The following is a 72,089-nucleotide window of genomic DNA, read 5'->3' on the forward strand; positions in this document are numbered from 1 at the left end:
ATTCTTGGTAATTTCTTGGGTGATAGAAGTATCTTTTGTTCTAATGAGGTGACTTTTGGTGGGCTCCCGGATAGCTTCAGGATGGGGTCTGGTCACCCGAAAGACCGAGCCATGATTAGAAGCTTAGAACTTTCATCCCTGCCTCCATTCTCAAGGCAGGGAGAGGGGATGAAGACTGAGTTAATGATCAATCATGCCTACGTGATGAAGCCTCCATAAAAATTCCAATACTATGGGGTTCAGAGAGCTTCTGGTTGGTGAACTCATCCACATATCAAAAGGTGGTACCCCAACTCCCTGGGGACAGAAACTCCCAGACCCTGTTCTGTGTGTCTCTTCATCTGGCTGTTCATCTGTATCTTTTATCATCTTTATTATATAATAAACCAGTAAATGTTTTTCCTTGAGTTTGTTGAGCCATTTTAGCAAATTATTGAACCCAAGGAAGGGATCATGGAACCTCAAATTTATAGCTCGTTGGCCAGAAGCACAGGTGACAGCCTAGGGCTTGTGACTAGTATCTGAAGTAGGGCAGTCTTGGGGGCTGAGTTTGTTTGTTTGTTATTTTGTTTGTTTTTTAATTTTTTAAATGTTTGTTTATTTTTGAGAGAGAGAGAGAGAGACTCAGCATGAGTGGGGGAGGGGCAGAGTGAGAGAGAGACACAGAATCCGAAGCAGGCTCCAGGCTCCGAGCTATCAGCACACAGCCTGATGCAGGGTTCGAGCCCACAAACCGTGAGATCATGACCTGAGCCGAAGTCAGACACTCAACTGACTGACCCAGTCGCCCCTTGGGGGCTGACGCTAACCCTCTGCAGAGAGCGTCAGAACTGAATTGAATTGTAGGTCACCCAGTTGGCACTGGAGAATTAGTTGGTCTGGAGAAAACCTGCACACATTTGGTGACCAGAAGAGAAATGGAGTGTTGACAAGAGAAACAGAGCCTTCCCTTGTCACCCACCTAGAGAAGAATAGAATATTAAAACATTATTTTGTCCTGGTAAGTAATCTGCCCCAATTTGGAGTTCTGAAAATATAGTGTCTGACACACAGAAGTATTCAATGAATTCCTGCTGACAGACAGTGCTGGCCACTGTGTTTATAATCTCTACAAAATCTTTGCAATACTTGTCAGGTCTGATTTATCCTGGAGTTAGAGTCTTATTCTAACCCTGCAGGTGACTTGCCACTCTGCTTCCTGTCTCCAAGCTGAAAATGAAAACGTAAGAGGAGTGATATAAAATGTCCTCATTCCCCCACACAATTACACCCTTGCTGTGGTTAGGGGAGAAATAACGTGATTTTGAGATAAATCATTCATCAGCACTCCGGGGAGGAGAGATCTCCTAGCATGAAAGAGTTGTTTCCTTTCTAAGAAATAAAGTCAAAATTATGTGAATACTATGATCATGAATTTCTCATGTAGAGCAAATAGTGGTTTTCTTGAGGAAATTAATTCTTAGGGTGGGGATAAATTATTACATGTGTTTTGTTTTAGTTAAGATTAACTCCAGGGGGAAACAAAAACAAACTATTGGAAGAGAGCATGTCAATGAGCTGAATGAGAAGCAAGAGACAATCAACAAACAGCCAAAGCAGTGAGATTTCCTTTTAAGACTAAGGAAGCAACTGGGAGAGCTGGGACTTTACTCTCTTTGGAGACATGGTAGGTCCTAGAGAAACAGACATTTGGAAGCTGCCAAATTGTGGCAGAACGGGGTTAGGTATGAGAAAGTATCCACATAGGACATCTCTGAATACCTAGAATACCCTTGAGACTTCAGGCCACCCCAAAGTCAAGAGGGTCATAATGCCTAGAATAACACAAGGAAGCAAATTAGTTAGGTCAAAGAATCCATCAGCTGAACCCTCCCCAAAGGAACTGCTTAATGCTCTGGAGAACTCTCTCATTGGGTGTGTGTGTGTGTGTGTGTGTGTGTTGTTGTTGTTGTTGTTGTTGGGAAGTGGTACAGGTAGAAGGTATCTAGGGATAAGGCCTTGCTCAAAGGACCCAGGGATATAACCCAGAGAATGTAAAGAGAAGGGGTTCACTGCACAGGCTACAAAAATCAGCACTGGTTCTCTGCTGTGCTGTAGGGTTCAAGTTCAGGTAGCATGGTGGAGTAGCTAAGGACAGATCTTCTACTGTTAGATTACTTGGGGCCCAATTTTGGTTTCCTGCTTTCCTAGATATAGGACTATGAGTAAATTGTTAAAGTTTTCTTGACTGATTTACTTTTTTGGCTTTTCATCGGAAAATGGGCAGAGAAACTACCTCACGCAGGGGCACCTGGGTGGCTCAGTCGGTTATGCATCCGACTTCGGCTCAGGTCATGATCTCACCGTTTGTGGGTTTGAGCCCCCCATCCAGCTCTGTGCTGGCAGCTGAGAGCCTGGAGCCTGTTTTTGATTCTGTGTCTCCCTTGCTCTCTGATACTCCTCTGCTTGTGCTCTGTCTCTCAAAAATGAGTTTTAAAAAAAAAAGAAAAAGAAAAAAAAAGAAACTATGTCATGCAGCTGTGAGCATTAATGGGGTAATGCATGGGGAAGAACTAGTACCTGGGACATCTTCTAATGAATCTGAGTTATTATTATTATTAGCACCATAAGCAAAAGATGTATAAATGGAAAATGTCTTAATGGGCTACCCTAGGAACAATATTCAGTACTAATTTTGAATTTATATGGCCAAACTCTCTTTACCAGGTTGGATCTGCTTAATAACTAGTGGGTGGCAATTGACAAGTGAGTTTTTTTTCAAATACTAAGGATAAAATTAGATACTGGTTCTTAGCACTTACATAGAAATTTTTGATAAAACACGTGGAATCTCTTTCTTGGGAGAAAACAGAATTAGGGTCTATGAAGAGATGTTTGGAACTTAGAAGTGACTTCCCTAGAGGTTTCACTAATAGAGTCTGTATTAGACTTACTCTAAAAGTTTTTTTGTTTGTGTGTGTGTGTGTTTGTTTAGAGATGGGGGAGGGGCAGAGAGAGAGAGAGAGAGGGAAAGAGAACAAGTAGTCTCCACCCTCAGCACAGAGCCTGATGAGGGGCTCAGTTCCACGACCATGAGATCATGACCTGAGCCAAAATCAAGAGTCAGACACTTAGCTGACTGAGCCACCAGGCGCCCCTAGATTTACTCTAGATAAGAGAAGTCATTAGCGTAAAGGGACCCATAGGAATGACCACACACCATAAGAACTGTGACAGGAGCTCATTATCCCCTGAGTTTTCTGATTTGTGAAACTGTTATTATTGGCTTCATTATAACTTTCTTTTCCAAAATTTGTTATAAGTGATTCATTTTAACATTATTATTCATTAATAGTTTTTCAGGTTTTTGTTTAAATTCCAGTTAGCTAACATACAGTGTAATATTAATTTCAGGTGTAGAATTTAGTGATTGCTCACTTACATACAACATCCAGTGCTCATCACAAGTGCCCTCCTTAGTACCCATCACCCATCTAATACATCCCACCACCCATCACCCCTACAGTAACCCTTTGTTTGTTCTCTATAGTTGAGAGTCTGTTTCCTGGTTTGCCTCTCTTCTTTTATCCCCTACATTCATCTATTTTCTTTCCTAAATTCATTAATATTAATGTTTTTTTCTTGTCACTCTCATGAACACCCTTGAGAAAACTGCAATTACTACAGGATATTAAAATACCAACATTGGAAATGCCAAGGCATAAAAATTGTATTTGAAAAAAAAAAGTCACATTGGACAAATATTTAGACTGGATATCCAGTTAGCTTAGACTATTAATCTGTAGCGTATTCTACATTAACTAGGTTAAAACAAGATGTTGTTGTGAAAGTTGAGGAGAGGATACAAGAGTGGTTAGAGCATAGCACACTATATGTTTGCTCCCTTGGATCTGGTTTAGAGCTCATCGAAAATGAGTAAAGGACATGTATTTTATGGTTTCAACCTAAAAATTCCATTTGAGTCCGTAACAAAAATAATGTGTGAACCGTTGCAAATAGTTCAGTTCCCAAATCTGCTAACAAAGTGAACACAGCCAAGGAATGAAGGAGATCAATAGGTCTGGAATGATCAAAAGGTAATAAAAGCAGACAGCTACTTTGACTTCAATGCTGTTTTTCTTCTTAAGCTTGAACTCTAAACATGTATTTTAAAGCCAATAAATTTAGAATCTAATTTTTCCCCCTAGAACATTGTGTTCGATGTTTATCATTCTAATTCTGTTGACTTATGTAAAAGAAAATGAAATAAAACTTTCAAAGGGCATAAGGTTAACGTTAATGCAACCACGCCACCCAGTGAATATGCCATGCATACAAAAATGTTACTAGAATATAGCATTTTCTTTAAATTCTAGTACATTTTCAGTAGACCTATACCCCCAACTTTTTATATAAAATTATGCACTAAAATAGTAATTCAAAAATATGAGCATCATACATTTTTACCTACTCATTCATAATTACAGTTCAAAATGTTCAAAGAATATTCCAATACTTGTGAATAAAGGGTTTTGCATGTTACATGTCACCTCTAATGTTGGCAAGCAGTAGAGATTAGATGACAGGGAACAGAGGCACATTGTTTCTCTCCTATGAAATGTTAGGCAGGCACAAAACAATGGCCCTCCTCTGAAGTAAGAGGTGTTGTCTACACCTCACAATAAGTCATTTCAAAGGTTTTTATCTGATGCCCTTCATACAAAATGTGTTTATAATTTCACTTCAGCCTGATATTCATGATTAGTCATCATTTTAAAGAAATGAGTGAATATTATTTTTTAAAATATTTTTAATGTTTTATTTATTTTTGAGAGAGAGACAGAGACAGCGTGAGCAGGGGAGGGTCAGAGAGAGGGAGATACAGAATGTGAAACAGGCTCCAGGCTCTGAGCTGGCTGTCAGCACAGAGCCTGATGCAGAGCTCGAACTCATGAACGGTGAGATCATGACCTGAGCCGAAGTCGGACGCTTAACTGACTGAGCCACCCATGTGCCCCAGAAATGAGTGAATATTATGAATAACATGGAAGTGAGTTATGATGGCATCAATGATACAACCAAAGAATTTGTGAGTTAAGCAGTGTGATGTGGCCAAAAATGTTGTCATGATTTCAGATAGCATCACTGTCCTGCCTTCTATCAATCAGGCCATAGATATTGTTTGTGGTTTAAAGTTCACAAAAACTGAATAGGCAGCTTTTTTGGTCGTCCTTTTATTTTTAAGAAATATAAACAAATGGTAGGGGAGGGGGAGTATGAAGAAGCAAAATAAGCACAATAAAAGTCTCCTTTCACTGACCCCCAGTTTCCCTGCTCAGAGGCTACTACTATTACCAATTTCTTCTGTTAGATGAACAATGTTTATTTACTTATTTATTAAATGTTTATTTACTTTGAGAGAGAGAGAGAGAGAGAGAGCAGGAGAGGAGCAGAGAGAGAAGGAGACAAAATCTGAAGCAGGCTCCAGGCTCTGAACTGACAGCACAGAGCTTGATGCGGGGCTTGAACCCATAAACCATGAGATCATGACCTGAGTTGAAGTCAGATGCTTAAGTGACTGACCCACCCAGGTGCCCCAGATGAACCATTTAAAAAGGAGTAGTTCATTTCAACAACAAACATTAACTGGGTGTCCAGTTTGTGTTAGACGTGGAATTAATGCTAGGGAATCAAGTCATTAAGAACCAACCCTGTGAAGGCGTTGAGACAGACACGAAACAGGTCATTTCAATATAACATAAACTTTTATTTTTTTAAGTAAACAAAGAATCCACTGATCTCTTCCAATTGCCATGTATCTGGACATTTTCATGTGGATCTCCCACAGGCATCTTGAGCTTGACAGGTCCAAAACTCAACCACACTCACCACCCAAAACGAATTTCTCTCTATAAATCAGAGAATGACACCCCATTTATCTAGGTGCTTGAGCCAGAAAACTCTCATTAAACAGACATTTATCAAGCATCTACAACTACAGATTTGTGCTAGGTTATGAATATATGATAGCAAATACGGTAGTTGTTGTCTTCACCAAAACCTGTTTATGAGACTCTGCTTTTGCTTTCTGACACTTCTGCTCTCCTTGTTCAACCAGTCATCAAGTTCTGCATCTTCTACTCCTTAAATTCCTCTGAGACCTATTTCCATTACACTGGCAATACCCTAGTACAGGCCGCCATCTTTTTTTTTTCTTTCATAGTTTATTGTCAAGTTGGTTTCCATATAACACCCAGGGCTCATCCCAACAAGTGCCCTCCTCCATGCCCCTTACCCCCTTCCCCTCTCCCCCACCCCCATCAGCCCTCAGTTTGTTGTCAGTATTTGAGTCTCTCATGGTTTGCCTCCCTCCCTCTCCCTAACTATTTTTTCTCCTTCTCCTCCCCCACGGTCCTCTGTAAAGTTTCTCCTGATCCACTTATAAGTGAAAACATATGGTATCTGTCTTTCTCCGCCTGACTTATTTTGCTCAGCATAACACTCGAGTTCCATCCATGTTGCTACAAGTCAGGCCACCATCTTCTTTTCTCTTGATTACTACAATGTCCCAGTTGGTTTCCCTCCCTCTTGAACTGGTTTCCTTGCCAATCTTGAATTCCATTTTTCTCACAGTATTCAGAATCATCATTTAAAATATAAACCTAATCATGTTTATATTAATCTTAAACCTTCAAGCTTTCTATTACCTTCAGGAAGAAGTCCAAACTCTAAGTCCAAACTTAACTAGTCCTAACTCCTTATTACTAGAATACTCTTCATGATCTGGTCCTGTTCACCTCCTCAGCCCAGAATCTAGCACCTGTGATTGCATACTGTGCTTTCCTCTCATGCGTGGGCCTTCACACGAGTTGCTACCTCTGTCTTCAATGCTTGCCTCCCCTCCCCTCCACCCCTTTAACCTGGCCAATTCCTAGATATTCTCAAGCATGAAGCCAATCAGACTGAATTGCATTTAAAAAATTATGTTTATTACTTGTCTCTCTTCCCTATGAGAATATACAATCGGTCAGGCCAATTATTAGATTGGCTTTTACCACATTTGTTTGTTCACTATTTTATTTCTAGTATCTAGTTCAGTGTCTGGCATAAAACTGGGGGCTCAATATTTTTGAATGAATAAATGGTTGCCAGGAGGAAAGTCAACTAATTCAGACTGTGGAATAGGTAAAACCTTCTTGAAAGACATCTGGAAAATAAGTGAGGATAAGTGAGAGTCAGGCAAAGGAATCAGGATAGTCCAGAGAGTCAACAAAAATAGATCTCAAAGTATAAAACAGCCTCATGAACAGGAAGTAGGAGTGACGGGAGGTGAGGGAGGAAATGTAAATAGTGACTAGGTCATGGAGGTCCCTGCAAGCCAGGCTATGGAGTAAAGAATTGATGTGGGAGGGGATAAGAAGGATGGGTGGAAGACATCTAAGCAGACAGGTGAAATGGTCAGATTTACATTTGCAACTGCTCATTCTGCACATGGACCCCAATGTTCATAGCAGCACTCTCCGCAATAGCTAAAACATGGAAAGAGCCTAAGTGTCCATCAACAGACGAATGGATCAAGAAGATGTGGTTTATCTATACCATGGAATACTACATGGCAATGAGAAACAATGAAATCTGGCCATGTGTGGCAACATGGATGGACCTTGAGGGTGTTATGCTGAGCGAAATAAGTCAGGCAGAGAAGGACAAATAACATATGTAAGCACATATAGGAGGAATAGGAGGAACTTAAAGGAGGACCATGGGGGAGAAGAAGGGGGTAAATAGTGGGGGAGAGCGAGGGAGGCAAACCATGAGAGACTCTTGAATGCTGACAAAAACTGAGGACTGATGGATGTGGGGGGAGGGGGGAGGGGCATGGAGGAAGACACTTGTGGGGATGAGCACTGAGTGTTATGTGGAAACTAATTTGACAATAAACTATTTGTAAAAAAAAAAAAAAAAAGAAAGAAACTGCTCATTCTGGCTGCAACTTGTAAGATGAAGTTGGGGGTGTGAGCAGGGGTGGTAAGGCTAGAGCCGGCACTGAGACAGTTGAAATGAAAAGGACAAGTGAAATTTGGAAAGGCTCACGCGCCCTCCCGAGTAGGACTATCCAGAAGGCAAAGAAATTATCAAAGGGGTCACCAGGAGGACATGACCACTGGTTGACCTGTGAGCTGGATCCTGGCAAGCGGAGGCTCCTTCCCCCTCCTCTGTCCTTGGAATGTGCATCCAGCTTGCCTTCCCCGCTCCCAGAGGGTGCTCCAAGGACACAGCCCTGAGTCAGTGATGTGGTGTTGGGAGCCATCTGGGTTGCATATGTGACTCAAGGATTCTATACAAACTTTTTTTTTTTAATTTTTTTAATGTTTTATTTATTTCTAGGAGAGAGAGAGACAGCGTGAGCAGGGGAGGGTCAGAGAGAGAGAGAGTCACAGACTGAAACAGGCTCCAGGCTCCGAGCTGGCAGTCAGCACAGAGCCCGACGCGGGGCTCGAACCCACAAACCGCGAGATCATGACCTAAGCGAAAGTCGGACGCTTAACCGACTAAGCCACCCAGGCGCCCCGGATTCTATACAAACTTTTAAGAGTTGGCAGGCAAGTGTGGCGGTCTACTCCTCTTGTGGCCACCCAAGACAAGCCTTGTGTGCAAGGTCCCTTGCCTATTCAACTTGCTACCTACCAACGTGCAGGGGCCCGCCTCTTCCTTCCATCTCCCCCAGCCCTCCAAGTATAGGCCTGGGTACACCCAGATAACATTCAGCCAAGGAGTTTGTGAATCAATAGAAGTAAAAGCCTGAATCTCAAGGGAGAAGTCAGGAGTAGCAATAGTTTTAGGCTCTGTGAGCAGATTAAAAGAATGAGAGTGGATGATAATCCCAAAGAGAAAATATAGACAAAACAACAACAATGTAAGGTTGGAACTTAACGCTATTTAGGACAGAGAAAGAGCCAGAGAAGAAGTATGAGGTAGGTAGAAGAAACAGGGAGGGAAGCAAAGGGAATCAAGGAGGGTCTGTCTGATCAATGGTAACAAATGTAGCTCAGAGGTCTAGAAAGAGAGGCTCTGATGAGTAGCATAGGCAGAGGTGGTATAGTTCATCTTCTGAAATTCACAAGAAGGAGGGACATGCGTTGGGGTGGGAAAGGGGGAAGCAAGAATATGTGGCCTGAAGGCTTGAGTTCTCTCACTTCACTGGAAACGAGGCAACTGGAAATGTGTGCAGCCAGTAGAGAATCTCTGTTCAAATGAACGGGTGCCTGATGGCGAGTAGGGAGTAGAATTCGTAGTTCACTTATTTCTACCACCAGACCAAGTGAAACGCCTTTTCATCCTTACTTATCTGTCAAAAACAAAGTAGAACAACAAAGCAGTAGCTACCAGAGCACCAACCCCTGCGTTACAGAATGCCATCCTCGCCCTGAGCATCCCCATCATGTGACTCAAAGGTCTGTGTAGTCCCTACGGGTCTGTCGTGCAGCCTCTCTGCAATCTAAGAAGAGAACATGAAACTGAAATGAGAAAAGGAACAGGCAGGGGAATGTGCATGTGTGTGAAGTGCTTGAAAAATTCCTCTTCAGCTACATGGGCCACCCCCTACTAGAGAGAAGTGGAGGTGGGGAATGGGTTGAGGAAAGCGTAATTTGTTAGAGCTGTTAAGGCATGAAACTGATGAATGATAAATTAGAGTGTCAAGAATCAGGAGGTGAGCTGAAGCTGGAGACCAAGAATCTGTCATCTGTCACTGCGCATTATTTCCGCTGGGGTGCCCAGGTAGGGTTTTGTGGGATACATTCAGAGTTAGTTTTGACAGGCAGCTGGGTCAGAGGCACTGGACACAGGGAGTTTGGATGCTGATAAACCCTGCAGTTTAGGCTGGGGAGGGAAGCAATGGCCTGAGGGCTAACAGGAAAAATGAAATAATAGATCTAGAGCATGTGAGGGTATACAGGTTCCGAAAAACAAGATGCCACAGTTGTAAAGAATGCTAGGTGTAATTGTCTGCTATAGTTAGTGTCTTTATGGATGAGGATTAAAACTCTAGAAAGTCTAAGTTGAGATTTCTGCCATTCTACCCTGTACCTCACACTGCTCGGTAACAGACAACTGAATTTCTAAAAAGTCACACTTACCCTTGTAACTGGGCTGATTTTAATAAATACCCATTCGTCTTTTCATGCTTTTCATTCTAATGTAACTATCAAATTGCCACATCTATCATAAAATTATCCCCCAACTAAGCAAGTATGCTGTAGTGTTTTCTTGCTCCTCCTTCACCTCATTTTTTACCCCCCTATTCGGTCCATTCTATTCTTGGCCTACATAGAGGTTACTCTTTTCTTGTTTGGACTCTCAACAGTTTACACATTTTGTTAAGCCTTTATCATGTGCAAGATATTTTGCTAGGGACGAAGTATAAATACTATCAGTCAAAACAACAGCTAACACTTTTGAGTGTCCACAATTCTTTTTATTTTTTTTTATGTTTATTCATTTTTGAGAGAGAGAGCAGAGAGAGAGGAAGACACAGAATCCGAAGCAGGTTCCAAGCTGTCAGCACAGAGCCTGACGGGCGCTGGGGCTCAAACTCACAGACCCGGAGGGAGACCATGATCTGAGCCAAAGTTGGATGCTTAACCTTGGTGCCTCAAGCGCTCACAGTTCTGCCAGGCACTTTACACGAGCTAATTCATTTCATCTTCATGACACCCTGTACATCGAATTGGAATGTTATCTCTATTTTGAACAGGTGGAAACCAGCTTAGGGTAAACAACTAGCCTGAGTCCACATAGGTAGTAGATAGTGTGACCAGGGATCGAAGCTCAGCTACTTCTGATTCTAGAGCTGTACTCTCCACCCTTAGGACATGGGCTCCAGTAGAGGAAGTGTGTGCGCAAGTAATGAACTTGATTTGGCAAGTGCCAATGAAAGGTCTATTTTCTCTCCTTTCCTTACTGACTCTCTGAGATCTTTAAAATTCTATTTCCCTAACCTACTTTTGAGTTTTAACTAGAGTCTGACTTTGAGAGACTTAGGGAAAAATTAACCCTAAACTACTATGAAGTATATTTGTTAGAATCGACCTACACTTCTCTATCACTACACAATCTTCCTACCGTTGGTTTTCACGTTATTCAGTCCAGACTCCCCATCCAAAATACGACTCTCATCGGCTAATTCTCTATCCTGCAGTCGGACGCAGGTTCCCAAACCGCCATAAAACTTAAGGACTTCACCACCGACAACTAGTCCAGCCTGCAACACTCTCGGCTTGTGATCATGTACGAAGTGCCCTCCGCTGGGGGACGGGCACGTTTGCGGAACAGTCGGGGCTGGGAAGCACCTGCAGAGCCGGGCTACTATGAAGAGATGCCCGGAGGGAGGGAGGAGCTAAAATCCGGAGAGCTGGGTTCTGCGTAGGCAGTGCCGCTTACTGCACAGTTGGGTACACATCACTAAGCCCCTGTTCGCCTGTCTGCAAAGGTGAACGGCTTTGACCAGATGAACCGCTGGGTTCCATCCACCTCTCCAAGTCGTGCTCGCCAACGCCGGATTGGGGGTGGGGGTGGGGGAGGTTTGTGTCGGGATACCCAATGTGCTACTCGCAGACTACGGTGAGCGTCCTTGGGTCAGTTGCAGGACGTCTCGGATTCAGATCCCTCATCTGATCAGTTATCTGATATTCGCCCCTTCTGCCGTCCCCGCTCGTAAGGTGGCCTAACACAGACCCCGTGCACTCAAGGTCAATATCAAAACTTCGGTATTATCATCATCACTCTGGGACTCACCCTGCCCCGCGGGGAGCCCTCCGTCCCTCTCCCTTCTCACGCTGAGCACAGCTCAAGTCCCTACAAAACGTTCGAGGGTTTTCGCTCTTAACCTTGGACCCCAGACGCACACAAAGGTCTGGGGCAATCCCGCAGCCAGCCCACCCCCTTAACGTCCAACCCTCCCAGAGAACAGCGGCGCTCCCACGTCTTGCGGGTTCCGGGTCCGACTTGACGCCAACGCCGCGATCAAAGGGTTCCGCTTGGAGTCCGGCGCGCTCCCTCCGCAGCACCAGCCCCGCTCGCCTCGAGTCTTTTGAGCCTTCCCGGCACCCGGCGCGGCCGCCGCGCCGGAAGTGGGCTGGGCCGAGGGGGCGGGCCTTCCAGGAGGAGGCGGCAAGTTTGAAAAGAGGCGACGGTTGATGCCGGCTGGCTTCTTCCTGGACCTGCAGCGGCTCCCGGGGCGCGCGGCTCTCCTGCGGGCGGCTGGCGCGGTGAGTGAACGCGACCGGACGCGGGGGGACGCGAGCCCGGACGCCGGGCCGAGCGGTGTTTTCGTGGCGCGCTGCGCTGGGGAGGAGGCTGGAGGAGCCCGCCCCCGGCAGGTGGGGGCCCATTGAATTTGGTGTTGGTCCCAGAAGCAACCAGAGCCCCGTTCCTACGAAACGAATGATTGTCCGGTGCCGCATAGACTGTGTGAGAAGACGCTTGAGCTGAAGCTGGCCATTTGAAGCTTGTGTTTATGTATATATATATAAATACACGTATGTACATATACGTACATAAACTTATATACATATAAGTTTATACATATACATATATTTATATATACTTAATCCATTTATTTAGAAGGCAGTAGGGTTGAGATGCTCATCAACTTCCGACAGATCTCCGTTGCTCACACGTCGCTTACCCACAACATCAAGAAAGGCAAAAAGATCATCCTTAATCCAGGAGTCGAAGGAAAAGAGCTGGGCATGCGTAGGACGATCCTTTTCTCTGAATGAGTTCAGGAAACTTTTCACAGTACTTTGTTGAGGTTGAGAGTCATTTCTGGAGTTTTGATCTCCATGAACTAGGTTTGGTTTCTTTTGTTTTTTGTTTTTTGTTTTTTGAAAACGAAGCGTGTTCAATTTGAGAGGTGCTCTGTCAATATCTACTGGGCTCAGCGTCTTGGTGTTGCGTTTACCTAAGAAACAGGAGGGAGAATTAGCAGTCAATCTCTGCTTCCTTGCTAAGCGGTCTGAGGGTCACTCCACATATATTATTAGGTCATTTGTATACTTTATCCCACAAGAAGCTCCTACTGTGTAGTTCAAAGGCCTTCTACCGCCCCACCCGGTAAATGAATTGGAACTGGAATTCCATATGGCAGATGATTCCAAAATGAAGCACTGAAAGTTTGGGAAACATCTTGGAGAAGACTAACTTGAAACAGAAAAGGCATTGACTCGTTATATATTGGAAAGTTTCAGAAACCAACACTAAAATTTGAATTTATGTGGTGGGTAGGGTAATTGAACTATGTTTGTAAAGATGTTCCCTAAGGCATTTGATGTTTATAAGGTTTAATCTGATGACAGTGTGCAAGACATATTAGAGAAGGGTGTGCGACAATGATTGTGTAGGTATTTTACACCTGCTCTTTCTTTCTCTATCGTGAGAATCTTTGACCCAGATGTGGCTTGTTTTGGAAAAGTGACTTTTTCTACAATCCTTCTTTGCCAAGTCTATCAATGGTTTTAAAATCCGTGACTTAGGTTGAAATGTGGAATGTGTATTCACACAGAAAAGGACACCTGACATGTGAAGTGTGTCAGGATTTGGAGTCAGAAAGATGCGGGTTATGGAATGAAAGCTTGAAATTATGAAGTTCAGAGATGGGAAGTGCAAATGCTTGCCTAAGGTTCAAATAAGTCTCTAAGAACAACATGGAGAAGTCCCGGCTTCATATAAGTGGGTCACACTGAAGAAGTTCTGGGATTTTTTAGTTGATTGTGACTGTGTGTGTGTGAGAGAGACAGACAGACAGTGCTACAGTCGTAGACTACATCAGCAGTGGTCAGTGTTACTGTATTGATCATCTTGCCCTGGGCAACCCATATCCGGAGTATTGTATGTGGTTTGGGCATTACATTGTAAGAAGACATTGACAAAATAGTTTGCTTTAGAGGAAAGGGAGGAGAACGGCAAAGTTTCCACAATAATGTTATGTAAGGAGCAACTATGCTTATATTATACTTAACCTCAGAGAAGAGCTGGCTGAGCTGAGACTTGATAGCTTTCTTCACATTTTTAAAAGTGGTGTCATGTGAACAGAGATTGATACATTGTAGTTGCATTGACTGGAAATAGGACCCGTGGGTAAAGGTTACAATGAACAGATGTCTGCACCATCAGAAGACTTATCTAATCATTAGAACCAGACTGAAGAGGGAAAAAGTTGCCTTGAGAGTTAGCGAATTTTGGAATTTTGTGACATTTGCACGTGTTCCAGCAGAAGTGGAAAGCTATTTGTCAGCCATCTTTCAGAATGGCTTTCTACATTTATCAGAGTTTAGGCAAATTACCAGTTTCTTTTTAATTTTTTTTAATGTTTTATTTATTTCTAGGAGAGAGAGAGAGACAGCGTGAGCAGGGGAGGGTCAGAGAGAGAGGGAGTCACAGACTGAAACAGGCTCCAGGCTCTGAGCTGGCAGTCAGCACAGAGCCCGACGCGGGGCTCGAACCCACGAACCGAGAGATCATGACCTAAGCGAAAGTCGGACGCTTAACCAACTAAGCCACCCAGGCGCCCCACAAGTTTCTTTTTAACTGTAGTAGTCTAAGCAACGTTAGGAACCTAAAGAATTGGATTTCCAGAATTGTGGGTCATTTCAGTTGGTTTGCAAAACTGAATATATCCACATGGAATCTCTTGAATTACGCTACTCCCTTTCTGAGTGGGGAGATCTGTATGTAATAAATTGGGTATGGTTAACGGAGTGGAGGCGGGGGGTCTGGGGGGGTGCTGTTGTCTGGAGCTCCTCCTGCTGTTACTGCTGCTGCTGCTGCTGTAACCCCAGGCACAGCTAGAAATAAGAAGGAAGTTAAAAAGTGTTAGCTTCTTGGGGCGCAAAGTGTAGTGTCAGTTCTGTAAACATAATCATAATACACCGTGGCAGGCATTAGTTAGATGCAAGGCTCTAGGGCAGAGTTTCTTAACCTCAGGGTAATTGACGATTGGACTGAATAACTCTTTATTGGGGGTGCTGCCTTGTGCATTTCGGTTGTTCAGCAGCACGTTGGCCCTCTGCCCGCTAGGTTCCAGTAGCTCCGCACTCCAGTCCGGACAACCACAGGTGTCTTCAGCCATTGCCAGATGGCCCCCGACCCAGGGGGCGACACTGAGAACTGATCTAGGGGTCACGTGTGGCAGTACCTCTGAGGTACATGAGGGGAAAGTGTTTTTTGCGTTGTTGTAAAGTTTGTTATTGTAAAGTTCTTTTCTCTGGTGATTGGAATTCCTACCCATTACAGCCTTGTATTCTTACTGTATTGTTTCCTCTCTCTCTTCCTACGTGCATCTTAAGTCTTACCACCATCTCAGTATGTGTACATTGACTAGGACGTAAGGTCAGACTTCAGTTTATGATCTGCCTTCCATTGCTACTGTTTATATATAGCTTCTGCTGATAGTGTTGCCTCTATATCTTTCTTTGAGGATTAATTCTCAGGACCAAACTTGTTACACTATATGCCCCCCAAATTTAAAAAAGAAAAATACATGCTTTTTCCACACAAAGTCCTCTTTTCCACATGAGAGAGAACAGCATTAGGAAGCCTAGAGAATGGTGGAGTCATTTCAGAATAAAAGATATATTAGGACCCATATATCCATATTTATAATATAGATGTATAATTTAGGAGATATATATATATATATATATATATATATATACACACATATAATTTGTGTCTCTTTCTGGGATGTTTGATGATAGCTATCACTACTATGAATATTCAACCTCAGCTTGTTAATTTTACTCCTGTGTATCAGCTTCTGGATAAAGAGATGGGCTGCTCTTGCCAGGTTACTGATCTTTGCTTTTTCTTCCTTCAGACTCAGCCTAGCAGGATATTCCCAGGATGGAAACGTTGTCTTTCCCCAGATATAACGTAGCAGAGATTGTGATTCATATTCGCAACAAAATCTTAACAGGAGCTGATGGTAAAAACCTCTCCAAGAATGATCTTTATCCAAATCCAAAGGTAAAATGTGATTTGCGTGTGGTTGATGGCATTTAAATATAAATGAAACTATTTAGGTCCGCAGTTTGGAGGAGGGTGTGTAGGAGCGTATGTGCTACCATTTGATATAAGTCAGTCATTTTAATCCAGAAGCAATCTCTCACCTCGTGTAATTTTAAAATAATGTTAAGTCTATATGTGGGGTGACTTCTACATTCCCATTAGGAATTCGATTCTTTAATATGGTAGTCTTCTTAAAAATAAACCTTCTAAATCATAAACGTATTAAAGTATATTAACTTTTTTATTATTATTGGAGTGGTGGTCTGAGCACATTATTTATTGGTAGGGCTTGAAGGAACCTATTCCGAGTGGTTTCTAACCACAAAAAAAACGTTTAGAAACAATTCTCTTTGGAAGCTTGCAGATTAATTTTCTTGCATTGTGCCCCAAGGGGGGATTGAGTTGTTTTGACAGGCATAGTTCTTATTTCTTTAGTTATTAAATGCAAAAATGAACTATTTATGTGTCACAGAAAATCCCAAAGTCTCCTTCCATTTTCCTGTGTTGGTCTTGAAGTGATAATGTAATAAAACGTGGTTAAAGGATGTAGAACTCAAACTTTGTGATCTCAGGGCCTTTTTAATTCTTTAAGAGGGAATGAATAATCTCTGAATAAACGAACTTGTATATGGATCAGAACAGGTTCTCCAGGCCAGCGTTTGGCAACTACCGTATTAGAAGAGGAGACTTTTCAAATTCCCTGGCTACCATGTTAAGTTTATGTTCCCAAGGTCATGGTGTTCACTTAACTGTAACACCTCAGGATACCTTAACATCTAAAGTGTGAACTAAGTTTGCCCATGGTCTTTATTTAAAAAAAAAAATACCCTCAGTGTGCTGTTATTTTTGCCATGTGGCTGCAGACTGTTTTGAAAGACTAACCCTTCTTCCGTCCCCTAATGTGGATGGATTGCTTCAGTTGGATTGGATATACTTTCTTTCATTCTGTACAGAAGCCTAAACAACTGATCTTACTGACCACTTCCTCCATCTGAGCAAACTGAGAAGCGTGTAGAGGTGTTTTAAAATTTGGAAAAAGTTAAATATTTCAAGGGAAATAGAGTCCTTGTGTTTCTCTGTTCTTCTCTGCATCCACTGGTGACAACATTGGATGGTAATGACGGTGGCGATACGGTCCCAGAGTCCTGCGTCCGAGACTGACCAGTTGTTTTCTCTTGTAGCCCGAAGTCCTGCACATGATCTACATGAGAGCCTTACAAATAGTGTATGGGATCCGACTGGAGCACTTTTACATGGTGGGTTTAAGATGAGGCAAAACTACGTTCTGTTGGGGTATTTCTCTTCGCATTGCAGACGGGTTTCAGGATAAGAAGTTCACGACTTCAGGGCCGCCTGGGTGGCTCAGTCGGTTGCGCGTCCGACTTCGGCTCAGGTCACGATCTCACGGTTCGTGAGTTCGAGCCCCGCATCAGGCTCTGTGCTGACAGCTAGCTCAGAGCCTGGAGCCTACTTCAGATTCTGTGTCTCACTTTCTCTCTGACCCTCCCCTGCTCACGCTGTCTCTCTCATTCTCTCAGAAATAAATTACAAAAAAAAAAAAAGTTCACGACTTCATTGTTAACAAAGTCAAAGGCTTAATGTAGAATGAGTGTCACCTACAGAAGAATCTTAGGCCTTCTCGTGGCTTCTGGGATAGCTTTAGGAAGATGAAAACAGAAGTAAAAGGCGTATGTGGCACAGGTCAGTGAGATCACAGACGTACGGGCTTGTCTGCAGGGACTAGAGTGAACGACAGCGGACTCTTCACGGGCCCTGTTCTCTTCTGGGGAAGGACTCGCAAAATAGGGGAGAAGACACGTGTTAAGATTGGAAATAATCGAAATAGGCAACTGCACTTTTAGCCAGTTAGATATTTCTAGCAGGAAAGGTCGTTTTTCTTAATTTTGTTATTGTTGTTACCTCCTCAGGTCATTATCTGAAGTTTTACTAAAAATGTAATATCCTTAGTCTCACCAGTGTGATTACATATTGTTTGAACTTCAGAGGCATTGCTGCATATTTGCCATGAAGCCTTGCTAAGGCTTAGTTTCTTTGTTGATAAGATAGGGGGTAGCACACGGTCCTAGGGTTCTCATAAAAATGAAAAAAGAATACGTATAAAATGCTTAGCCGAGTTCCTGGTACCTTGTAAGTGCTAACCTTGCCCCTTCACTGTTTTGTTTGTTTAAAACATCACTACTGAGCTCCTGCTGTGAACCTAGCATTATAATATTAGCAACAACTCCACCTTTATGCTGGGATCTGTATTGTTGGCTAAGTGTAAAAATTTAATGATCATAGGATTATTTCAATCTCAATTTATGATTAAAATTATGTGGCGGTTGAAGATCTTTCTCATTTTGTTTAGTCGATGGATAACTCAGATGTGCGTCTGTGTCCCGTTTAGATGCCTGTGAACTCCGAAGTCATGTACCCACATATCATGGAGGGCTTCCTACCCGTCAGCAATTTATTTATCCACCTGTGAGTAAACTGGGTTTGTTTTCTTCGACCACCTAAATTCACATTCACGTTACATTATGCTTTCTTAATGACAGGGTTTCTCAGAGAAAGCATCTCTATCGTCTCCCTCCCAACTCCATCAGGACATGCAGAAATGCAGGCTTCCTCCGGGTACCACTGACTGCCTCCTTCCCTCTGTGGCATTTTCACTTCCGCTCGCGGAATGAATGCTGTGAATCTAACATTGTTTGGAGTGTTTCGAGCTCTTAAAGAGTCCTAGTACCTCGAAGAGGGTGTGTTGTTTATTAGAATTTATACCGTGGCAGTTTGTACCTTGCTGTGGCATGCCCGCTCGTACAGGGCACCGAAAACACAGGGTTCTGTATGCAGGACCCTGCCCAGCAGTAGGCTTCTGACTTGGTCTTTCGATGTTGCGAAACATCTCCAGAAGTCTCTTTGAAAATACAATGTTTATATCCTATGGTTTGTATATAATTTACAGTATTCTGTCTCCACTTCATCTTCAAGGGACTCCTTTCTGCCCATCTGTCGGGTGAATGACTTTGAGATTGCTGATATTCTATATCCAAGTAAGTGGGGATTTAAAACAATTTTTATTATCTGACTCAATCTAATATGTTACCTTTCTATTAATAAATGTAAAAAAAAAACCTACAGGAAATTAGCTTTAGAAAGTGTATCCCATTCTTAAGGATGAATTTTTTTCATATCCTATAACCGGAATTTTTTTCTTTTGTAGATCTGCACAAAAGCTGGGCTTTTTTGGTTTTTGGTTTTTATTTTTAAGGTAGAAGCTGAGGACATTAATGTGACAACTTTCTTCTTTCCTAGCACAGGTGTTTCGTGCTGTAAATTTCCCATTCGTCCTGCTTCAGCTGCCTCCCACACGCTGATGACAGCTTGTTTCTTCTCTGTGTGTGTGTGTGCGCGAGTACTGTGTGTGCGTGCCTTTGGAGTGTAAATTGAAGCGTGTCTTCCATTAGTAGTCCTGTGGTCTTCTGCGTATGGGCTCGAGGCTACATCCCTCCTGATATACTTTCCTGCTTTTCTCAGTTGTTCCAAGGTTATCATTGGCCAGAGCACTTTTTCATTCCTAATTTTGGTAGCTCTCGGGCCACATACATAGTTTAATTCAAACCGGAAATCCCCATGGCGATCGGCTCAAGGTTTAGAATTCTCAGTGTTTGTTTCATTACCAGAGACCAGGCTAAGGGACAGAGCTACCTGTCACTTTCCTCCCCGGCATGGGAGATTTCCTTTCCCCAATCTACCTTTCCACCAGGGAGCTCACCTTCCTAATGTGCTGCGTCTTGCAGGGAATCTTCGCTCTAACTCCGAAGGCATTTGCACCTATTCCTGCATGAAAGTTTGTAATCCAGGCCACTTGCTTCGTTAGTCTGCACTTATTCTTTTGGGTCCTCCTCCGTCTAGTTGCTTATAAGACTTTCTCCTTTTACGTTTTTAGCAATTTGATTATAATGTGCGTTTTGGGGAATTTCTATTTGTCGTGTTCCCCCCGACCCAGCTCACATTTGCTCACTTCCTTGGCTGTGTCTATAGTGTCTGCTGAATCTGGAAAACACTCAGATATCTGATACGAGTTTTTTCTGCCAGTCCTTCTGTGGGGCTCAGATGACACGTTTGTCAGGCTACTTGATGCTGATCTCGCAGTTCATGAGTTTGAGCCCTGCGTTGGGCTACGTGCTGATGGCTCAGAGCCTGGATCCTGTTTCCAATTCTGTGTCTCCCTCTCTCTCTGCCCCTCCCCCAACCCTGCTCATACTGTCTTCTCTCTCTCAAAAATAAATAAGCAGTAAAAAACATTTAAAAAGAAACGCTCCCTTTATAATGCTGATGCGTTTCTCTGTTCCTGAACAAACAATATATTTATAGAACAAAGACTGTCAGGAAGATAGAGTTTAGTTTGGAAAGGCCAAGGCTCTAGAACTCGTAAATTCTAGTTACCTTGGCCTCTCCAAACTCCAAGCTCTATCTCTGACTGAGCAGGACCTGTGAGTTCTGTTGGTGGCCTCCCTCCCTGGGGCGCAGCCCGAAAAGTCCAAGTAGCAGCCTGGTGCACGAACGGGGGTCACTCATTTGTCTCGGGGATTGCTGCCCCATGGTGCCTGTCATCCAGTGTCTAAAATCTGTTGCTTCACCTATTTTGTCTGGTTTCCTAGGTGTTTAAGACGGGAGAGTAAATCTGTTCCCTGTCATTCTCTCTCAGCCAGAAATGATTTGCCTTTTTTTAACTTATTAAGGCAAAGATAATCCTGGCCTTTATATCAGAGCACATTTTTTGCACTTTGGCTAATGATAGCACCTACTCAGTTTTATTCTGTATACTACGAGCCATGTGTGTGGTGGGGAGAGGCCGAGTTTTTATTTTCACATTGTCTCAACAATTTATTTAAGGAGTCTTGCTTTCTCTTTTAGAGGCAAAACGAACAAGTCGGTTTTTAAGTGGCATCATCAACTTTATTCACTTCAGAGAAGCGTGCCGGGAGACATACATGGAATTTCTTTGGCAATATGTAAGATTTAAATATATTTCGGGGTCACATACCAGATCAGCAGCAGCATTGATGAGCTGCTAACCTGTTTTGAAATAGTCCTCACGGGTATCTAATTGTCATATGGCTGGTAGAGCCCAATTTATTTGAATATTTATATAAAGTTCCAGATTTTAATGACTGGGAACCATATATCAGAAGATTTTCTTTGCAATTTGATCACGTTAGGGAAGGGCTGGGCGTTTTGTTTTCATCTTGGAGCTGAGCCTCCTCTTCCCATATTAGGAATTGTAAGGGAAAACAGAAAAAGTAACAGGTCTATTTGTTCTTTTTTTAATTGAGATACTGGAGGTTTATGTTTGCTTTCTAAAGAATGGCCTAAAAGGATGCTTTGTTTGTCAAACTTGCCCAACGTTGCCTTATAAGATTCAAGCCAAGTAAATCAGTTTAACAGATGGAAACTCATTTCGTCAACAATTTAGGGAATTTGGAAAGATTATGGGTCATCTGTGTGATTTGTTTCCATCTGTCCTCAGCTTGGGGTTATCCTATTCTTAGAAACGTGCCAGAGTAACCAGACAAGCCGAACCTAAGCTCCAGCCACACTGTCTATACCAGCGCTTCCTTGCACAAGTCACGTTAAGCTTCTACTTCCTCAGCATCACAAACTCTCCAGAGTTTACATGTGTATGTGCTCACACACACACACGGAAACACAGTTTTGCTCGGCCGGTTTCTCATGTTTTAAGCCACAGCTCCAGCAGCTGTCGGTGTTAGGGAGCCCCCACCGTTACCCAGCTCCGGCCAGGTCCTGGGATCCAGTCCGGTAGCAGGGCTTCTCCGGCCTTCCACGCGTGTGTCCGACTCCTCAAGAAGGAGCTACTGAAGTCCGAGCTGTAACGTCGTCCTGCTGGGTACTGGTCCCGGCACTCAGCGCAGTGCCTAACCATGGCAAGAACTGCACGTCGATGTGTGAACACGTAACGGAGTTCTCAGTTCACTCATCACGGACGCCTATTCTCTCTCAAATTTCTGATTTCCGACAGTGAAAGATGAGGAGTCGGCATTTTGCGGGGTGGATGGTAGACGTTTTAAACACCACTGTTTCTAGGGAACGGCACTGATGCGACATTTGCTTTCATAGAAATCTTCTGTGGACAAAATGCACCAGTTAAATACTGCACACCAGGAGGCGCTAATGAAACTGGAGCGACTTGAGTAAGTAGGCGATTTACAAATAAATACAGTTTCACGACACACAGTGAATCGTGGGTAGGACTTTGCAGTCCCGAGGCCGCTTCCGGCCTCCACCCCCACCCTCCCCCTCCCCCCTCCCTAACTAGAGACGGTCTGAAGTTACCTGTTCTAAGAAAGAAAACTCCTCGTTTTCCTTCTAACTCTTGGTACATAGGACCTCCTTTCACTTTATTCCTGTGGTCAGGGAGTTAGGCTGAGACATGCGGAGTGTCACCTTGCCCCCTAGAGCGGGTCTGGAATCACAGGTGTCGGTGACCAGTAACTAACCGGACTTTCTGTCCCTTAAGGCCCGTTAATTCTGGGGAACGTTTTACTCCCTTCAACAGAGCTCTGCTTTGCCTCCTCGGTGGGACAGGCGAGCCCCTCAGGAGTTGTGATTCCTTGGCCAGATGCGAGATTTTGAGCGGAGGGATTTTTTATCCCTTCTGATGGACGGGTTTGAGATGATCCGCTTCAGGGGAGCTCGGTCCTCACCTGCCCGTGTGTAGATTTAGAGCCAGCAGGCGGCTGTGGAGACGGGGGTACGAGGCCGACACCGCAGCTGAGCAGCTAAACCGGGCGTGACCCAAGCGCAGAGCTACGTGACCCGCCGCGAGCCGGTGTTCGCAGCACCTGCGGCACCACGGCTCTGCCCGCAGCCCGCGGGGTGCCCCTCACGCACACGTCCTGCCAACCGCGGAAAACGGGCAGAGCTCAAAAAAGGGACTTAACGGAGGAACACGGGCGAAGGTTACTCAGCCGCCTAGCAGTCGGGGAAGCGATGACGAAAACCACCGGTCTCGACCAGGCCTCCCGTGGAAGTTGAGGGCCGCGCCCGCCCGCGGCAGAGGGAGGGCCACACGTGGCAGGGAGGGCCGCCCGGGGCAGACGGAGGGCCGCCCGGGGCAGAGGGAGGGCCGGCCGCCCGGGGCAGGGAGGGCCGCCCGGGGCAGACGGAGGGCCGCCCGGGGCAGAGGGAGGGCCTTGCCGCCAGGGCCGTGAGCGAGGCCGGGCGGGGCCGAGGGCGGGCCGTCTGGGGACGGGAGCGGAGCCGCCCGGACGGGAGCAGGAAGGGACGCCTGGCCCCGCGTGTCAGCGGCCCAGGCGGCAGGGCGGGTGTGCAGCCGAGGGGTCCCCGCCTTGGGGCGGGGGAAGGCTGAACGAGCCGGTCCGAGCTTCATTTTCTGTGTGGTCGAGGTCGGGTCATCTGTTTTAAATCCCTGTCCCGTGGAAGGGAGAGAATTGGGGAACATGAAAGCAGATAGTCTTTTTGTTTGTTTTTTCCATTCGAGCGATTCGAGGACAGGCACGGTTTTGGCCTGGCGCGGTTACGGACATGGTTCGTGTTATTTTAATCCCTCTCGCTGTTTAGCTCTGTTCCCGTGGAAGAGCAAGCCGAGTTCCAGCAGCTTTCGGACGATATTCAGGAGCTGCAGCAGTCACTGAACCAAGACTTCCGCCAAAAAACGGTATCAGCTGTGTTTGTTGACCGTAAACCTTACACGGCCGCCTCCTCTTCCCAGCAAACGTGGGTTCGTGTGGGAGGAGCGGAGGAGGGCAGCTTGGCGCAGGCGCGCGGCAGCACGAAGCGAGGGCTGGTCCCACGAGCCGGGGGTGCCGGCGGCTTCTCGGCGGCGGAGTGGCGGGGCCGTGGGGAGGCTGAGCCCCAGCCGCGAGCTTCCTGCCGACGCGCGCCCGTGGCTGATTGCTTCCTGCAAGTGACCCCGAGTGGCGCGGGGTGAGGGCTCCCCCGCCTGGCCTCCCGGCTCCGTGTGCGTGGCCTCGTCTGACTTTAGCTTAACATTAAAAAAACCTTTTTCCTTTTTGGGGTGTGGATGTGGAGGGGGTAAGAGCACGTTACCTTCAGTTACTAACGCTATAGGCTATTTGGCTGTGCCCGCTCGCGCCCCTTAGAATGGACAGATACTTCTGTCCCCCATGCGCCCTGTGTTTGGGTTGTCCGAGTTCTATGCCGTCTTGCTGACTAGAATTTTTTAGGGTTTTCCTGTTTCTAACCCTGCTGCTCCCAAACTGCCACGTGGCACGCTGGACACCGCAGCAGGCCCGCAGGGGTGCTTCAGGACGTTTTAAAATGTCAAGCGAAACCGTGATGTTCAGCATCTGTCCTACCCCGTTTCAAACAGCAGCTCAAAATAGTCCAGAGTTACAATAACAGCACACGTTACCTTACTTTTGTATCTCGTGAAGCTGGGTTTTGACACTGGCCATGCTAAAAAGCCAGTACTACGGGGAAAACCTCAAAGAACAGGAAACAAGAATGTCTAAGTCCAATCTGATTCCAAGATGTGTGCATTTGTGCAGTGCATAACAGGGACACACATCCAGTTTGGAAGTAGTTGTGGTTATTTAAGACTAAATGTTTTTTCTCACAATTTGTATGTATTGCCTTTCCAAAGGGCTACTGAGTTTTTAGGGCATAGATGTTCCTGCGGTTATTTGGATTTCACTACTTAATAAAGGAACGGCTAGATAATTTGTTTTGGAGCAGTGGTAACCGGAATAGAGAAAGTTTGAGAATATATATTCTGGTCTAATCCATTTAACTCCTCTTCTTTCTTACCTTTATTCTATGAGAGAGCTCTGAGTGGCTAAATTTAAATCTGTTTTGAATTGTTAGAGAAAAGAATTGTTTGCTTTTTTTCCTTAGATAGTGCTACAAGACGGAAATTCCCAAAAGAAGTCAGATATTTCGGAGAAAACCAAGCGTTTGGTAAGCGTCTTTTCATACAACTAGCACCGAAGGCTTGAATACCTTGTGTGGAGGCGTGTTTGAACTGTGCGCGTTCTTAGGGTCACGTGGTTCTCCCTTTTTCGATTTAAATACAATAGCTGACTACTGTTTGTTAGCAAATGGAAGCCCAGAAACGCGTGAGGAGAGTGAAAATGGCCTGAAAGCTGAGTGTGTCACAGATGACGCTTGTCTACGTGGACGAGCCCGTGTGGCTGTACCTGAGGGCGCTAGTCGCGCCTCACCTCGCCCCTCCTGTGTTCACTTAACGGGAGCGTATGAGTAGTTACCCGTCACCGTCGAGCCTCATCGTCTTAGCGGTGACAACACGGTTGCACGTTGTGGAGCATCAAGGAGTAGACAGTGTGGTGTTTTGCTAAAATAGCAGATAAATCGTTTCAAACATTCAACACTGCCCTCCGAGTTAGTTGATCAAAATGTAAGATCATTTGTGGTTCTTTTTAGTTAAAAAAATAATTTGTATACAAGTTACACAGGCCCTATAGTGATGGTTGGGAAATACTCAAGGGACACACACGTGTGTATCTGTATATATGTAGCAAGAGACAGGAGACGGTGAGTGAGACACAAAAGGCCCCCCCTTCTTCGGGCCTGCGCACCCTGTAGCATGCACCCTCCCTGCCTTCTCCCGGACGTGGTGTGCACCCTATGTGAATGCGTATGGTCGTCTGTTGCTTTTCATTATTCGGTTTTTGTAGAAATTATTCTGTTTTGTGTTGTATATTGATCTGTAATCGATTCTTGCACTTAATGTTTCTTAGAAACCTTTCTGTGTTGATTCATCGAGTCATAGTGTCTCAAAACAGTGTAAACATAATTTATTGGCTAATACTTTCGGAGGAAGTTCATATGGATATTTTTGTTTTTATATAATTTTAAACCTGCAGAAAATTTTTTAAAAATATTTATTTTGAGAGAGAGAAAGAGCGTGAACAGGGGAGGGACAGAGAAAGAGGGAGAGAAGGAGAATCCCAAGCAGGCTCCGCGCTGTTAACACAGACCCTGATGCAGGGCTTGAACCTCCAAACCGTGAGATCATGACCTGAGCCGAAATCAAGAGTCAGACGTTCAACTGACTGAGCCACCCAGGCGCCCTTAGACTTGCAGAAAAGTTTTAATAGCATTCTCCGATGCGCTTCACCTCAGTTCCCTAAAGTGGTTTGAAATTCAGGAGACTGAGGAAATTTGTTCTAATTCAGCGAGCGCGTATCGAGCACCCCCCCAGGGGCTAGTGCTTGGTCTGCGTTCTGGGAGCACAAAGGTAACTTTGCACGATCCCAAGTCGCTCAGTCAAATCGAGCAGCACATAGTAAGTACGTAATGACGGCGCTGCACGTGCAGTGATGGCGCCGGTTATAGAAGGCCGTGGGAGCGGGGTTTCAGGGGACCAGTGGGACTCGCGGGCGCTCGGGAGCGGGATGACGGTTTTCAGTAGGACTGTGCTGATCAGAGAGACCATGCTTGCACCTCCCAAGCCCAGGCGTGGCATTAGGTTGTGGGTAGAGTGGGGCACAGCACGGCGGAAGAGGACCCTGGCGAGGAGGGGAGGGGGGCACGGTGAAGGGCCTTGAATGTCCTGCCCAGGGGCTTGGTCTTAGGCCCACAGACAAATGGGAGCAAATACCCAGGCGAGTGATGCGGTCAAGGTTGTACAGTCACCCCCAGCACAGGGAGCAGAGGCCCAGTTCCTTGTTCTTCTCCATGACTGTGATGGTAAGGTGCCGATTTTATTACCATGCCTCACACACGTTCGTTTCCTCAACAGAATGAACTAAAACTGTCAGTGGTTTCTTTGAAAGAAGTGCAAGAGAGCTTGAAAACAAAAATTGTGGATTCTCCAGAGAAGCTAAAAAATTATAAAGAAAAAATGAAAGATACGGTCCAGAAACTTAAAAATTCCAGGGTGAGGTTCCTTTTTTTCTTTTTTGGTAATTTTAATACTTTTCTATATATATATATATTTTTCTTTTTAGCAACTCTGTTTGATTGTGTGTTAATTTTTGTGGTGTCCAGTTTCTCTACGCTGCTTTTTTTCTTAAGCGGTTTGCCCTTTTCTCTAGAATGTAGCTTTTCTCTAAAGCAGGTGTAGGGAGAGGAAGTATAATTTCAAGACATTTGTTCAATTATGCAGCATAGTTTTGAGACCTTGTCCTGGTTGATCAAAACGGAAATTCTCTGCCCTTTTAAGACCTACTGACTTTATGCGATGGAGAAAGGTATTAAGTTTATAACCAATTATATAATTACAGGTTATAATATGTGTTATGAAAATGTACAGGGTGTGCATGTGTTGGGGTAAGAAGTACATGGGAAGTCCCTGTACCTTCGGCTCAGTTTTGCTGTGAACCTAAAACCGTTCTAAAAATACTTTTTAAAAAGCACCAAAAAAAGAAACAAACAAACAAAAAATAGTATGGGGTTCTCTGAAACAATGCAATGACAGTGGCGTAATTCAGTATATTAGACTCTGGGGGTGGGGAGGGAAGGAAGTAGAAATTGATGCTGACATCTGAAGGATAAACAGTGTTCATCCTACTAAATTTGTACATGGAAGAGCATCGGAGGCAGAGGGAACAGCATTTGCAAATTCTTTGAGGTAGAAGGGAGCAAGGCGCATTCAAAGAACAAAACCCTATGCGTAAGAAGGGGAGTGGCATGAGGTGACCATAGAAAAACAGGCACCAGGCAGATTATTCAGGGTGCTGGGTTTTACTGTGGGAGCAAGGGCTTGCCGCTGACTAATCTAAAAGGGATGTTGGAACATGATATAATTGATGTGTAAGAAGATGATGGGTTACTGTGGGAGATGGACGGAGGTGGAGAGGCCAGTGGTGGGAGCAGGCGGACAGTGTAGCATCCTTCGTGAGGCAGGGTTTCTAAACTCCCTTAAAGGAACGTTTCTGGTTTATCTCTAAATTCGTTATTCTGGTCATTCTTGATCCTTATGATCCTATCACAGGAATAGATAGAGATTCCCAGAAAGAAATGAAAGCCAACAAATAGACCTGAGTATTTAAGAGAAAAGTGTAGTTTATTTAATAAGCAGTTCTGGCTCCGTTGGCCATTCATTTAGAAGAAAAGGGAGCTGGCTCTACATCTTGGCACCATTTACAGAAATAAATTCTATGTGGATTAAAACTTAACAGTTTTAGAAATTTTAGGAGAATGTTTGTATAATCTTGAACTAGGATAGATCTTTTTTTTTTTTTTTTTTTAAATGAAGATTGGAAATCCAAAAGCTATAGAGAAGACCTACGGAACATGTTTATAGTGCATGAGAGGAAGAGGGATTAGATCCATGACTTGCAGAGATGCAGAAGTATTTACAAATTAGTAAGAAAAAGGCAACAGAAAAGTGAGCAATAATACGATTCACTGAAGACAAAATAAGGTGGGCGGACGGACAGGCTCGTGGGAGAAGGAAGGGAAGTCTGTATCGTTCCACTAGTTGTAGTAAACGTGTTCATTTTCTCATTTCAGAAGACGAATTATTCTTTTAAAAAGAATCTGCTGTAGCAATAGATATTATGAAGATGAACAGGAAGATTATAATTGGTAACGCAGTTGCCCAGGAGTAATTAGGAGTAGTTTGAATATTAGCATACACGAACTCTTTTAAACTCCTTATGAATAACTTTTGGAAGGCACTTCCCTGAGTGATTTAGTAAAATTGTGGCCGTTTTCCGTGATGCAAGGATATTTGGCAATTAAGAAACAGAATTATATGTACTTAGCCACGTCGGTAATACTGCTTTCTTACTGACCCAGAAAGTTAATTGTTCTCTCCTCTTAGGCCTGCCGTATCAAGTGCAGAAATTATTTAACAGCAAACAAATCGACAGGGCTACAGTTTCATATAGGGAACTCTCCAACTTTGTTGTTGTTTTTTTGTTTCTTTCAAAGCAAGAAGTGATGGAAAAATATGAAATCTATAGAGACTCTGTCGAGTGCTTGCCTTCATGTCAACTGGAAGTACAGTTATATCAGAAGAAAATACAGGACCTTGCAGATAATAGGGAAAAATTAACCAGCATCTTAAAAGAGGTTTGTATTCTGTAGAATTTTACTGTTTTTATTATGTAATGGTTTACTGTTGTCGCTTGGATTTGCTTTTACTTTTTGTTGCTATTTCCCTAAAGAAAAGCGGGATCGTTCTAGAGAATAATACATGTGGTGGTGTATCCTGGGCAATGAAACATTTTTCTTCTTTTTTTTTAAATACTTGTTTTATTTTTGAGGAAGAGATAGTATGCATGGGGGAGGGGCAGAGGGAGGGAGACGGAGAATCCCCAGTAGGTTCTGAGCTGTCAGCACAGAGCCTCGATCTCACGAACCGTGAGATCATGACCTGAGCCGAGATTAAGAGTTGGATGCTTCACCGACAGAGCCACCCAGGTGCCCCAAAACAGTTTTCTTCTTAAACACAGCAGTGGTAAGGCCTATGTTAACTTTCGGATGAGATGAATAATGAAGTAAGTAACATGGCATATCACCATGTGAATTTTGGAAAAAAGTAATGGAATTTTAAACCTGTCCTAACAGTTGGAAATGATCTTCCCACCAAGCATAAGGTCCCGACTTACTGACCTAACGCTGTCCCTGGGGTCTATAAGGAGACTTCAGTCTATGACACAGTCCCTGCTCTGAAGACCCAGAGCTAATGCCAGTGTTACTTAAGTTTCTCAGGCTGGAAGCTCGAGAATCTGTTTTTACTTCTTCACTCTGTCGTGGTAATCCAGACTGTCCCTGGGATCAGTAACTTCGCGTTTGATAAAGGATGTCTTCTTGGAGGGAAGTGGGGGTTAGAAGGGGAGGTTGTCTGGGGTTTTCGTTCCCAGGCACATGCTCCCTTATCTGCCATCAGGAGTCAGCCCGAAGAGATTGAGGCACGCTGCTTTTAACGGTTCCCCGTGCTTCCCCTTCTTCCTTATTCCTCCTCCTCTACTTCAGGCCCAGCGCCCTCGGCGTAGCCTCCCGGCTGGTCACTAACACACACCTCCGTTCTCATCCTTGCCGGTGAGCGACACCGTACAAACCCCTTGGGTGTCCTGCCCATTCCCAGTGTCCCCGGCGCCTTCCTGTTCCCTCCGGACAGTCTGCATCGGCTGCTAGGCCCTCGGGGCTCTTCTCATCTTCAAACTGTATCTTCGTAGAGCTCATCTCCAGAAATAGACATTCCTCTTGTTTACGAATCCTGATTGGTTGTATTGACTTCATGTACTTGTGGTAAAACGCAGAGCCTGAACTTGGAGGACCAAATTGAGAGTGATGAGTCAGAGCTGAAGAAATTGAAGACTGAGGAAAATTCTCTCAAAAGACTGATGATTGGGAAGAAGGAAAAACTTGCCACAGCACAATTCAAAATAAATAAGAAGCACGAAGACGTCAAGCAGTACAAACGCACGGTGATTGAGTACGGAGTCATTGTCGCTTTACTGTGTTAGAATCAGTGGGAAAGCTCGCATGTGCTCACCGTCCTGAGATTCCAAAGCTCCTCTACCCTCAGAGAGGTTCCCTGGCTTTGGGTGAGAGAGATGAATTAATTATGAATCTCCGAATGCTCTGTGCAGGTGGAGAGATATTTTAGGTCCTAATTGTTCCCTTTTCTGGATGTCCCACCTCTGCTTCCTTTGCCTGATGCTTCTGGTGCTGCTGCTCATCTCCGTGCACTCACGGAAGCGGTCTAGGGCTGCATTAGACGAACCTCCGGGCCCGTCTTCCAGTCCAGCTGGGCTGCGGCGTGATAGCATCTGTATTTTGAGAAAAGGTCTTTTTTTTTTTTTTTTTAATTTCAGTAAGAATACTTCAGTGAGCATGTTGTCATCATCGTTGTTAGCCAGTGTGCTTGTGGTCAGTTCCCATTTATTTATTTACTTAATGTTTGTTTTTGAAAGTGAGAGAGACAGAGTGGGAGCATGGGAGGGGGTAGAGAGAGGGACACACAGAATCCGAAGCAGGCTCCAGGCTCTGAGCTGTCAGCACAGAGCCTGATGTGGGGCTCGAACCCATGGACTGTGAGATCATGACCTGAGCTGAAGGCAGACGCCTAACCAACTGAGCCACCCAGGTGCCCCAGAGACTGCATTTGTAGAATATACACCCCATGTATGTCCCATGAGGTCCCTGCTTCAGCCTGTAGTCGTAAAGATTTCCTTTGTTCTTCCTCATGCAGGTGAAGAAAAAGGGCAGAACTGGTGGGATTTGTATTTGTTGCCAAACTGCCTTGCAGGAAAGTTGTACCCATTCACGTTCCCACCCGTAGTACAGGAGTGAGCACCCCTGGGGGGGTGGGTGAGGTCTAGACTCTGCTTTAAGTAATAGCCCTTGGGGGCGGCGCCGCATGCAGTTTGCATCCATTTGCGTTCATGCCTCTAGAAGGGGTTTGGGTTTGTCAAACAAATCGATGCTGTCACTTTGGAGTCAGTATTAGAGTTTATGTTTCCCTTTCAGATGCTTGAGCGGAATTAAAATTTCGCTGTCTCTGTTTTCCTTTAGAGATTGCAATAAAGTTCAAGAAAAAAGAGGAGCTGTCTATGAGCGAGTCACCACGATTAATCAAGAAATCCAAAAGATTAAAATGGGAATTCAGCAGCTGAAGGACGCCACTGAAAGGGAGCGACTGAAGTCCCAAGTGAGTGTGTGTTCACAGGCGAGTTTCACACAGCCTCGCCAGTTCACGGTGGCGGTCCCGTCAGCCCCATCTTCCTCGTTTTGTCCGTTCTCTGAAGCAGAATTGACCTCCTCGTTCCTTGGTTCTGTCTCCCTTGACCCTGGGTGGTTCGTTTGTATGTCTGCTTCACGCCTTTTCCTCACTCACCTTTCCCCCGGCTTGGCGGTGCCGCGCTCTGCGGTAAGAGCAGGGGCTCCAGAAAGGCTCTGACCTCTTTTGGTCAATGAGCTTGGATAATGATTTTAAGTCCTGTCCTCTAAACAGTTACTACATTTTTTTTGGTCCTGATAAAAGGATTTCAAAGATGATTTATCATCAGCGTTCAGTGTGTTTGGGTTGTTACATGAAACGAAATAGCTAAGGTTAGTCCCTGTGTGAGGTGACTTACTGGTATCTTTATCCCAATTCCTGAAAATTGCTTACTGCTTTTATTTGTTTGTTTCAGTGTATTTATTTTAGCATCTCATAAAGACTTCTAAGTTTCATGAGGACAGACATCTTGACTTCTGCATTGTCTTCCAAATGTCAGTGTGGTGCCACACAGAAAGTGTTTACCTTCTGTCCCTTTCTTAACTGCTGATGTCCTAAGTATTCCTGATACGTTTATGATAGCTCATTTTCTCTTAACTTTTTCTTTTTAATGTTTTATTTATTTTTGAGAGAGAGAGGGAGTACAACCGGCGGGGGAGGGGGGGGTGGCAGAGAGAGAGGGAGACACAGAATCTGAGGCAGGCTCCAGGACCTGAGCTGTCAGCACAGAGCCCCCCGACGTGGGGCTGGAACTCGTGAATTGAGAATCACGACCTGAGCCAAAGTCAGAAGCTTAACTAACTGAGCCACCCAGGTGCCCTATTTTCTCCTCATGTTTAAAGTTTGACCTATAGGGGCGCCTGGGTGGCTTAGTCGGTTAAGCGTCCGACTTTCGCTTAGGTCATGATCTCGCGGTTCGTGGGTTCGAGCCCCGCGTCGGGCTCTGTGCTGACTGCCAGCTCAGAGCCTGGAGCCTGTTTCAGTCTGTGACTCCCTCTCTCTCTGACCCTCCCCTGCTCACGCTGTCTCTCTCTCTCTCTCCTAGAAATAAATAAAACATTTAAAAAAATAAATAAATAAATAAAGTTTGACCTATATCCTCAAGACTGTCCTAAACTGCTACCAGAAGTCACAAAAACAGCCCTTTATCATGTAAAATCCCATGGCCTCTCTTTTTTTTTTTCCTTCCTCATTCTTCTTCACCCTACCTATATTGCTGTATTGGATCAAGGTTTCCTAAAATCTGATACCTGAAAACTATTTAAATACCGGCTGTTACTACCTTCCACCGTCCACATCCGGTTTGCAAGGAATCAATGCTAAAAGCCACTGCAAACACGCCCCTCCCCTGTTCTCGGGAACAACGTTTATCCCCTTGAGAGGTTGTTGCGCGGGTAGGCACATGTAGGTGCGTGTGTGCACATGAGGGCTGTCTTGAGGCTTCCACGGAGGGAAGGAAAGGAGAAAGGGTGGAAGAATGGAAAAGACAATGGCCGTGTTTCCCCCGCCTGCCCGACACACCGTCCTGACTTTTTCTGCTCTTTCCTTTCCTTTCCACATTTCACCTGCTTCTCTTTTCCCTGCCTCTTAGCTGGATCTTCACCAAGATTCAGACTTTGGCCCTCCGTTTATCTCTAGAAGGTGGCTTACAAAGACCTTCGGAGATATTTGATCCTACTTCTTAACCAAATCAATCAATCAGTTAATATTTCTTTGTTCTCACAGGGTCAAGCTCAGTCAGTGAAGCGATGACTATGTGAGCACTTCCTGCCCGTCGGTTGAGGACCATAAATGGTGCCGGGCTTGCCTTATGTTACTGTGTTCAGTGCATATGTGTCCGGCCAGTAACATTTCAAGTTTCTTGACAATGGCATTTACATAGTTTGTTATCTGGGTATGTCAAACCCTGCCTCAGTTGGCGCCTTCTTTGTAGTGTGCTTTTCATAAATATTTGTAAACTCGGATGGTCCTCTAGCTTGAAACTTCCAGAACTGGCTGTGTATTAGAATTCCAAGGGGAATTGAAAATTAAACACAAACCCCCACCTGAATGTCCTGAATCAGAATCCTCAGCAACGGGATCTGCGAACTGGAATTTTTTACTGTGGCTTTCGAGCACCACTGAGACGTTCCGGTTCATTGCTTTCAGGATCACAGAGCCCACAGCCACCCAGGCTGTTTTACTAGGACAGCTTTGGTGGTTAAAATGTTATTTCTCATTTTTAGTTTAAAATACAATTTCTATACTCTAGTGAACCAAGATCTCTCCGGAACAAATCTGTATCCTCCTCTGTTTAATGTCACTTCAGACATTTGAGGATAATGATCATGGGTTCCTTCAGCCTTCTCATCTGGGTTAATGAGCCCCAGTTTTCCAGCCATTCTTTATATAGCTTAATTTTCAGATTCATTACTACCCTGTTTACTGTCTCCCCACCTCTGTTGCCTGCTTGTCATGATTCTGTTTAAAATGTAGGGCCCGGTACTAAACATAGCCTTCCAGATAATGGTGTGACCAGCCCCAGAGCACAGGGCTCCTATTAATGAAGTGTAACACTGGCTTGGGTTTTTAGAGCAGCATCTTGCCCTTGGCACATATTGAGCTGGTGATCAATTAAATGACCCCTGTCGTTGCCACATGTAGTTCTGCCTAGTTAAAATGTCTCACCGTACTTTAATGCAACCGTTCCGTGGAACTTTTAATTCACAATTTTACTATTCTTTCTTCAAGGCTTCATTTATTTACTTCAATGTGGATTTCAATGTATCAAGGTCATTTGAAGTCTTTGTATCACTCACTTTAACTGTTTTTCATGGCATGGCATCACCTGCACACTTGACCAACGTGCCTTTTTCTCCAAAATAAAAATGTTGACCAGAATTGGGCCCTTTCCGCATGAAGTATTTCTGCAGAGCAGCGTGGAACCGTGGGTCAGAACTTTGGGTTTAGTTGTCGAAGGTGCAAAGTTGTAACCTTTGCCCAGTGTGCGCTGTGCTACCCGTTGGGTCTACACAGCACAGTGGTACCCATTGGAGGCTAAATCCTGTGGCGGATCTTGGTGCATTTTGACAGAGGGCTCCTTTTAGCTTCCTTTGTAAGCCCCTGCGTGGAAAGGAAAAGGTGGGCTGGGTCGCCCAGTGCCTCGCTGTGCTGGTCTCTGGGACCCTAACGATCTTCACATCCCTTGTTTCATTGACTCCTCTCTCCCAGAGGCACTTCCCTCGTCTGCTTTCAGTCACCACCTGGATTTAGATAGGTTTTCACCTGGGCTTCCTGTTCTGTCCAGTCACCTCACCTGCGCTCTGCTGGGTATCTTCTGTGGGCTTGCCCTTCTCCACAAATGTCACATTTACAGAATGACATCCAGGGGACATCCCGCATCTTCCGGCAGCCCTCCCCCACTTCACTTTTTCTTTCCCCTCTGCCTCCCTTTCTCTCGTTCCTTTTACTCCACTTCTTCACAAACGTCTCCATGTTATGGCATCACTTTCTATCACAAAGAGTTGGAATTCTGGACTTTGTTTAGATAATCCTGACATCCAGTCACCAAGTTAACGTTAGGATTTTTAAAAAGTCAATGGCAACTGCTCATAACAACCCTTTTCTGTTCTACTTCTGTCCATAATTTTGTAATGCTCCTGGATTGTACCAAAACCTTGCTAAATTTCTTCCTTGACTTAGGATTCTCTGCATCAGATCTGCCCTGAATACTAAGTAACTGCCAAATTCTTCCTGCTGAACATCACTGTTGCACGTTCCTGTTGAAAACGGGAGCTCCCTGTTTGCCTGTAGTTTATTCATCTGGTCACTCATTCTCCTAGTGGCCCGTGCGCCTGCTGGGTGCCCGGCACTGCACCTTCTCAGAATACATTGTGAATAAGGAAGGCATGATCCCTGCCTTCTAAGACTTTTATTTTAAATGTTTATTTGTTGTTGAAAGAGAGAGAGCGTGTGTGCACACGCGAGCAGGGGCGAAGCAGGGAGACGGAGACAGGGTGCAAAGCAGGCTCTGCGCTGTCAGCACAGAGCCCGATGCGGGGCCCCACCTCACGAATCGCAAGACCATGACCTGAGCCAAAGTTGGATGCTTAACTGAGTGAGCCACCCAGGCGCCCCTAGGACTTTTAAAGTTTTAGATCGAAGGTAATCATGTCCATTATTTATGATTCGTAGAAAGTACAGCTTCTGTGTAACTTTCTCTGGTTCCTGCATGGTATCTCTGGTTTCCCTCCTCTCAAATGCTACAACGCTTTTGCTCTGTTCCAGGTATCTGAATCTGGGCCGTCCAGTGGGGTAGCTACTGGCAGCATATGACTATTTACGTTTACATTTCAGTTGATTACAGTTAAATAATATTTACAGTGTTTAAAATGTACAAAATTAGCCATACTTTCAGCACTTGGTATCCAATCTGGTCTGGATCTTATGTTCCATTAGGGCAGGAAGCATATTTGCATTTCCTATTGTCTGCCCGGTACTACTTGTAGAAGGTACCCAATCATGTATTTGGTTGATGAATTAATACATACTTTTGAGATAATGACTGGCTATAAAACCCCATGGAGATTACATACAATTAACCTTTGAACAACACGGGGATTGGGGATGCTAACCCCATGCAGTCAGAACTCTATGTATAACTTCTTACTTGCCAAAAAAGTTAGCTAGTAGCCTGATAACATAAACCGTCAGGTAACATGTATTTTGTATATGTTTCATGTACTGTATTCTTACAGTATACAGGCTGGAGAAAAGAAAGTGTTATGAAAACCATGAGGAAGAGAAAATGCATTTACAACACCGTACTGTAAAAAGTTCGTGTGTAAGTGGGCCTGCACAGTTCAAACCTGTGTTGTTCAGGGGCCAACTAGAACCTTCAGTTTCTCTGATCTAAAAGTGAGAAAATGGGGGCGCCTGGGTGGCTTAGTCAGTTAAGCGTCCGACTTTCGCTTAGGTCATGATCTCACGGTTCGTGGGTTCGAGCCCCGCGTCGGGCTCTGTGCTGACTGCCAGCTCAGAGCCTGGAGCCTGTTTCAGAGTCTGTGACTCCCTCTCTCTCTGACCCTCCCCTACTCATGCTGTCTCTCTCCTAGAAATAAATAAAACATTTAAAAAAAAAAATTAAAAAAATAAAAGTGAGAAAATGGCCCAGACCAAGGCTGTCCAGTAGAAGTATCTGCAGGAAGGGGAATGTGCTTCTGTTCAGTATGCAGCCGTTAGGTACACGTGGCCATCGAGTGCCACAAGTGTGGCTCATGCAGCTGGGGAGCAGGTAGTGATGGGAGTATCAGGTTTATAGCCACAGGTACCAAGTAGTTACCATACTAGACACCACAGGACTAGATTTTGAGTTTAAAACTCTGTGTCCAGGGGTGCCTGGGAGGCTCAGTCATTAAAGTATCCGACTTTGACTCAGGTCCTGATCTCACAGTTCGTGGGTTTGGTTCGTGGGTTCAGGCCCCGTGTTGGGCCCCATGCTGACAGCTCAGAGCCTGGAGCCTGCTTCCGATTCTGTGTCTCCCTCTCTCTCTGCCCCTTCCCTGCTTGTGCTCTGTCTTACTCCCTCTTAAAAATAAATAAACATTAAAAAATTAAAAAAAAATTAGTGAAGCCATCACAGTAAGATGCACTTATTTTGTGAATTAGGGTGAATTAATAGTATGAAATTCCATTTGGATACAGAATTTTTTAAAAATTGTATTTAACATTTATTCACTTTTTGAGAGAGACAGTATGAACAAGGGAGGGGCAGAGAGGGAGACAGAATCGGAAGCAGGCTCCAGGCTCTGAGCTGGCAGCACAGAGCCCGACGTGGGGCTCGAACTCATGAACAGTGAGATCATGACCTGAGCCGAAATTGGACGCTTAACCGACTTGAGCCACCCAGGCGCCCCTGGATACAAAATTTAATTGGAAACGAAAACAGCATTTGTGAGGGCTGTGATTTATTGTCATTAACCTCCTATGAAGGCCATGAGAGTCTGCTTGCTTCTGTGGATGCGCCCTGGAATGGCTTTGACATTCCTTACTTAATGGAGGCTACATCGGGGGGGTGGGGGTTCCTCTGTGAGAGTCCATTTGTTCTCAGAAGGAAAGGGTTTCTTTGGGAGTGTTGAAAGCGGTTGGTTCAGATACTTAGATAGTGTATTTTTATTCAAACACACTTAGTTTTAATAGTTTCTCACGAGTACTGCCTTATTCAGCTTTGTTTTTAGTAAGAATAAATGTACATTTCTGTGGAACTCGGAAATTAAGTTGGTCTAGAGCTGCTGAATGTGCTGAGGATTTTTTGTTTTTTTGTTTTTTTTTTTTAAATATTTAATGTTTATTTATTTTTGAGAGAGAGAGAACTGCAAGGGAGGTGCAGAGAGAGAGGGAGACACAGAATCCGAAGCAGGCTCCAGGCTTTGAGCTGTCAGCACAAAGCCCAGTGTGGGGCTTGAACTCATGGACCATGAGATCATGACCTGAGCCAAAGTTAGGCACTCAACCGACTGAGCCACCCAGGAGCCCCAAGGTTTTTAAAATGGTGTTAACACAAGCTACCAACTAATTCACCTTGTTTTTTCTTGAAGATTTAAGAAATAAAACTTCGATTTATTTTCTTAATGATTCACATCCCATTATTGTAGCAATTTGATGCCCAGTTAGATCTTAGAGATCTAATAAGAGATCTAAAATAAGGCTCTTCTATTTTTGTATTATGATTTCATAACTACCTGTGTCTGGCTTTGGGGAAAGTGTTTAGCCTTAAGCATCTGTTTATATTCACTGAACCTTGAGCAATAGTTCTCAAACCTGCATAGGTGTCAGAATCCGGAGCTAGTTTTGTTCGTTTTTGAAGCACATGAAGTAACAACATATTAAATTATCTATATAGTTTGTTCAAAATCAGGTAGTATCTATACTAAAATTTAAACTAGGGTAAGTAGTGGGGCACGTTGGCAGCCCTGACATGGTATTGGCTCACGTTGTGATCTCACAGCCCTGGGATCCAGTCCCATATCAGGCTCCTCATTCCGCGGTCCATGCTCAGCACAGATCCTGCTGGTGATTCTCTCTCCCTCTGTCTCTGCTCCTCTGCTGCTCATGTGCGTCTCTCTGTTTCTCCTGAAACAACAACAAAAAACCCCTAAGGTCAGTAGCAGACAAACTGTAGGTTTAAGAAAGACTTAATGGGAGGGACAATTAAAATTAAGAACATTATACCCGTCACACCCACTTACTGCTTTTCCTCCCATTGGAAAAGGACCGTTCTTTAATTTCAGTGATGAAACACTAACTTTCAGAATACCACTTTTTCTTGTACCAAGGTTTGAGAATTGTTTTGTTCCAGAAAAATGAATAACGCAAAGGTCAAAATGACACTTTGAAAAATGTGAGAGAGAAGCGAATGTATGGAGGTTAACTGGCTGCTTTTATTTTGTTCCATCTATGAAAATTATTCTCTCATTGTCTTCTAAGTTCTTAGCACACCCACAGATGTTTCTAGAAAACTCATTATTGCTTGTAGTAGGATTACCTGATGACTTTATTAAAAGTGGCTCTAACGTGTATTTCTCAGTCCTCCCGATTCCTTATTAAATCTGTTTACGTAGCTTTTCAGTGGTGATCGGGGCCAGATGCAGAGGGTGTAGTGGTGTGCAGTCAGTCACCCAGGTACCTGCCTGGTGCAGATGAAAAGCTCCAAAGTAGGAACTTTCCCCTGGTAATTAAAACTCCGCTCCTTACATCCTGGAATCCAAGTCATCATTGCACGTCTCTGCTCTGTTCTAAGCACTTTCTCGATGTGCCTGCACAGCTTGCAGAAGAAAGGCTTGAAACGAGTGGGTGCACATGTGTGTGCATATGTATACCATCACTGGGGCCTTAAAATATTACTAAAACATTTTAATGAGACGGCTACAATTCTTGCCACTCGTTATCAGGTTAGGTTGACGCACGGGGTGATTCTTACTGTTTCACTTTCCACCTAGGAAATCTTCCTGAGTTTGAAAGCTGCTTTGGAGAAGTACCACGAAGGCATTGAAAAGGCGGCAGAGGACTGTGGCGCTAAAATCGAGGAGAAAACAGCCGAACTGAAGAAGAACATGTTCAGAACGTCGGCCTGATGAACGCAGGCACTGGTCTCTGCCAGCAGCGTGCGGGCCTTTTACGTGTGGAGAGAGAACAGTTCGGTGGAAGTTCCTGGAAGTATCGGAAGCAGCACATAATGTTGGCTCAGCCATGTTTCTAGGCTCTCATAGATTATTTTGTAAGATAATACATTTAATGCAGACTTTTATTAACTTAGTGTTAAAATAACTTGCGCAGCTATTCATGTCTCTCCTCCGCCCTTGCTTGTAAATAGTAGGAATAAAACAAAAAATGGTGATTTGAAATACATAATTTTTCTGTTTCATCTGCTGTCTTTGTTTGTGGACCTCAGGAGGCATGGGATTACTGAGCACTGTGGTCGGGATCTTGTGTGGTCTTCACGGGGGCAGCTCTGCGTACACACCTCTGTCCATTACTGCTCCGTGAGTCCTGAGGGCCCAAACAGCTGAGCCACAATGTGAACTGGGCCCTGTGAGGCCCTGGAGCGGGCGGTGTGTATACTGTATCACACTCTCCAGCATAATTATTTGAAAGAGAAAGTTGGAGTGTGGCGGGCTAGTTCTTCGCCGATGCTGTTCAGCTTAGAACTGTCAGTCATTCTTCCGGCACCAGTGGGATTATTGAGTCCGAGCAGAGAACTGCAATTGAGGACATGCAGGCTGTGGCAGGACCGCACGGTTTATGGGGAAGAGAGAGGACGTCCCAAACCCCTTGGAGAATTACCCCTGTTCTGGTAATTGGTGTTGGGGGGTAGGCCCCCCTTCCAGCCTCCGGGCTCCACCGTGGTGGGTGTTCCCTTTATTTGTGTTCACAGTGCCGTGGCGTCTTTATAAGGAAAATGAGGTAAAATGTGCCAAATGCGTAGACACCTTGGTGCCATGGTGCACATCAGCGTGTGCTCAGTAGTAGTACTTAGAGTCATGGGAAGTCCGGGTCCCTTTGTCTCTGTCAGAGATGACAGAGTAGGAGTGTAGGTAGAGACCAGCCTTTCAGTGAGAGGAAGAAGCCCAGGAATGGAGGCCTGGAAAAAGCTAGGTGTCTAGGGAGGAATAGTTGGGGTTCAGGATTGAGCTATTGCCCTGTCCCTTTCTTGCTTCTTTTTAAATAGAATTTTAAGCCTTTAAAAGGGTCTCTTTATGAGGCTAGGTGACAGGTGTAAGCATGACCGTGTCTCTCTCTTTTTACATTTAAAAATTTAACCCCTAGACCTATCTCCACCTTTAACCTATTGGTTTTTTATTTTTGTTTTTTTTTTCTTTTCCCCACAACTGAGATACCGCCTTATACTTGTCAGAATGACTAAAATAGAAAAGACAAGAAAGACGTGTTGGTGAGGGTGTTGAGAAAAAGGAACCTTCTGCACTGTTGGTGGGAATGTAAATTGGTGCAGCCACTGTGGAAAACAGTATGGAGCCCGCCCCCCAAATTAAAAATAAAATAGAATGTGTCCCAATAATTCCACTGCTGGGTATTGGAAGCACTAATTCAGGGAGATACATGGACCCCTGTGTTTATTTCCGCATTATTTAGAATGGCCAAGATAGGGAAGCAACCCAAGTGTCCATCGATAGATGAATGGACAGAAGGTGTGTGTGTGTGTATGAGAATATTACTCAACCATAAAAAAATGAGATCTTGCCATTTGCAACAACATGGATGGACCTGGAGAATATAATGCGAAATGAAATTAGAAAGACATGACTTTACTCGTGTGGAATTTGAGAAACAAAAAAATAGACAAAAATGATAAAGAGACTCTTGAATACAGAGAACAAACTGCTGGTCATCAGAGGGGAGAGGGTGGAGGATGGGGAAATAGGTGAAGGGGATTAAGAGCCCACTTACCATGGTGAGCGCTGTGTAATGTATAAATTGCTGAATCACAATATTGTACACCTGAAACTAATAAATATTATATTAATTCGTTAATTATACTTCAGAAAGAACCAAATTTCCAGGAAACCTAGTTCTATCCATGTGAACCTGCTTCATTCCCTGCCCTTCATGACACTGTTCCTTGTATCCATGCTAATGTATTGAACTTTCTAAGATCACCAAAACATTACTAAGATCAAAATTCCCTGGATACTTGTTCAAATCTATTTCTTACCTTCTGCCTGTCCAATACTTTTTTCTGGCATTTACTGTGATAATAAGTGTCACATGGAAATCATCATGGAATAAGAAATGACAGTAGTGAGGTCCAATCTGATTGCAAGTTTTGAGAATTTGTACAGTGCCCAACAGGCATGCGTATCCACTTAGTAATCGGTTATTTCAGAGTACAATAAAAATACTCTTTCAGTTGTGTTATTTTTCCTGAAGACACATTGTTAGGACATAAATGCCCATGGAGCTGTCCTTTTTTTATTTTTATTTTTTTAATGTTTTATTTATTTCTGAGAGAGACACAGAATCTGAAGCAGGCTTCAGGCTCTGAGCTAGCTGTCAGCACAGAGCCCGACGCGGGGCTCCAACCCACGAACTGTGAGATCATGACCTGAGCCAAAGTCGGGCTTAACCGACTGAGCCACCCAGTGGTGCCCCTCATGGAGCTGTCCTAATCGAACTACTTACTAATGGAAGTGTTAAGTTTTTGTTTGTTGTTTTTTTTTTTGGCCAAGGGGAGCAGTGAAAGAATTTCTGAAAGACTGAAGGGCGTAATGAATGAGAAAGTCATGGGGCCTCTCAGGTATAGGATAAAGTAAATGTGCATGGCTTCTATTAAGACCCTTCTTAATCTAGACTCTGGCCTTGTCTCTCACCATTCCTCATCAGAACTTTATCTGGGAGCGGGTAGCAAACTAGTTGAGTGTCCTTAGCACATCTCACTTCTGGGAACTTTCTGTTTGTACATGTTTCCTCTCTTAGTTTATGTTTTTCCTTGGTATGTTCATCTGGAAAGTACTCATTCTTCAAGTCTCAATCCAAACCACAGTTGAAATACCCTTTTAAACTTGGTCAGGCTTTCCTTTATATGCTATTATTTTCATTATATCACCGTGATCTTTTACACATCTTTACTTGCTAGACTTCATGTTTCTTGAGGCCATGTCTCCCCCAGTCTCCCTCTCTAGTACTTTCTAGGGTAGCACAGTGCTGGATACCTGGTAGTCATGTTTATTTAAGGAACTGCCAATTCTTACTCCTGTGACCAAATAATGTATCCATCGAGGCCAGGTTATCTAAGTCCAGCAAGAAACTTGTATCTCTCCTCTTTTATTATTTTTTAATGTTAATTTTGAGAGAGAAGGAGAGAGGGTGGGGCCGGGCAGAGAGAGAGGGAGACACAGAATCTGAAGCAGGCTCCAGGCTCTGCGCTGTCAGTACAAAGCCCGATGTGGGGGCTCGAACTCAGGAACAGCAAGATCATGACCTGAGCTGACGTCAGACGCTTAACCAGCTGAGCCACCCAGGGGTCCCTACTCTATATTTCTCATCCTTTTTCACACCAAACACCAACATGTTCCACTAGTTTGAAAACTTTACTCTCCCTGCAAAACAGGTAAACAAAACAAAACAAAACAAAAACAACACATTCAAGAAGCCCTCAGTGTAATCTAAATTATAACATATATTTGGCTATTAACAGTGAAGAATACATTATAAAATGTGAAATATTTTTTTCCCCAAAGCCTTCTGGAATATATATGACTTACATGGGCTGTGTAACGTTTTCAACTTTATTGGCAGGGAAACCAGTGCTCTGAAGGAAATAAATAGCACTGTGTATATGTGACACTGGCTGAGGCCTGACCTTGAAGGACGTTCTGTACATATTTAGGCTCCAGCCCTTTTGTAGGAGTCCAGCTACTTAGCCGTATGCAGAGCAAATATTTAATTCCAAATTCAACTGACATATTTCAAGGAGCTAATCCATTTTATGACAAAGCAAGGGAAATTGAAATATGCACCTTGCAGGCTAAAGTTAATACATCTGATTTTAGCTTAACGGGATGTTTCCTATTTTTAGTAAGACTAGAAAAGTTTTATATGGAATTCCATTTCAAATTCAGGGCCCGCCACCTACTTCAATTAAGTTGACTCTGTCCGTTTGATGGAAAACAGGCCTCTCCGCTTCCTATCCATATTGCCACCAGGGGGCATAACGCAACTTGCATAACCAATGCTAGAATAACTTGATTTTCAGATTTGAAAGCTGAAAAATTTAAAGTGATAGTAATGACTGAAGAAAACAATGTCAGAAAGAACTCAGACACAATCTAGAGTCAAAATAGGTTCTAAACAGTAACTTAAAATTATAGAAAATTTTGCTACAAGGATAATTCATCGCAAAGCTCCAATTTCTGACCCTATTTTATTATCTTTTTAAGATATTTTTTCTTTATTTGAGAGAGAGAGAATGTGAGCTGGGAAGAGGGGCAGAGGAAGAGAGAGAATCTCAAACTCAAATTTCAAAATCTGCACTGAACGTGGAGCCTGACTCGGGGCTTGATTCAACGACCCCTGGGATCACAATCGGAGCCAAAATTGAGAATCAGGTCCCCCACTGGCCGAGCCACCCAGGCGCCCCTTAAGATGATTTCATCTAAATTCTCCTCCTCCTGCTTGGCTCTGGATTTCTAGCTCACATTCCATACATCTCTTAAAACCGACTTTTCCTGAGACAGGAATTGGAGATATTCATACAACGATGAGAGAGTCACTTAGGAAACAGACCCAGATCTCCACTGGCATTGATAACTCAGGGGACATTTTTTTTACCCAATAAGATTATCAATCTAGTCAGTCCCTCCCATCACCACCATCCTCTAATCCATTCACACTGCCTCCCCATAGACCTTCCTGAAATACAAACTTGGTCATCTCTTCCCCACTGCTTAGATATCTTTGCCACTCGCTGTCTATGGCCATACCACCCTGAATGCGTCCGATCTCGCCTGATCTTGGAAGCTAAGCAGGGTCGGGCCTGGTTAGTACTTAGATGGGAGGAATCTTTGCCACTCGCCATTTCGGGATAAGTCCATGGCCCTTCGAAGGTCAATGTTGCGATGGAGGCAGTACAGTGTAACACGGTCATTTCCAGGCTGAGTGTAACATTTGCCAAACATGCCTTGACTTGGTGCGTGTCTAGGAATCTACTCTTGAAACAGTGACTAAGTGACTCTAATAACAGTGAGCCTTGGGGATCACTTTACGATGCTCTGATTTTTTTGTTTCCTTTTTTATTATTTTAAAATTATTTTATTTTTTACTTTTTTCTAAATATAATTTATTGTCGAGTTAGCAAACATACAGCGTATACGGTGTGCTCTTGGTTTCGGGAATAGGTTCCCGCGATCCATTGATTACATACAACACCCAGTGTTCATCCCATCAAGTGCCCTCCTCAAAGCCCATCACCCATTTTCGCTTTCCAACTGCCCCCCTCCCCCATCAACCCTCAGTTTGTTCTCTATATTTAAGAGTCTCTTATGGTTTATCTCCCTCTCTGGAACTATTTTTTCCCCTTCCCTTCCCCCATGGTCTTCCGTTGCTATGTAATTAAGAGCATCAGTATTAGAATCAGCCCTTACATTACTTTATTATAAAGTGGGAATCATAACTACATCTCTAGCACGTAAGGACTGAGGGAGTTTGGGAAAACAATGAGCACAGTGCCTGCCACATAGCAGATATTCAAATGGCAGCAGGTGCCGCTATAAATATAACTGTTAGCAGACTGCTCTGGGGACCGATCTGATATGGCTTCTATCTTCTGTACCACCTCTACTGCAATCCTTTACACCTACTTGGTGATGAATGAGTCAATGTTTGCCGAATTAAAAAATCTGGTCTGCTTGACCACGATGGGCTCAAGACCCTAAAGCCAATTGTTCACAGGGAAAGAAATCAACCTTGTATTTTCAGGGCAAAGAACAAAGGTCATGACAGTTTTATCTTACCAGGGGGAAGCAGCAGGTGCACGCGTAGAAAAGGTGCAAACTTCCCTTGGCTCCACAGGGTGTCACTGCTGACTCTTCCTTCCAGGTTAAGCATAGGTGGAAGAATGACATCAGGAAGGTTCTCAGACCTCCAGGTTCATCAGAATCACCTGAAGGGCTCAACCAGGTGACTGTCCCAGCCTTTCAGGTTCAGGAGGGCCAGGGTGGGGCTCTAGAACGTGTGTTTCAATCAAGTTCCCAGGTGAAACTAATGCTGCTGGCTCAGGGTCCCAGTTGGAGAATCACTGTTTTCAGTGGCATCACACACAGCGGGGTGAGGGTTTTTATAGGTCTTCTTATGCGTAAAGTCAGCTAGAGCCCTCCTCTTGTTAAAATAGTCATTTAGTGGGGCGCCTGGGTGGCTCGGTCGGTTGGGCGTCCGACTTCGGTTCAGGTCATGATCTCGTGATTCATGGGTTCAAGCCCCGCATCAGGCTCTGTGCTGACAGCTAGCTCAGGGCCTGGAGCCTGCTTCAGATTCTGTGTCTCCCTCTCTCTCTGACCCTCCCCTGCTCACACTGTCTCCCTCTCTCTCAGAAATAAATTAAAAAAAAAATAGTCATTTAGTCAGTCTGCGTGGGACCTGATACCTTGCATTTCTAAAAAGGAGGTGACCCTGGGGCGGCTGGGTGGCGCTGTCAGTTATGCATATGACTTTGGCTCAGATCATGACATCATCGTTTGTGAGTTCAAGCCCCGCGTCAGGCTCCGTGCTGACAGCTCAGAGCCTGGAACCTGCTTCAGATTCTGTGTCTCCCTCTCTCCCTGTCCCTACCCCGCTGAGCCGCAGACCACACTTTGAATATAAAATTAATAGCCTCTAATCATTGATTCTACCTTTGTACCATCAGGTTCTCTGCCCTTCAAAAGGCAGAGATGATATATGTAAACTGCTTGCTAAAGCGGCCAGTGCCTAGTTAGGCACTTTCAACGTGTTGGCATTTCTGATAATGAGTTATTTCACACAGTGGTCAAGAACATGGTGTTTGGAAAGACCTTCGAACCCCGTGTTTACAGCTGACCAGCCGTGTGAACTAGGGCACCCCGCCAAATTTTCCTCATTTTTGAATCAGGAATTATAGTGTCTTTACTTCACAAGGTTGCCGTGAAGGTGAAATCCAATGAGACATGTGAACTCCTTGCCTCTCTTTATCGACGGCCGTCGTCACTGTGAAGGCCAAGAAACAGAGGCCACAGAAATGGGTGCGGCACGTGTGTGGTGAGATTTTACAGTTTGAAAGAGATAGAATCTAACCAGGAAAACAAGTCACACTGTACTCGTGATTCTGACCACCCACTACCAATGTTTGCGTATTGCAATCAGCCCTATCAGCTGGCGGAGGAGAGAGGATTCAGAGAAGACTGAGACGCCCAATACCTTCTTTTCGACTAGATTCAAAGAAAAAAGAATGTCATGGGAACGTTAATACCTCTTAAAAAGTTCTCCGAACTCAATTGCATTTTTCTGGGAGGGGAAAGCTGTCCAACGTCATCAAGACAACTTTACATATCAGCGCTTTGGAAGCCAGAGACTATAATTTGTTTTTTAATCTTTAGAACTTAGCACTTAATGGAAACATAGTCATATTTGGTGAACGACTGAGTGAAGAAACTTCACTGCATTCAAAGGTATAATAGGGCTGCCCCTCACTGGTGTCTTCCATGAATTCTCTTCCTTGGACGGTTCCTGTAATGGGGCTCCATCACTGTCATAGTTTTAGCGCTGCACATGCCTCATTCCGGAAACTGCTCCGTTCCAGGCAGACCAGGATGGTTGGCCTCTCTCGGTGGGTCTTATCCGTGAAGCCCTATTCGCCCCACATTCCTACCCCTGGCTGGGCTTCCTTCACTTTTACAAAGCTTAGCCCCCTCCCCCTTCTTCACTCAATAACTCAAACCACATCTACTCATCTAATATGAGTGCATTGAAAGAACTGAATGCGTAATTCCTGCTCTCCAGAAGGCTCCCTGGCCGTTGTCCGCTCTTGGACTTTCTCTCCATCCAAATGTTGTTAGTTATCCCTTTTGCCTCAATCTGTGTATTAGTTCTCCGGGGCTGTGTGACAGATTAGGTCACCGGGCCCCAGACTGGCCTGGACGGACCTAGTCCGGCCTCTGCAACAGACAGAAGAATGACTATTTTTTTGCTTCACTTTTATGTCCAGGGTGAAGGGAAACTGCCGAAGTTCTAGGGGTGAAGATTCTTCTTCCAACTGCCCAGAAAGGTGGGCGGGAGGGCAAGGCCAGAGCTCGGCACGTGCTCTCATCCCCTACAGCGCGTGTGTCCAGGGGGCCGCCTCGCTCCTCACACCTGTCCCTCTGTGGGGTCCAGACGTTCAAGGAGAAAAGCACCTCTCGTCTACACACTCAGCCGGAGTCCCCTCAGCCCCTGTACCGCATCCCAGCGCCCCCTTTTGTAAGTGCAGGATCTGGAAAGGAAAAAAATGCAAACCTTAGACTTTTGGCTGGAGCTACTTCCTCTGGCTGTGACTTTAACTATGTAATAACCCCAAGAAAGTTGGTGGCATTCTAGAAACTCTATGTAACTTCTCTATGTCTGCAACATAACATATAAATATATGGGCTCCCAGGTGGGTCAGTCGGTTAAGCGTCCAACTTCGGCTCTGGTCACGATCTCTGGATTTGTGAGTTCGAGCCCTGCGTCTGGCTCTGTGCTGACAGCTCAGAGCCTGGAATCTGCTTTGGATTCTGTGTGTTCTCTGCCCCTTCCCTCTTCTTGCTCTGTCTCTCTCTCTCAAAAATAAATAAACGTTAAAAAAATAAAAAATTAAAGAAAATTAATTAATTAATTAAAAAATAAAATACGAAAATATTAAATCTTTTAGTTTTTTGAAAAAAATTCTTCCAAATAGGATCTGATTTTTTTTCACTTTTAACAAAAGCAGTCAGATAATTGTTAGCCATATTTTCAGAATTTTGGAGCCCAAAGCATGAACTCTACCAGGCAGTGAGCAATTCTAGGGACTTCCATCTATCGATTCCGGCAAGCGCAGTTTCTGGGTTTTACTTGAAACTCAAGACCAGCCCATCATCCTACCCTACTCCTGGTGATTTGGCATGATTAGAGCAAGCCCCAAATAGTTGACTTTCCTTAGCAGGCTCACTCAGACTGTTCTCCCTCCTTCAACCCCAGGAGAAATGTCCCCTCGAAGTCTTTTAAATAGATCATTGGCATGTGTGGTTAGGCAGTGCTGTTATAATTGGAGGAGGGCTTGGAATCGGGGTCAGGCTTGGAATACCCACTGAGAAGTTTTCCCTAACTCTTACAGATAAAATTATTCCTCATTTTCTATTTTCCTGAAGGCTACCATCTTTTTTTTTTTTTTTTTTTTTTCCTGGTTATAAGAGAATTGTTCCCGAGGAATTAGAAACATCTGACATGGGGTCCTAGCCCAGAATCCCTGAAACAATAGGCTATGTTGTAATGGATACAAATCACAGTAGCGAGCATGAGTTTCAATATAATGAAAATTCTATAACGTGCTTCATTTCTCAAGAGCTAGTTGAATCTACTCTGGGTATTCAGAATATCAAGCAGACTCTTTAGTTTGTTAAATATTTGGGTGTAACACTTAATAATCAAAACCTTTACAGAGTGATTGAACATGAAGTCATTTCTGTTGTTCTAAAAGAAAGATACTATATTTCAGAAATATACAAGGCTACTACATGGTGAAATATAATAACAGCATCTCTATACCGTCACCTAATTTAAAAGAGAAAACATAGGGGTGCCTGGGTGGCTCAGTTGGTTGAGCATTTGACTTCAAATCAGGTCATGATCTCATGGTTTATGAGTTCGAGCCCCGCGTTGGGCTCTGGGCTGACAGCTTAGAGCCTGGAGTCTGCTTCGGATTCTGTGTCTCCCTCTCTCTCTGCCCCTCCCCCACTTGTGCTCTGTCTCTCTCTGTCTCTCAAAAATAAATAAATGTAAAAAATTAAAAAAAAAGAGAAAACATGAATGCAATCAAAGCCCTTTCTATAGCCCCACAGTGACAAACCCCCTCGCTGCTCTCAGGTAACCATTATGCTAAAATTGTAGTTTGATATTTCCATAAATTTTTTTCTACTTTTATGGTTATTTGAAGCATCCCTAACAATACATGGGCATAATGTTGAATGACGTATTTTATATGTTCTTCTCCAGCTTGCTTTTTTCACTTACTGGGAACAACTTAAGAGTGATGAATTTGTTTTGTTCACAGCTATGTCCCTAGCACCTAGAACAGCGCCTGACACCTAGGGGGCGCCCAATATTCCTTGACTGGATAAGCATTATGTTTGTGAGCTATGTCCATATTTATATATATAGCTCTTGTTTCATTTTTACTGCTGTCGTATTTCACTGCATGGTATATCACATACTCCCATTGACCTTTAGATCATTTCCTTCTTTTGTTTTTGTTTTTTGTGTTTTATTGCTATTATCAATGTGCTATGCACTATGACAATTTGTTTACACATTTCTTCCTATGCATATAGTGACATTTTGGGGATATATACCAATTGAGTAGAATTATGGGCTCTCCAAAGTGGTTTGCCATTTTATATTAGTGCCAGTGACATTTGTCCATTCTAGAGATTGCCTATCTTTTTCATCACTAGGTATAATCAGACTCCTTAATGTGAAATGACATGTCAGTGTGATTTTCATTTTTATCTTTCTTTTTACTAGTGAAGATAAACATCTTTTCATATGTTCATTGACCATTTATGTTTCCTCGTTGGTGAATTGCTGTTCAAATTTTTTGACCACTTTTCTGTTTGGTTACTTATTTTTTTCCCTTACTGCTCTAAGTTCAGATACCATCCTTTGTCAGTTTTATGCTTTGCAAAACAACTTTGTAAGTTTTATGCTTATTCCATTTGTGGCTTGTCTTTGCATTTTCTTCTCCCCATAGCATTATTTAAAATTTAAAAAAAAAGTATTTTTTAACGTTTTTGTTTTATTTCTGAGAGAGAGAGAGACAGCGTGAACAGGGGAGGGTCAGAGAGAGAGGGAGATACAGAATCTGAAGCAGGCTCCAGGCTCTGAGCTAGCTGTCAGCACAGGGCCCGAGGCAGGGCTCGAACCCACAAACCGTAAGGTCATGACTTGAGCCGAAGTTGGACGCTCAACCGACTGAGCCACCCAGGAGCCCCTATCTTAAATTTTTTAATCTTTATTTAATTTTGAGAGAGACAGAGAGAGAGAGAGCTAGCGGGGAAGGAACAGAGAAGAGAAAGACACAGAATCTGAAGCAGGCTCCAGGCTCCGAGCTGTCAGCACAAAGCCTGGCTTGGGGCTTGAACTCACAAACCGTGCGATTATGACCCGAGCTGAAGTTGAACAATTAACCGACTGACCCACACAGGCGCCCTCTCCCCCTGCCGCACCCAATAGCATTATTTAAAAAAAAAAACTTGCATTGTAGTACTTACTCCATTGGATTGTAATTTTTGATCCATTTCCATTAAAAATTGTAATCCACTAGATTGTGTAGTCCTTGAAGGCATTCTGGACTGAGGGTTTAGCATGGTGCCTTGTATGTATTGGGACCCAGTAAACACTTTTGATTTTGAGTTTTGAAATGGATAGGGCTCTGCCCTCAAAGAGAAGAGCAGCAAGTAAGAGGTAGCGTGGGGCCAATGCAGCCTGCTCCCCGCTTTTGTAAATAAAGTTTTATTAGAATTCAGCCACACTCATTGTTTACATAGTGTCTATGGCTGCCCTCTCGCTACAGAGGCAGAATTCAGCAGTTGTGACAGAGACTATATGACCCACGGGTCCAAAACTAAGCATGTCTGACTCCATATTGCTTCCATTCCCCTTGCTGCTGTGACCTATATCTTAGAAATGTCTGCTTAGCCCTGCATGTTACAGCTGAGATTTGCAAAAACTACTTTTTACCCACAGGCTACCTCACTTGAGGAGACAAGGAAGTGGGTGCAGAAATGACTAAGCATGTCTAAGATTTACAGGAACGTCGTGACCAGATTCCTGTATGGAGAGATCAGCTGACCAAGGACATATAAGGTACACAACCTTCCTCAGGTGTCGACAGATGTCAGTCACCTTTTCACTCCAACCCCCGCTCACTTCCCCCTTTTCCTGACATAAAAGAAGCACAAATTTCATGCCGAGGGGAAATATTCTTTGGGAAAATAACACCATGGGTTGCCATCTTCTGGTTTGCTGGCTGTCCCAATAAAGTTGCTTTCTTCATGCCAATGTCTTGCCTCTCAACCTATTGGCCTGTCACGTGGTGCACAGGTCAAGCGTGGCCTCTGTCCATCATCTTTACAGAGGAAGGTTGTAAGCCCTGGTCCAACAGAGACAGGTGAATGTACTGGAAAAGCGTGCTGCCATCACATACTTAGGGCTTCAAAAGAAAAAGCACCTAATCTCTTCTGTCATTCGCTTAACATCACCAGCCTATATATGTTGCAACTCCTCACCTCACCCTATTTTAAAAGAACCAATAACAAAATCTACAGAATATTTGAAAGTAATCTGAGTTAATGTAGGTCCCAAATAATGCCATCGTTCTATCTTCAACCCACCCATACAGGAATGGATTTTATTTCATAAAAATTTCTACCAAAAATTGCATCAACCATTTAGGGACAGGGAAAGTGTCCTTGAATTCCTTTGTAACCCATGTTCCCCTTCCTATGTCCCCCTGCATATTCTCAGTGCTGTTCATGGAGGCCACGCCTCAACTGTGGACTTCCGGCTGGTGGTATTATAGCGTGCCATTTACCTGGTTGTACTTTGTAGGAAATAATTGGGGCAGAGAGAGGGGGCCTAGGATGGGAGGGTGTGGGGCAGAAGGACGGGGGAAGCTATGAAGAAAGAAAGTCCTAGAAGCATTTGCTGATTTACAACTTCTGGGGCTGCAGAAGCCGCTTTCCAATTTTGCAGCCTTTGACATTTCTGCAATTTTTCCGTGTCTTTGCCGCCGTTGCAGTACCACAGATAAGAAAACCCTCAAACGTTGCTCTTGTCTGTAATAATGAGATTGGAAAGAAAAGATCTTTTTCATCTTCTTAACATTAAAGAAAATACTAGTCAAAGCCCGGCAGCTCCACAAATATTACTCATGTCGTTGGCAAGAAGAAAAGGGACTTCTGAATTAAAAACGAAAAAAAAGGAAAAGACGAACACGGACGCATTGTTTGCATATCAGTAAAATTAATCTACATAGGAAAGTGTAAGAGCCTGCAATTCAGAAAGCAAAGAATTAGGACAGCCCAGCTGAGAATAATTTCCTAGCCAGTTAATTTAATTGCATAAATCATTCCTTTGTTAGCAATAAAGAGATATAATTAAAATGAGATTACCTCTAGTTTCTATTCTCTAGAAACTAAAGGAATTGATTTTGGGCAAACCATTCTTCCAAATACCGGATCGGCAAATTACATTTACCTTTTTAGAAAAGCTAAATTATTTTGCCGTAATATCATGGTGGGTTTAATTAATTATAGATCTGCCGTATGATCTTAAAGAAATAATTTATTTAACGTCCAGAGAACAGAAGTTTGCAATCATTGTGTATCCCTTTGGTGGACCGTGTGCAGATTTTTACAAACAGGTCAGAAGTTGAACAGGCAAGCTGTTAAGAGGAATTGGAGGCAATATAATGATTATTTGGGGTTTCGTTTTGCTGTCCTTATTTAACATAAAAAAACGCCACTGCTAAGTATTGCATAATTTAACTGAACTCATTCAGATTGGCTTTATTCTAAAATTGCCACCTGTAATTATTTGCAGTCTCCAAACCTCTAGGATTTAAAGAGCCTATAATTGTCTATTAAATAGGGGAAATCAGATCAAAGAGAAAGGCAAAAAGTCTCCCATAAAGCACAGGTCTGCTGATCAGTCAATTGAATGTCAGAGAGAATTTGCAAGCTGTGACAGAGAAGAGGCTCATTTTTCTGGTAATGAATCTGAATTTTTTTAAAAAATGCGCTAAATTGTGCTGACTTGCTGCAGAGTTTTAAAGTTCGTTGGCATTAGTTGGTAGCATGGATTTGTGCAGTTGGTGGAAGGAAATCTCACCAGCCTCCAGAGGGCCTGGGCACCGGAAATATGCCCCGGGGCTATGGCTGCCCTGGAAGTTCTCCACCAAGCCCCTCCCCCACAGCAGGTGGCCATCTTTCCATTTGAAACTTGAATCAATTTCAGGTTAGTGGCTACTGGAGAGCGGTGAGGTAGTAAAGGCTTCAACTGTATTCCTAATGTTTTCTTTTTTAAGTCCGGTGCCGATGGTTACAGGGATGTTCGTTACTATTCACAAAGTAGCAAACTGACATATTACTGGAAGATAAATACTTTTTAACAAAGTTTTATTTATCCGTTTTTGAGAGAGAGAGGGAGAGAGACACAGAGAGAAAGGAGTGAGAGAATCCCAAGCAGGCTCCATGCTGTCAGCACGGAGCCCAATGCAGGGATCAATCCCAGCAGCCACGGGATCATGACCTGAGCTGAAATCAAGAGCCGGTTGCTTGACTAACTGAGACACCCAGGTGCCAGGTTAAATACTTAAAGGAAAACAGAATGTTATAAAATGCTCAGATTCATTTTTATGCTGGATAACATGCTTGGTTTGGCAGTTGGAAGTTGACATTATTGACCTGTGAGAACAAGAAGTACGCCACCATTTATCTGAATTCCTGGCTCATGAAGGCAGCCAGAGGAGAAAATTAGTCCAGTGCTGAGGAGAAAATTAGTCCAGTGCTAAGGAGAAATGATATCTTCCTGCATGATTCCCACTGCTCCCCGAAGATCTTTCGGAGGAGCTGGACAGTGAGGCAGACCATCTAGACACTTCTGAACCTCCCTCACGGCCCCTCTGTTCACTCCCCAGGAAAGAACAGTTGGATCTGAACTCCTTCTGCTTAAAAAGTTGCAGAAGATACCCATCTCCGCCAGGGTGGTCGCTGCAAGGGACGCCTGGATGCGACTGCTAGACCAGGGTGCAGCCCTTAGATTCCCAAATTCCTGCTAGACCTTTCACCTAATGCCACATCTTCCAGTCTCAAATTCCCTCTCTTTGCCCACTGCTTGGCATCATGACGAACTGGCTGGTCCCTTGTCACCCTTCCAGTGTGTTCAAAGCTGGCATCACCTCCTTCCTTATCCCCAGTCCTTGTGATTAAAACCGTTGACTTGAGCAGGCCATTAATGCGAAAGTAACATGAGGTTAACCAACAAATGCTCTCACTTATTTGCAAAGTCTAGACTGAAAATTAATGTGGAGGACATACATATTTAGTGTTAAAATCATGGCTTCAGCCAAAATTGCTATGGACTCTAAATGACATTACATTATTAGGATTAGAAGCAACTCTTACCCTTGGGTAGTTTCAACCTTATTACCTGATTCTGGATAATCTCTGCTAGTTAATCCCAACTTTAGGCAACTTGGATCCTGTTCTACATATTGGTATTCTTTGTGTGTGTGTGTGTGTGTGTGTGTGTGTGTGTGTATGTGTGTGTTTTATTTATTTTTGAAAGTCAGAGAGACGGCACAAGCAAGGGAGGGCCAGAGAGATCGGGAGATACAGAATCTGAAGCAGGCTCCAGGCTCTGAGCTAGCTGTCAGCACAGAGCCCGACGCGGGGCTCCAACCCACGAACTGTGAGATCATGACCTGAGCCAAAGTCGGACGCTTAACCGACTGAGCCACCCAGGCGCCTCCATATTGGTATTCTTAATCCACAACAATCAGACGGAGATTCTGACCTGCTCCTCCAGTATTGTCATTTTGGTCATTCTATTTTCTATTCAGTGAGTATACTTTCTATTCAGGTAGTTTACTTGCGGGTGGCACAGATAATGTTGCTAATTAACTTGAGTATATCAAGGGATATCCCAAGACACATTATCCAGTCCCAGACCCTTCAAATGTGATGCCTTTGCTGAAGATGCCTCTGAAAGTATCAGTGTTACCGAATGTAACTAGAATACTTAGGATATTCTGGGCCATCTCCTGAGTAGCATTGGTCTGATGTGGGGACATCATGATGTTCATTCTCATCACGTGGAGAGTGTTTCATAGGCTACCGACCTAGATTACAGATGAAGGAACTTAGGGTCAGAGAAGTTGAACAGCCCATGAGTAGTCCAAGTACAGGAATCAAATTCCCAGCAGTTCCTGACAGCAGTCTCTGGCTTTCCTACTTCAGACCCCATTTTGTTTCCTGATGTGGAGCCGGTAAGAGTGAGCTGATGTTTAGTCAGATGACTTTGCCATAGAAGGTTTTCATTTTTGCAATGTTTGAAAGTAGGTTCAAAATACCCACCAGCCCACAAGTATTTCATGCACCATAAAGAGTTTTAAGGGATTTATCCTTTCGAGCCCCAACAAAGCTACGTACAATCTGTCTCTGTCCTAGCGTTGGTCATTGGGCCACACCCACAGGTCAAGTACATCACTTCCTCTCCTTAGTGGTCCAGACCATTACAGCCACCTCCCTCTTCTGTGTCCTGCAATGACTTTCACCCTGTCTCTTTGTGGCACATTGGTTTGTTGTTACTTTCCTACGTGTGTAACTCCACCTCCATCTGCGATCTTTTGGGCGCATTCACTGATCTCCAGCATCCAGCACAGCATCTGGCATAGAGAAACTCCATCACCCATTATCATGCTTATTACCAATATGGTTGGGCGTCATGCACATCCTTGGCCTTCGAGACATCCACTTCATGTCCTTGATCTTCTACACACAATTCTCTTCAAGAGGTATGTTCCATGTGTTCTACTGTGCCTACCGAAGAGCCTTTTTCATGCTAGAATAGAATAAATTTTGCAAAATGACAGTCATTCTGAGCTGTGCCAGGCTTTCAACACCTGCCAGGAGACATGTTTAGAGGGTGTCCAGCATGGAGAATGTTGGACACGGGGAAATGCTGAAGAGCCTAAGTAACGTCATTTTGAGATTAAGGCCTCCATTAAGAGCAACCTCGGGCTGTACATAGCCCCAGTTCCTCAGATTGCTCAAGGCTAAAGCCATCCTTGGACCGCCCTCAGATCAGCTAATCAAAAAACATTCCTGTGGTCTGAGTCAGGGCTGGAAACTGCAGACAGTTATTTTGTACAAACTAGCCAATCACTCACCACTTGCCTGAACCCCACGTGGGCCCTTTGAACTCACCTCATAATTGGTCATTTTCAAAGGATTCTCAAAAGTCATGATTGGGTCCCACCAAAAGTAATGAACACCTCACAGATACTGAATGGTCAAAGCTGTTACCAGGGGTGCTGTACAATTGTAACTGGTGTTTATGTGATGATGCTACATGTACTGTAACACCCCCATCCCTTACTCCTTAAAAACACTGCTCGTTATTGTTCAGGAATTCACCTTGCTGCCACTACACTGGTAAACGGCTGAGCCCCTGCTTGAGCTTGTAAAAAAGACCCTTTTGTACTTGCATCGGTGCCGGCTCCTTGGGGGTCTCTGGGGACTCGCGATTCGGGAACAACAAGGTCATGCTCCTGCAAGGGGTCCCATGCGCCTGCTGCTGGTGCTCCTCAGGGCTGTGTCTGAGGCCCTCTTTTCATGCTCCATGCTTCCCCTTGGCTTTGTTATCCTCTCTTCTAAGAGCTCCCAGTCCTATATGTCCAACCCAGACCTTTCTGCTGAGCCTAGACCCTTGCCTGTGCCTTTCTTTTGAGCACCCCCACTTAGATGTACTATAGGGACCCCGTTCCAACACATCCAGACTATAACTCATTATTTTCATCTCCCCTTCTTAGCAAACGGTAGTACGAGCTACTCAGTTGCACAAGACAAAAACATAAAAATTTTAAAAAGGCCTTCCTCCCGCCTCTCTCTCCCTTATCCTCCGTATAAGCCAGTCAACAAGATAACCAACTCTCATTTCTAAACGTTTCTGGACACAATCCTTTTTTCCATCCCTTGGACCACCTGCTACATTCCGTCTTGCTCCTCTCCAATCTAGACTCTAGAGCAAAGCCAAAATAATCATCTCAAATAATGTTACTTATCTCCGTAACAGACTCAACTATTTTCTCCTTACCCTTGGGATAAAGCCGAAATTCCTAAACACGGGTCTCCAGGCCTTTGCTGATCTTCTCTGTCTCGTGGCATTCTTGCCCTCCCCAGACTTGAAAATGGCTGCTTCCTCTCCACATGCGCCCCTCAGTGCCAATGTCACCTCCTCAAAGACTCTCTCCCTGACCACCTTGGCTAAAGCAGCTCTACTCCTAGCCCACTCAAGCCCAAAGTCATTATTTTATTTTTTCAGTGAACTGATCCATGCATGAGGTCATCTTACTGTTTTCCTGTTTGTTATCTGTCTTCCTCTGCTAGGCTTTAAGGTCCTCCTCAATGTCTGTCAGGCTCCAGGCTGTACCTCCAGATTCTAGAACAGTGCCTGGTACACAGTAGACATTTCCTAAATATTTGTGGACTTCCTGGTTATTGTGATGACATATCATACTCCACAGGGGCTTTGCCACATGTTGTTTTCATTTCACTGCCCACCCTCCCCCAACATATACACATTCTTCACTTATATTTGCCAACTGCTTTTCAGCTTAAACATCATTTCCTCCAGGAAGCCTTTCCCAACCTAAGGTAAGCCTCACGCATATTATACTTTTCCTATCAAAAACACTCAACATTATTGAAATTGTCAGAGAAATATCTGCCTTCTGCATTGCGCTATAAGAGGCATATTGCCTTTTTTTTTCTTGTCTATTTCCATAGCCTCCTATAATGCCTGGCACATAATAGGTGCTCAGTAATAATTGGTGGAAGAATGCCTGAGTGAAATCAATGTTTCTGCTCTATGGGGAATTCATTTTCAGATCAGACCCCAAATAGGAAACGGCTCTTTCTCCCAAGAGGGGGGACAGACATCCTGTGTCGCCCCAGCATGCAGACTATCCAATGGGCCAGCTTGCTGAGTGGCGGCATCAAGCAGAGCAGACAGACAGAGAAGCGATTCCTGGGGTGGGAAGTAATTAGCACACATTTGGCAGAGTGCATTGGAGGGAGCAAACACCCTTCGTGGTACTCTTGGAAAATGCTCAGGTCTTAAAACAGGAAGACAAACAATGCCCAACCACAGACACAGTCTAAGAAAACGCTTCGCTGATTAATGGGCACCTTGCTATTTGGAAGCCTCATGCCAGAGAGACCCATGTGTGGTGGGGCCAGAGCATCATCGTCATACAGGGTGCACGCTTCAAAATTAGGACTAGATTGAAGAGGGATCTGGCTGTCTCTAGAACAGAGTTTTTTGGTTGTTTTTCTTATTTTTCTCTTGGCTGCATCAAGCTGAAGAATATTTTTTTTCTAATTTCTAATTGAAGGGCAGTGTCCAAGTTCAATTTTAGAGGTGGTCTAGCTGATGATCGGGGAGTCTTCGGTCAGGTTCCTTAAAGTGAGTATTCTCATTTGCAGTTCATACTTCAGTGTTTTCATAAAGTCTTCATTTTTTTTTTTTTTAACTCCAATATCCTTGCACATTTGGGCTGGGCAGCTGCTACTGTGATTCTAACAAACTTTTGGCTCTCAAATGAGCAAATTAGCTAGTTTTGCTTAAACAAGTGTATTTCTCTCTCAGTAATCTACATAAAATTCAGCGGAATCATTGGGAGGGTAATGAAATCCATGGCATGACTTTCCCAGTCGAAGCACATGGGGGGTGTCCTGATAAAAGAGAATCTGGGGTGGTGGGGGCTCTGAGAAACAGAGAAAGCCACGGGACGATAGAGACGGCAGTAAAAGAAGCTTCTCTGGGCTCTTCCTTAGTGCCCACTGCTGTCACGGGCAACACGGCTACATTACGTTTGCTCGGGCTTTCTAAGAAGGGACAAGAGCTGACAGCCTGCTGAGTGAGGTGGCATTTGTGAAGCTGGCGACTGGATGTCCACACGTGACGTTCCATCCATCCGTCTGCTGGCGGGACAGTTTGTGTTCTGTTGCATCTTCTTCCTGCGGTTAAGTCGGGCACTGATGAGGCTGTGAACTTGATTTTCAGAACAGTTAAACATTCTTTTTTTTTAACTAAAAAGAATTTTTTTAACGTTTATTCATTTTTGAGAGACAGAGCAGGGGAGAGGCAGAGAGAGAGGGAGACACAGAATCCAAAAGCAGTCTCCAGGCTCTGAGCTGTCAGCACGAAGCCTGACATGGGGCTTGAACCCACGAACCGTGAGATCATGACCTGAGCTGAAGTCAGATGCTTAACCTACTGAGCCACCCAGGTGCCCCTCAGAACACTCTTCGTGGAGGGACGACAGCCCACGATCCACTGGGACCAGGAGGGGTCCTCTGAAAAGTCATAAACAACTAGCTGATTGATGGGAACTAGGAATTTAAATATCTAGGCATTCACTTTAATTAAGCACTTCATTGGAAAACATGTAACATAGACTACTGTCAGTAGAACCGTGACAGCTAGATTACAATTTTATAGCCTAAAATTTAATCAGCAGGTGCTGATTAATCCTGCTCTAAAGCGCTTCCTTAGCAGTCAGTTGCCCGGATTCTCTATGCTTCCAAAGGGGAAGGGGGTGGTTGGCCGGAAATAGACTGTGGTATGTTTACTTGTGCACCCTTGTCCTTCGGGAGTTTTCATCTGAGCTGAAGGCAAACTCTTCTCTTTAGTGCCAGTGTCCTCATGAATTATTTAATATTTAAAAATGTTTTAAGTTTATTTATCTTGAGAGAGAGCGAGAGCAGGGGAGGGGCAGAGAGAGAGAGAGATGGAGAGAGAGAATCCCAAGCAAGCTCTGTGCTGTCAGCACAGAGCCCAATGTCGGGCTTGAACTCATGAACCATGAGATCATGACCTGAGCGAAACCAAGAAGTGGATGCTTAAGTAACTGACCCCCCAGGATCCCCTAATATTTCTGAAAACTTAAAAGAGAACTGCCTTTCAAGATGATCTAGCTCTGAGTTTCTAAGGACTGAGTTTAAACGTTCCTAGCTCACTTCCAGTCAGTAAAAGGAAAGTATCCCCCCCATACCACCTTCCCATCTGACTCCCCTTCTCACCTCAGTACCCTTCTCCCCACCTGCACAGGGCTCTATCCTTGACCATTCTTCTGCCTTCAAAGTCCCGCCTTCGTCTGCTTTGCCAAATCCTCTGACTTCCATCCAGGGTTGTGCCCCATACTCCTCCTCTGCGATCCCACTACTGCCTCTGTGGTCTGTCTGCAGCACTTGATGCACAGACAGTAGACATATACCTTTAATCTTAATTTCTATCTGTTCTAAAAGTAAAGTGTGCTCCTAGAAAATGGAAAATTGGGGGCGCCTCGGTGGCTCAGTTGGTTGAGCCTCCGACTTTTGACTTGGGCTCAAGTCATGATCTCAGGGTCAGGGAATTGAGCCCCTCATTGGGCTCCATGCTGAGCATGGAGCCTGCTTAAGATCCTCTCTCTCTTTCCCTCTGCTCCTGTTTGCTCACTCTCTTTCTCTAAAACATAAATAAAATTTAAAAAAGAAGTGGAAAATTGCAAAACACTGAAAATCACTGGTAATTCTGCCACTCTAGAAATACAGTGTTAATGTATTGTTAGTATTACCTTTCAAACCATTTTCTATGTGTATGGTGATGGGTTGATTATTAAAACTTCCTCAGTTCTCCACCTCTGCCTATTTTCTTGTCATTTGCAATGTGTCTGTGAGACTCCTTCCATCAGGAGGTAGGGTCTACTTTCCCTCCCTTTTGTCTGGGTTGACTCTGTGACCTTATTTTGTACACTTCTGCTTTCTCTCCTGGAGCTTTTTTTTAAAAAATGTTTTAAATGTTTTATTTATTTTTGAGAGAGAGAGAGAGAGACAGCGTGAGCAGGGGAGGGTCAGAGAAAGAGGGAGACACAGAATCTGAAGACAGGCTCCAGGCTCTGAGCTCACAGCATAGACCCTGACGTGGGGCTAGAACCCATGAACCGTGAGATCATGACCTGAGCCAAAGTCAGACACTCAACCAACTGAGCCACCCAGGCGCCCTTCTCTTGGAACTTTGATATACTGTGGGCTCGCCCGATGAAGCATAAAAGAACATTAGGAGAATGGATGAATCATTCCATCTGCAGTTGTCCTATATCAGCCAGCTCCCAACTGACCAGCTAATCAAAGATGCCCAAATAAACCCAATAAAGGTAAATGTAGATGATAAGAGTTGGCCGGGTGAACCCAGCCTGAATGGACTGCAGAATTAGGAGCTAAATAAATGGTTATTTTAAGTCACTGAATTTTGAGGGGTGGTTTGTTATACAGCAACAGCTTACTGATACATATATATTTCTACATGCTAGAGATGACACCAATTACAACAAATTTGTATCTTTCTTTCCTCTTAACATTTTGATCATAATCATAGTAAAAAATGTCTGGCCAAGCATTATGTTTATCACTATATGAGAGTCTACTCTGTGGATGTAGAAAGAAACCTTGCCATACTCCTATTTTTTATATATAAATTGTTTTCAAAAACCTTTATAAATAGAAAGCAGTGTAATGGACATCTTTAAAGCAGAAGTAGAATTATAGGGCTAAAGGCCATATGATCATTTTGAAGGCCTTGGGTACATATTGACTAATTCTTTATCAGAAAGATTACAACTCTGCAAAGTCAGTGGTGTGGCTTCAAAGAGCTCATTTCATCACTATCTTGCCACGGTTAAGTATTACTTTTAAATAACTTGTCAATTTGATGATCAAGAAGTACATCTCACTCTTTTTTTAAAACAAATTTTATATGTGAAGTTAGAATGATGTTCGTTTCTTATTAGGTACTTGAGGCTATTCTTTTGTGAGTGGGCTCTTGATACACATTGTTCATTTTCCCTTTTTTAGTAGCCATGCATTGATTTTCATATTCCCCATATTAATAGCACGTATTGCCAGTAGCTATTTATTTAAGGACTACTAAGAAGCTAATGTCACATGTAAAGTATCTCATCTAAGTCCTCACAAAAAATTTTTCAAGACAAATTGTAGTATTCACCTTTATACAGATGGGAAAACTGAGTCCTGGAGAAATTCAAGGTTATGCCTAGGTGGCCCAGGTTCTGGAATCTGGCTTTTACCCTTAGATACTGCTACATTATTTTTCTCATCACATTTTTGCAAGAGTTTTTTTTTTTTTTTTTTTTTGTCCTAACTTGTTTGTTCTGTTACAGAGAGATTACTTCTTTATAGGTTTGTCTGTCTTTCCCAGTAGACTGTAAACTTCTTATGATTGGAATCATATCCTTATACCTCCTTCACCTAATGTGGTTCCTGGACGTGATATAAATCCTATAAATACTTGTCAAACTGAATTCTTTGCTCTCACATTAACACTGGTATCTTAATGCTCAAAGATTTTGTATGATGGATTATTACATTTATCAGAATCTCTGCTTCCCCAACGAGATGTTATAAAATAGCAGGCCAATTACACTAGATTATTTTACTTTGTCAATTTGTTTTCTGAACAAGGCAGGAACTGATGACGGATCTGTGGTCTGTAATCATGATTCAAACAAGTATCACTGGGTTTCATCTTCCCCAAATGCCTATGATCTTGAATCACCTGAAGTAGAAAGTCATTCACAACACTCTTGAACTCTCTTCCATATGACAGGAATTTGGTCAAAAGTACATTGATGGTTCTTCCTCTTTTCCCCTTGAAAACTGTTCATGATTGGGGGGTGCCTGGATGGCTCAGTCGGTTAGGAGTTCAACTTTCGCTCGAGTCAGGATCTCATGGTTCCTGGGTTTGAGCCCTGGGTCAGGCTCTGTGCTGACAGCTCAGAGCCTGGAGCCTGCTTTGGATTCTGTGTCTCCTCTCTCTGTCTGCCCCTCCCCCACTTGCACTCTGTCTCTCTCTCTCTCTCTCAAAAATACGTAAACATTAAAAAACTATTGCTTGAAAAACAGTTCTGGAAAAAACTAAATTTAGTTACTGAAGACAAGACCTGTGCAGGAGTTTCTTAATCTATTAGTCACTTTGAAAGCTATGTTTAAGAGAATGTGAAGCTAACATAATGATACATTGAACTGGTGATCATTTTATAGTACCCCTGTAAAAACTGTGCATGATTCCTCTGCTTTTAAATTTCCCCTAAATTGGTTCAATTTTGACCTTTGTTGCTTTTCAGAATGCCAAATTATACCTGTAATTTCTAGGGAAGGTTTTGAAATCCTTAGTCAAAACAGAAAAAGTTCCGATCAGCTGCATAAAAGAGAGCTCTCTGATCTGCATGTGTTTTCTCTGTGGCTACAGTTAAATCTCCTTGGAAACAGGAAGGTTGATGCCCACATATATTTACGCAATGAAATGGTTACTAGGTTAACAAATGAGTCCTCATAGGCGCTTATGAAAATTTGTGTGTATTTGCTTTCTAAAGCAAATCAAAATTAAATAAGCAAGACTCTTTTCTTTCCTGGTGGGACCCCTAGCTACCTTGGGGACAGACTGACAGAACTGCTAGCTTCAGCCTAGGGAAGAGTCGGAATAGCCTAGAAATGCTGAACCCTGCCTTTGTACGAATGTGCAGCACCTGGCATTAGTATTTTAAAACCCCCTGGAGAGAGTCACCAGTTTTTAAAAGCTGAGCAACAATTTGCTGTGCTCGGAACTAGGTCAGTGAACGCGGAAGGTGGGAACTTTCTGTTAAGATCCACTTCTCAATGTATTTAATAACAGTTTCAAAAATAAGGTTGGGGAGGCCATGCTGACAGTGAAGGAATCAACACTCTTAGACTAATGCACACAGGATTTCTCAAATGGAAAAGACCACCTGACTCCCAAGTTCTCAAATCCGTTTACTGATACGCCAATAATTTTTCTTTTTATGTTTTACAGGACAGGTTATTAACCAGTGGATTGGAATCAACTAACAAATATTATTTTCTCTTAAAACTGGTTATACTATCAGCTCAGAAATATAAAAAAAAAATCAACTCAGTGGCATAGCGTAAGTAGCCTAGTAAAGAAGGTCAAATACGTATGAATTTATTAGATGATCAATGTGATATTTCAAAATGATAGGGAATGGACAAAGTAGATACCAGAGGCTACTTTCCTATTTTGAGGAGACAGAAGCTAAATTCCTACCTTGTACCCTGGGTAAAAGTAAATGCCAAAAGAACTAAGCATAAATGTCAGAATTACAAAAAGTATTACATAATCTTTTAATCCTACATGTTTCTTCACATATTTATTTCTGGATACTTTATACTATTTCTGATGATGTGTAAGAATGGGATACCTTTTTCAATGACAATGTCCATCTGATTTGTTAGTATCAGATAAAGCAGTTTGATATTAATCTTGTATCCTAAAGTCTCTTAGTACTTCTAATAGTTGTTTTTATTTTGGTTGAATCTCTTGGAATATATGTATGTCTTTTGGTTTCTTTCATTTCATTAGCTATTAATTCCAGAATATTATTTAACTGGTGAGGGCTGCAGGCAATTCTTTCATTTCTGGCTTTAGGGAAATCCATTCACTGTTTCATCACATAATTTTACATTTGTTATTGATTTCTATTTCATGGTTTTGATTGATTTTAGAAATTTTCATTCTATTCCTATTTTAATTAGAATTTTTATTTTGAATTGATGTTTGCTTTTACTAGATCTTTTTGTTTACAATCATTTTTCAATTTTTTTTCTCTTTTAAATGACATGACCATATTTAAGGTGAAAAGCCACTGGACAATAGTTTCTTTTTAAATGCACTTAACAGGGGAGCCTGGGTGGCTCGTCGAATAAGCCTCCAACTTTAGTTCAGGTCATGATCTCACAGTTCATGGGTTTGAGGCCTTTGTCAGGTTCTGTGCTGACAGCTCAGAGCCTAGAGCCTGCTTCAGATTCTGTGTCTCCCTCTCTCCCTGCCCCTCCCCCACTTGTGTGCATGCTCTCTCTCAAAAATAAACTTTAAAAAACTAAATAAAATTTCAAAAAATAAATCACTTAACAAAAATGGCACAACTCATATCATTTATTGCTGTGTTTTCTCCAACTTAACCTTCTTAGAATAAACTCAACTTGATCATGAATAATTTTTAATGCATTCTATGACTTTTTGTTAATGTTTTATTTGGAATTTTTGTATCTATATTCACAAATGATACTGGGCTATAATTTCTGTTGTGTGCTTGCTTGTATCTTTTCTAATCTTTCACAACATATACAATATTGTCTCTTAATATTGGTCTATTCAAATTTTTTGTGTCATTTGGACTCAGCTTTGATAATTTTGTTTTTCTAGAAATGTGTCCATTTCAGGTCCATTTTCCAAATTGCTATATTACACAATTTGTATATTTAAACATATTTTATCTTTTCAAATGTTTATTTATTTTTGAGAGAGAGAGAGACAGACAGAGAGAGGCAGAGTCAGAGAGAGAGTGACAGAGGACCCAAAGAGGGCTATGTGCTGACAGCAGACAGCCTGACTCGGGGTTCGATCTTAATGAACCACGAAATCATACCCTGAGCTGAAGTCTGATCCTTATCTGACTAAGCCACGAGGCGCCCCCAAAATACTTTAGTTTTAACTGTGACTATAATACCTTTATCACTTCTGAATTTATATATTTTTGTTCCCTTCCCTTTTCTGCTTTACTTCCTCTTTGAAACAAGTGTTTACATTTTTTTTTTCAAATTATTACATCTTTGCCATTGCCTTTTTGTTATTTCCTGATTTTATTGTATTGTTCTTACGAGAGTTTTGGAGTCTACTTTCTCTGCGGCCAACCCCACAAATATGTGTTCTCTTTCAGCAAGATACAAATTTCTCTATCTCCATTAAAACAAATGCATTGTTTGTTTTAACCAAACTATTTCTGTATTTATTGACCATCTACCATGTGCTGGACACGTACAAAGTGCCAGGCTCACAGTACCAACCAGGTAACCTCCCTGCTTTAGGATTATCTTATTTTTCTCTTCAATTTTTAATAGTTTTACTGAGGTAAATTTTAAGTAGAATGAACTGTTCCCACTTAAAGCACACGATTAGACGAGTTTTGCCAGATGTGTGCACTCACAAAAGCACCATCCCTGTCACATACAGGACACTTTATCTTTCCCTCGAGCTTCTCTGCTCCTCTTTGCAACCCATCTCCTTCTCCACCCTGGCAACAGGCACCCACTAATCTCTAATTTGATGCTTGTAAATTATTTTGCACCTTCTAGAATTTTTCTGAAATCATATAGTATATACAGTTCTGGGTTTGGCTTCTTCCTTCATTCAGCATAATGATTTTTGAGATTCATCCAAATTCCTGCATGTCAGTCCATCCCTACTTATTGCTGTGCAAATCAATTGTATGGATGCGTCACCATTTGCTTACTGATTCACCTCTTAATGGACATCTGGATTACTTCCGGTTTTTGCTGTTACAGATAAAGTTGCTATGAACTTTTTCATCCAAGCAGTTATGAGGACATATGTTCTCATTCTTTTTTGGGGGAAAGAATTAGGAGTGAAAAGGCTGAATCCTGTGGTAGCTATATTAAATTAACCATTATAAACAGTATAATGTTGGATTCTGGGTTTGGAACCAATATGTGAATTTTTCCCTCACCGTTATTGAATTAACGATACAATTTGATCCATATATATTTATGGACCCAACTGATCTACAAAGCCTCATTTTATTTAAAAAAAATTTTTTTAATGTTTTTTATTTATTTCTGAGAGAGAGAAAGAGAGAGAGAGAGAGAGACAACGTGAGCAGGGGAGGGTCAGAGAGAGAGGGAGACACAGAATCCGAAGCAGGCTCCAGGCTCTGAGCTAGCTGTCAGCCCAGAGGCCGACGTGAGGCTCAAACCCACGAGCTGCGAGATCATGACCTGAGCTGAAGTCAGATGCTTAACCCACAGCCACACAGGCGCCCCAGCCTCATTTTATTTTTATATGCTTTCTTCTTATTTTTCTACTTAGATGTTTTCCTTAATAACTTCTTTCTCTGTTGTAGCATTTTCCAAACTATGTTCTATAGAATAATGGCCCTATTGAGAGGCTGTACAAAAAGTAGTTTTCATAATCAAATAAACTGAAGAAATGATTCTTCATAGAGAATTCGAATTTGTATTAGTATTTTAGGGCCCTGAGAAGTCCTGCTGAGAACTCTTTAATGGGCTCCCATTGCATTTAGACCAGATCCCAGGCCCTCAGCACAGCCTGTGAACTCCTGCAGTCTGGTCCCTACCAACTTCATGCCACTGTCTGACCGACTAGTTCGGTGAATATGCCAAGTTCCTTCCTGCCTCAGACCTTCACACACACTGTTCCTTCTGCCCAGGGTTCTTTCTCTTACTTCTGCACCGAGATAACTCACTCTTCCAGTCCGCAAGTCACATACCATGTTACTGGGGAATGCTTCTAGACTAGAGGTCAGGTCCACATTGTATATTCTTTCTTTAAAAATTTTTTAAATGTTTATTTTTAAGAGAGAGAGAGAGAGAGACAGAGTGTGAGCGGGGAAGGAACAGAGAGAGAGAGGGAGATACAGAATCCGAAGCAGACTCCAGGCTCTGAGCTGTCAGCCCAGAGCCCGATGCGGGGCTTGAACCCACCAGGCGTGAGATCAAGACCTGAGTCAAAGTCAGGTGCTTAACGAACTGAGCCACCCAGACACCCCCACATATATATTCTTATATATATTCATATATATTAAAACATCTTGTGCTTTTCCTCTGTAACACTGGTTACAACAACAAATAATTAAATAACTATTTGTATAATAATTTGATTAATGGCTCTTTTCCTAAATGGATTATAAACTCCACAAAAGCAGGAACTTGTCTGTCTTATTTATTAACGGAGACTCATCATCTGCCTGTTACGTACAAATGGTCGGCACTCTGTACATATGTATTGGGTGAATCAGTATTCCAAGTAATTTTATTTAACACTACCTTCCCTAAGTTAAATTGATAGATGTCTTCCTAATATTCTGTAGAATTCATATTCAGTCAATAATGCTATTAGGAATGCAGCTCTGTGGGACGTGTGTGTGTGTGTGTGTATGTGTGTGTGTGTGTGTGTGTGTGTGTGTATTGCTAGTAATTATCTTATTAACTTACATAACTTGTTTTTATTGAGCACTCTTATGTGCTAGGCACCTCATTGCTTAGAAGCATTGTATTTCTGTGTCCACGCAGTGGGGACAGTCAGCCAATAATTGTCTGAGAGCAAATGCGTCCAGTGACACTGAGTGCTGGTGAAGAAAAAGAACAAAGCAGGATACACACACAGGAAATGGGGATTGTGCTTTAATTTCTATAGATGGTCAGAAAGGACATATTCAGAAAGTGACATTTGAAAGACTCAAAGGCCGGTTAGCTGTGCTGCTTTCCAGGGACAAGTATTCCTGATAGAGCGAACAGCAAAGGCTAAGTGCCTAAACTGGATACTCATTTGGCCAGGAGTTGAGATCAGCTCTAGCAAGGGAACTGACTGACAGAGGAGTGGTGGACATGAGGTCACAGAAGGGGGGAGGGGATGAGGTTGTGCAGGACCATGAAGGCGTTCATGACAGCCTTGGGTTGAACTCTGAGGGAGAGGCGGAAGGACATATGGAGCAGAGCAGGGATATGATGTGACATATTTGAGAAAGGTCACTGGCTCATCTGTCGAAGATATCAGTAGGAGGAAGGAAAATTGTTAGGAGCCTCTTGACAAAGATGGATGGAGGAGGTAACTGGGGGGTAAGGGCACAGGGCACGCGGGAGAGCACAGGATTCTCTAGACATGCGAGGTAGAGACACAGGATTGGCTGAGAGAGGTGCGGCGTCAGAGGGAGACGGGAGTCAAGCATCACTTTGATGGGTTTTTGGCTTGAGCTGCAGCAGCAATGGTGTCACTTACTGAGATGGAGGAAGACGGAGAGTGCAGACTGGATGAGGGACCCTGCGTTTGGGTTGATGTTGCTGAGATGCCTATTAGGGATGCACGTGGACATGGAGACTAGGTCATGCTACTCAAGGAAGACGTCAGGGCGAGGGGCACAAATTTGAAGGTCAATGATGCATTAATATTAGTTAAAAGTACTGGACTGGATGAGACTATCAAAGGGGTAAGTAAGCATAGATCAGAAAGAAAAGGAGTGTGAAGACTAAACCTTCGCAAGTAAGCCTGAGTGGCTCAGTAGAATAAGCATCTGACTCTGGATTTCAGCTAAGGTCATGATCCCAGGAGCCTGCTTAAGATTCTCTCTCTCTCTCTCTCTCTCTCTCTCTCTCATTCTCTCTGTATCTCTCCCCTACTTGCCATGCTCTCTCTCTCAAAAGAAAATTAAAATAAAAAAAAAAAAAAGAAAGACTAAATCTTTGGTCCCAGTAGTTCAAATTAACAAGCTCGCTATACAATAAAATCTTGGATTGTGAGTAACTTGTTCTGTGAGTGTTCCACAAGATGAACAAACATTTCTAATAATTTTAACATGATAAACGAGCGATGTCTTGCAATACGAGTAGTACGTGATGTCGAACCTCACATGATCACAACTGAGCCACTGGTTCGTCTCTCTCTCTCTTTCTGCTAGATTGTGAGTGATCATCTCCCATAGTTAGATGCTCAGTCTTAGGCAGCAGTGTTTGGCAGAAATTAGTGATTTTCAGAACGTTGGAAGGTGCCCACAGCTGGCACTAGTGTATTTTTTGTCCTTCAAAGCACCTATGGACAGTCCTTTGCTTTTCCAAACAAGGGTGAGCTTAGGAAGGCTTTGCTTCATTCTAGGTCAGGCTCCTGCGGATAGAGACCCTTTCCTCTGCTGCCTTATTGCCAGTTACACCAAATACAGTCTATGACAAGAGTTTATTAATACTAGACTGTAGTCAACATCTGTTAGTGATAGTGAACGTTGCCCTACACAGTAGCCATTCTCTCTCTTGTCTCCTTCCCACCAGCCATGAAAGCTTTGAAAGGTAAGTGCAGGTTAATTTATTTTTCTTTATATTTTATACTTTCTTTATTACTTTGTATTATATTACAGTATTATAATCATTTTTATATGAATACTTTTGGATTATAGAACAAATCTCCTGAGTTTCCATTATTTCTTACAAGGAAATTTGCTTGGAAATACAAGTGCTTTGGATTACAAGCATGGTTCTAGAAAGAATTATGCTTGCATACCAAGGTTTTACTGTGTAAGAACATGGAATGGACATAAAAACCTTTGCTTCCTGTCTCCTAGATTCTTTTCTTTATTGTATGAGAAAATTTTCTCTTCTTGTTCCTTTTTTAAAATGTGTTTTCAATCATCATTTAGATCAGTATATACTCACAACATTTCCTCCTTTATCATTTTATGTTAATTCATTCCTCAATTAAAAGCACACGCATTAAAGTATTTTCAGAATTGGTACATATGTGTTATTTCTTCCTAATCCTGGTTTATTTCTTCTTTTCTCAGGTTTTTGTAATAAAATTAAAAATAATGAATAAAATATCCAACCAATCAAATAAAAGTAGGTTATGAATGGGACCATGACTTACAAATCACTTTGGTGAGCTCGAGGTCAAATAAAAATAATTTTAATAATAGTATTACATCAACAATTTAATAATTGGGCTTTAATCAACACATGATCAACACACTATGTCCCTCTTGGATCTGTTTGTTAGTTAACTTTATACATCACCTTGTTTGATATTAATATTGACACTAATTTTATGTGTTTGTCTTTGTTACCTCTTTGCCCACCTCTGGATACTTTGAATGTTCTTTTCTAAATTTGTTTGAAATATATGTTTTGTAAAAGGTTGCTCCTCAAACTTTAACGCACAGATGAATCGCATGCGGATTTTATTAAGCTGCAGTTTTTGTTCCATCAGTCTGGGGTGGAACCTTGGATTCTGCATTTCTAACAGGGTCTAGGGCTTTCTGCTGCTGCTGGCTACATGCTCTTTGAGTAACAAGGTCATGAACAGCAGACAGCTGCAGGACGCCTGGGTGGAGCAGACAGTTGAGCATCTGATTTCAGTTCAGGTCATGATCTCCCAGTTCATGAGTTTGAGCCCCGTGTGGGGCTCTGTGCTGACAGCTCAGAGCCTGGAGTCTGCTTTGGATTCTGTGACTCACCCTCTCTCGGCCTCTCCCCCACTTCACGCTCTGTCTCTCTAAATGCTTACATAAATAAATAAATAAATAAATAAATAAATAAATAAATAGCAGATAGCTGAGCTTTGTTTGCTTTTTTTTTTTGAGCTTTATTTTTTCCACCAAGAAAGTCTCAGTCTCTGTAATTTAATATGAGAATTCAGCATATTCACATTTAATGAAAAGTGTACACTTGAC

The 72,089-nt window shown here is 43.3% G+C and overlaps 1 protein-coding gene across 2 annotated transcripts; it reads left to right on the forward strand.

Annotated features, from left to right (window-relative positions):
- Positions 1 to 12,154: 12,154 nt before the first annotated feature.
- NUF2 (NUF2 component of NDC80 kinetochore complex) lies at positions 12,155 to 40,138 on the forward strand. 2 transcript variants are annotated; one of them, XM_039245957.1, is made up of 14 exons: positions 12,155 to 12,248; positions 15,857 to 16,005; positions 17,229 to 17,303; positions 18,455 to 18,531; positions 19,039 to 19,100; positions 20,968 to 21,065; positions 22,189 to 22,262; positions 23,653 to 23,749; positions 24,949 to 25,011; positions 26,816 to 26,953; positions 28,954 to 29,094; positions 30,288 to 30,463; positions 31,546 to 31,681; positions 39,727 to 40,138. In XM_039245957.1, the coding sequence occupies exons 2-14, from the start codon at positions 15,883 to 15,885 to the stop codon at positions 39,859 to 39,861; spliced, it is 1,395 nt and encodes a 464-aa protein (XP_039101888.1). In that variant the 5' UTR covers positions 12,155 to 12,248; positions 15,857 to 15,882; the 3' UTR covers positions 39,862 to 40,138. The 2 variants fall into 2 exon arrangements, with proteins under 2 accessions (XP_039101888.1, XP_039101889.1); XM_039245958.1 differs by lacking the exon at positions 12,155 to 12,248 and adding an exon at positions 12,293 to 12,359.
- The last annotated feature ends 31,951 nt before the right edge of the window (positions 40,139 to 72,089 follow it).

This window comes from Hyaena hyaena, unplaced genomic scaffold (genome assembly GCF_003009895.1).
Source record: "Hyaena hyaena isolate Hyena2069 unplaced genomic scaffold, ASM300989v1 scaffold_275, whole genome shotgun sequence".
Classification (NCBI taxonomy): Eukaryota; Metazoa; Chordata; class Mammalia; order Carnivora; family Hyaenidae; genus Hyaena; species Hyaena hyaena.

Coding starts and splice junctions, on each gene's coding strand:
- NUF2 (XM_039245957.1), top strand. CDS start 15,883: ATGGAAACGTTGTCTTTCCCCAGATATAACGTAGCAGAGATTGTGATT. Junction 19,101..20,967: donor TGCTGATATTCTATATCCAA/GTAAGTGGGGAT, acceptor TTTCTCTTTTAG/AGGCAAAACGAACAAGTCGG. Junction 23,750..24,948: donor AAGACTTCCGCCAAAAAACG/GTATCAGCTGTG, acceptor TTTTTTCCTTAG/ATAGTGCTACAAGACGGAAA.